This window comes from Primulina tabacum, chromosome 13 (genome assembly GCF_025594145.1).
Source record: "Primulina tabacum isolate GXHZ01 chromosome 13, ASM2559414v2, whole genome shotgun sequence".
In the NCBI taxonomy this organism is placed as follows: Eukaryota; Viridiplantae; Streptophyta; class Magnoliopsida; order Lamiales; family Gesneriaceae; genus Primulina; species Primulina tabacum.
In genome coordinates, this window is record NC_134562.1 from 34,020,943 (window position 1) to 34,081,890 (window position 60,948).

The 60,948-nt window shown below is 34.0% G+C and overlaps 8 protein-coding genes across 15 annotated transcripts; 2 read left to right on the forward strand and 6 right to left on the reverse strand.

Moving 5' to 3' along the window:
• The first annotated feature begins 1,799 nt into the window (after positions 1–1,799).
• On the forward strand, positions 1,800–4,870 carry LOC142523291 (equilibrative nucleotide transporter 3-like). The gene is made up of 12 exons (XM_075627032.1): positions 1,800–1,939; positions 2,209–2,258; positions 2,459–2,525; positions 2,612–2,716; positions 3,029–3,184; positions 3,294–3,437; positions 3,527–3,632; positions 3,763–3,938; positions 4,031–4,182; positions 4,278–4,536; positions 4,630–4,782; positions 4,820–4,870. Exons 1-11 carry the CDS (start codon positions 1,937–1,939, stop codon positions 4,738–4,740), a joined length of 1,329 nt encoding a protein of 442 aa, XP_075483147.1. The 5' UTR covers positions 1,800–1,936; the 3' UTR covers positions 4,741–4,782; positions 4,820–4,870.
• Positions 4,871–6,997: 2,127 nt separating this feature from the next.
• Positions 6,998–11,758, reverse strand: LOC142522615 (putative 3'(2'),5'-bisphosphate nucleotidase, mitochondrial). The gene is made up of 10 exons (XM_075626110.1): positions 11,532–11,758; positions 11,346–11,448; positions 11,164–11,266; positions 10,870–11,081; positions 10,459–10,522; positions 9,939–9,943; positions 9,485–9,873; positions 8,704–8,782; positions 8,579–8,629; positions 6,998–7,393 (listed from the first exon to the last, which is right to left on the reverse strand). Exons 1-10 carry the CDS (start codon positions 11,627–11,629, stop codon positions 7,256–7,258), a joined length of 1,242 nt encoding a protein of 413 aa, XP_075482225.1. The 5' UTR covers positions 11,630–11,758; the 3' UTR covers positions 6,998–7,255.
• Positions 11,759–12,673: 915 nt separating this feature from the next.
• On the reverse strand, positions 12,674–17,884 carry LOC142522231 (protein TRANSPORT INHIBITOR RESPONSE 1-like). 5 transcript variants are annotated; one of them, XM_075625444.1, is made up of 5 exons: positions 17,752–17,884; positions 16,664–17,242; positions 14,321–14,813; positions 13,359–14,136; positions 12,674–13,080 (listed from the first exon to the last, which is right to left on the reverse strand). In XM_075625444.1, the coding sequence occupies exons 1-4, from the start codon at positions 17,802–17,804 to the stop codon at positions 13,381–13,383; spliced, it is 1,881 nt and encodes a 626-aa protein (XP_075481559.1). In that variant the 5' UTR covers positions 17,805–17,884; the 3' UTR covers positions 12,674–13,080; positions 13,359–13,380. The 5 variants fall into 5 exon arrangements, with proteins under 5 accessions (XP_075481559.1, XP_075481560.1, XP_075481561.1 ...); XM_075625445.1 differs by having other exon boundaries at positions 16,664–17,224; positions 17,736–17,883; XM_075625446.1 differs by having other exon boundaries at positions 17,736–17,880.
• Positions 17,885–22,037: 4,153 nt separating this feature from the next.
• On the reverse strand, positions 22,038–23,214 carry LOC142522047 (heat shock factor protein HSF30-like). The gene is made up of 3 exons (XM_075625217.1): positions 22,945–23,214; positions 22,222–22,680; positions 22,038–22,103 (listed from the first exon to the last, which is right to left on the reverse strand). Exons 1-3 carry the CDS (start codon positions 23,212–23,214, stop codon positions 22,038–22,040), a joined length of 795 nt encoding a protein of 264 aa, XP_075481332.1.
• A 2,057-nt stretch (positions 23,215–25,271) lies between these two features.
• On the reverse strand, positions 25,272–34,205 carry LOC142522661 (S-linalool synthase). Its single transcript, XM_075626182.1, has 12 exons — positions 33,841–34,205; positions 33,512–33,713; positions 33,160–33,404; positions 32,947–33,070; positions 32,433–32,539; positions 29,841–30,073; positions 29,525–29,640; positions 26,996–27,094; positions 26,676–26,891; positions 26,247–26,376; positions 25,885–26,130; positions 25,272–25,763 (listed from the first exon to the last, which is right to left on the reverse strand). Exons 1-12 carry the CDS (start codon positions 34,181–34,183, stop codon positions 25,431–25,433), a joined length of 2,394 nt encoding a protein of 797 aa, XP_075482297.1. The 5' UTR covers positions 34,184–34,205; the 3' UTR covers positions 25,272–25,430.
• Positions 34,206–41,229: 7,024 nt separating this feature from the next.
• LOC142522647 (uncharacterized) lies at positions 41,230–42,205 on the reverse strand. Its single transcript, XM_075626167.1, has one exon. The coding sequence runs from the start codon at positions 42,123–42,125 to the stop codon at positions 41,358–41,360; it is 768 nt and encodes a 255-aa protein (XP_075482282.1). The 5' UTR covers positions 42,126–42,205; the 3' UTR covers positions 41,230–41,357.
• Positions 42,206–45,281: 3,076 nt separating this feature from the next.
• Positions 45,282–48,280, forward strand: LOC142523180 (uncharacterized). Of its 4 annotated transcripts, none has more exons than XM_075626837.1 (6): positions 45,282–45,414; positions 45,572–45,674; positions 45,891–45,995; positions 46,659–46,768; positions 47,824–47,960; positions 48,211–48,280. In XM_075626837.1, the coding sequence occupies exons 3-6, from the start codon at positions 45,983–45,985 to the stop codon at positions 48,263–48,265; spliced, it is 315 nt and encodes a 104-aa protein (XP_075482952.1). In that variant the 5' UTR covers positions 45,282–45,414; positions 45,572–45,674; positions 45,891–45,982; the 3' UTR covers positions 48,266–48,280. The 4 variants fall into 4 exon arrangements, with proteins under 4 accessions (XP_075482952.1, XP_075482951.1, XP_075482950.1 ...); XM_075626836.1 differs by having other exon boundaries at positions 45,930–45,995; XM_075626835.1 differs by having other exon boundaries at positions 45,284–45,414; positions 46,656–46,768.
• A 1,126-nt stretch (positions 48,281–49,406) lies between these two features.
• On the reverse strand, positions 49,407–54,013 carry LOC142523351 (calmodulin-binding protein 60 C-like). Its single transcript, XM_075627123.1, has 8 exons — positions 53,579–54,013; positions 53,393–53,468; positions 52,507–52,565; positions 51,829–52,322; positions 51,584–51,744; positions 51,288–51,491; positions 50,663–50,897; positions 49,407–50,410 (listed from the first exon to the last, which is right to left on the reverse strand). Exons 1-8 carry the CDS (start codon positions 53,701–53,703, stop codon positions 49,863–49,865), a joined length of 1,902 nt encoding a protein of 633 aa, XP_075483238.1. The 5' UTR covers positions 53,704–54,013; the 3' UTR covers positions 49,407–49,862.
• Between the last annotated feature and the right edge of the window lie 6,935 nt (positions 54,014–60,948).

Below are 60,948 nucleotides of genomic sequence, written 5' to 3' on the forward strand. Positions count from 1 at the left end.
TTCTTGGTCCAGAAGTACCATATCTAAGTGCCATCGGTGCCCTTATGTACCTTACAAATTGTACAAGGCCTGATATATCTTTTGCCGTGAATCTGTTGGCAAGATTTAGCACATATCCAACAAAGAGACACTGGAACGGAATTAAACATATATTCCGTTATCTACGAGGAATGACAGACTTGGGACTTTTGTATTCAAAAGATGCTAATCCAAGTATAATTGGTTATGCTGATGCTGGATACTTATCTGATCCACACAAGGCACGTTCCCAAACTGGATATGTATTTACTCGTGGAGGCACTGCAATATCTTGGCGTTCTCAGAAACAAACGCTCGTAACAATTTCATCAAATCATGCCGAGATTATTGCACTACATGAAGCAAGTCGTGAATGTGTGTGGTTAAAATCAATGACCCAACATATCCAAATTTCATGCGGATTATCATCTGATGAGAAGCCTGTGATACTATATGAAGATAATGCTGCATGTGTTGCTCAAATGAAAGAAGGATACATAAAAAGCGACAGAACTAAACATATTCCTCCTAAGTTCTTCGCATTCACTAAGGAGCTAGAGAAGAATAAATATATTGATGTTCGTCACATTCAATCAAGTGAAAACTCATCAGATCTCTTCACAAAGGCACTTCCTACGTCAATATTCAGAAAGCACATATATAATATTGGGATGCGCAATCTACGAAATTTGTGAAGAATTGTTCGTGTCAACATGAGGGGGAGTTTACGTGACTGCACTCTTTTTCCCTTACTATGGTTTTTATCCCAATGGGTTTTTCCTAGTAAGGTTTTTAACGAGGCAGTATAAAAACACGTAATGAAGACAATCATTATGATCATCATCACAAGGGGGAGTGTTGAAAAATATATTTAAAATGTGAGTATTGAATATTTGAATGTTGAATATTTGAATGTTGAAAATAAGAGTTGTAAATATTGAAAATTAGTGTGTGATGATGTAGGTAATGATGTATTTTATTTTTGGATTATTTGTAAAGATTTCCTATAAATAGATCTCTCATTTGTGAAGAAAATCACAATTGAGTAGAGAGAAAAATATTATAAAGTGTGTAGTTTGGTAAATTTTGAGAGTTTGAGATTTTTACTTTTTACCATAAATTTTTACTTTTTCACAACATATATAAAAATAAAATGTCAATTTTAGGTAGATATACATTGAGTTGTGTATCTTGTATTTTTTGTTGAATCAATATAATACATAATTATGTTCCGACAGTTAATTCTGGTAATTTTCATCAAAATCATATAACTAAATGAATAATATAATTGTTAAATTTTATGCAAATTACACGGTTAGAAAAAGAATCGCGAACAATACAATACATGAATGACTAAAATTGACGTTCCACCTATAAAAAAAAATTTACTATCGTCTCAAGTTGAAATATACAAAATCTGAGTAAGAAATTCCGGCTCAACTCCATTCGATTCTTGTTCCCCATTCAAATTTAACTTTTATTAAAAAAAATATTTTTAAAATTCTATGAACCAAAGAATTTTTCGAGGAGTTTTAACCTTTTTAAAATTATGTTCCTACACTTACGGTGTCATCGTAACAAATCCATATAATTTCAAGATCCTCAAATCCCGTTGCACACGGAGATGGGATGATATTCTTTGGGAACGTTTTTGCTTGCGAAAACAACAACGATCCCAATCGATCTTTTTGCGTGAATCTAATGAGAATCTGTTGAAAGAGGCGGGAAATTTGGCTGTCACTTTCTTTCAGGGAAAAGTCAGCCACTGAAAAACGTATTCATGCGGATTCTCTTTTATTTCTATCTTCTCGTATAGTTATTTGAAAGATTGAATCTTTTTGTACACAGTGTTATTATTCGTTCTTGATTCGAGGTTTTCATTGCCATTTCTCCTTTTATCTTTCGTAATCTGTGTAGTATGGTAAGATTATTCCATCTATGTATTCTTTCTTGTTCTGAGTTGTCATGAAAGCTGAACATACGGTGATGATTTTGGATATTATGTTCAAGAAATTTATACCCGACATAGCACTATCTCTTACTTGATTCGAAAAGTTTTCTTTTTGATTGCATTAATTCATTGGATAAACACAATTTTCTTGGTTTCATATTCGGTTTCTTGTCTCCACGCTGCTATAAGTTCTCTTATGAAAGTTTCAGAAAATTCATGTTAAAATTGTTTATTTATAGGCGACTGAGTATAAAAGTGGCGTTTTTGGAAGACAGCCATTTGTGAGAAGGTGAGTCTCCTCTACACGATTTACTGAAACGCGCGAATGTTCATTAATTGTCTGATTGAAAGAGAGGTGGTGTCTTTTGTAACCTATTCTTTGAACCACTCACTTGTTCTGGTGGTCATGTAATTGATATGCTAAGTTTTTAGATAATTATATTTTGATTACTCTTTTCTGCATATTGAACGTACGTCTCCATCTAATAGTTTAAGAGAAGGGGCCACAATGGGTGATGTTGTGCCGGCCGATGTTGCGAGTCCCACCAGGCTTGAGGTTTGTGATGCTTATTTTTTTTGGTAAGTCGGCGCTAGATCAATTGTGTTCTTGATGCAATTTTTATTGTCCGGATTAATTTACAGGGGAAAACTATGGCAATTGTGTACTGTTGGTTTCTTGGACTGGGATCTCTTGTCTCTTGGAATAGTATGCTAACAATCTCAGATTACTACTATGCGTTGTTCCCGGTAATATATCCATAACATAAAAACTTGATTTCCATCATATATTCTTGGCTACTTGAAAAAAGTTGTGGTAAGTGGTAACTGCTAAATTTGGTGTATTTTCGGGGTGGGTGGCTTTGGCGAGTTGGTCTCCTTTTGGAGGACTCTTGGAATGGTTTCAGGGCCCAACTAGATATGTGAAAGAATGTTCCTTTTTAATGTTCTATCTGATCTATCTATAACTGCAATAACTGTCATCATCTTCATTGGGACAAGTTCCAGATAGGAAGAACTCATCTATGCTTAAAACTTTTCCTTTCCCCACTTTGTTTGCAGGATTACCATCCTTCCAGAGTACTTACCCTCGTTTATCAACCGTTTGCCTTTGGTACAATGGCAATACTTGCTTTTTACGAGGCGAAAATAGATACAAGGAAGCGTAACATTTTCGGATACTTTCTTTTCTGCTTGAGTACCTTTGGGCTTCTAATTGTATGTTCTGCACTCGATGATTTTTTGTTTGATCATAAATATGATTATCCAAGAACACTTCAGTGTATGTGATCAACCATCATATACAGTTGAATTTCTGCTCTACCAGATAGATTTAGCGACATCTGGAAGAGGGGGAATTGGGAATTATCTAGGGATTTGTGTTCTTGTTGCTGCATTTGGAGTTGCAGATGCTCATGTTCAAGGTGGAATGGTTGGAGATTTATCTTTCATGTGCCCCGAATTCATCCAAGTAAAATCCATTTTAGGTTTTCAGGTTTTTTTTTTCAAAACGTAAGATGTTGATAATATATTTGTCAGTATTCTTGTTTGAAATTGCAGTCATTCTTTGCTGGTTTGGCTGCATCAGGGGCTTTAACTTCTGGTTTGAGGCTAATTACCAAAGCAGCTTTTGATAAAACAAATCACGGTCTCCGTAAGGGTGTGGGTAAGTTTCTTATCCTCTACATTGCACAACAAAATCATATCTGCCACCATATAGCAACATTTAGCATAAGATTTTTTTGTGTTAATTAGTTTTCAGATAATGACGCTTTTGTTCATTATGGTATTTGCAGTGTTGTTTCTTGCTATATCAACTTTCCTAGAGTTCCTATGCATTTTCCTATACGCCTTTGTCTTTGCCAAACTACCGATCGTCAAACACTTCCGGAGAAAGGCTGCTTTAGAAGGATCTACAACAGTTGCAGCTGATCTTGCTGCGGCTGGGATTCGAACCAGTCTCAGCGAAAATGTAAAGGAAGATAGCTTAAGATTCCTCAAAAGGTTCCTTAAATAATAACTGGATACCAAAATCTGAAAAAAAAATATCGTTTGTTGTTACAGGATGATGCTAAACAAGAGAGGCTAAGTAACAAGCAATTATTGATGCAGAACATTGATTATGCAATCGACCTCTATTTGATCTATGTCCTCACATTATCAATCTTTCCCGGATTCTTGTATGAAAACACCGGTACTCACAAACTGGGATCTTGGTAAGTGAATACGAACATGCATAGTCATTGGTTTTTTGGACGTCGCTCACCAAGAATGCCTCGGAAGATTTATTTTAATAACCTTTTTCGAATAGGTACGCAGTTGTTCTCATAGCAATGTACAACGTGTGGGATCTCATTGGAAGATACACCCCTCTTATTGAATGCATTAAACTGGAATCACGAAAAGGTCTGATGATTGCAATACTATCACGGTTCGCCCTTATTCCTGCTTTCTACTTCACAGCAAAGTATGGAGACCAGGGATGGATGATTTTCCTGGTATCATTTCTCGGATTAACAAACGGACATCTCACTGTTTGTGTCCTCACAGCTGCTCCAAAGGGCTACAAAGTAAGTTGAAACAACATCACACTAAATGCGGGACAACTTGATACTTAGTATTTACTTTGTGACCGTAACATTGGCGAACCTTTGAATTTGTAGGCACCAGAGCAGAATGCATTGGGTAATTTGCTGGTGTTATTTCTTCTTGGGGGCATATTTTCAGGGGTTGCTCTCGACTGGCTGTGGATTATAGGTAATGGGACTTTCTAAGAAGACATCAAACTTTCTATTTTTTAAGAAAATTTTCTACGAGCTGATGGGTTTGTTATGGAAAGTATTTGGTCGGACTTACAAACAGTTGACTCATTCGTTGTCTATTGAATCAGACGGGCTTTCGTAATTCTTGTTCATATTGTTTCTTTTATTAAATAATTAACTAGATACCTTTGGCATGATTTATATTATTTTACTTAAAGGAGAGATTTTATTAAGGATAAATCGATAAATTAATCAGCTAAAAAACTCGTCAGAATTTTTATAATTAAATATGAACTATTTCACTAAATATTATAAAATTGTAAACTAATTATAAACAAATCAAATAATATTAATCTTCTACGGATAAAATAGAAATTATAAAGAAGAATATATAGATATCAAACATAAAATGAATAAATTATTTATTGATTTAAGATGATAATGAAATATTTGAACTATCATCAATATAAAATGTACATAAATAGGGGCATCAATTCGGGTAGGGTTGAACAATGAATATTACAAAAGGTTTTCAACTCAAACATTGCCCGAACCCAAACCAACCCACAAATTATGAACCCGAATTCGAACCAACCCAACATTATAAAAAATAGATATGCTTTTTTTAAAAATATATATATGATTTTTTTAATATGCAAACATTATTATTTTATTATTTAACGAAAAAATTAAATAAAAAGTCAAAACACATAATAAATATTTATTTTAAACGCATAATAAAAAAAAGTACCTTGATAATTATGTTTCATGGATTTAAATATTTAAATTCAAGAGTAGAAATTGTGCAAACTATTAATTACTTTATATAAGAAATAACTGTTTAAGAAATGTAAATATTTCATAAAATAAATATTACATGAAAAAATTAAAGAGATAAATAACAATAAAATGTCTAAACACGTCAAAAATAACTTTCAGTAAATTTTTTCAAAAATAAATATTTTACAAAATAAATATTTGATACTCATTTATTAATAAATTCATAAATTGAAGTTAACTTGTAGAAAATTTAAAGAATATTTAATACAAAAATAAACAATTGTTTAAAATATCAATATTTTATAAAATAAATATTATATGATGAAATTAATGATATCAATATACAATAAATAAATTCGAACATACAATATAAAAAATGGAGCCAATATTTCTTAATTCTATAAAAATAATTAAATTTATTAAAAAAGATCGAGTCAACACAAATCAATCCGGATTGATCCGAACCCGACCCAACCTAAACCGAAAAAACTAATTTTTTCGGGTTTGATTTCCAGTGCAACTCGATTTGACTTGAACCTGAAAACTCTCAACCGTAACATGATTTTTTCAGGCCGGGTTCATTTTTTATGCCCCCTAGTGTATAGATTATTCTTTACATTATTTATGTGAAAAAATATTCAAGCTGAGAGACTTAAAATTTAAAAGGGAAATTTTTTTTGCCAGCGTTACTGATACTTCCGCTGATTATGAAATTAGGATCGGAGGATGATGTGAGCGAGCAAGGAAACAATCAAAATATCAATAATAATTATCTTTAAAATAATAATAATAATAACAATAATTCATTTTTTAATTAAAATTTGAGCAGTGACTCTTGGACTTCGGATTCGATAAGTTTTTTGAACCAAATTTAAGGGGGAAAACAATTCGTATTTTAAAACAATAAGACATATAATAATTGTAACAATTTTTGTAATTTTTAGTTTTTTTTATGAATGTCTATAGGATTTATTTAAAGATTTTGAGAGAAAGTATAAGCTTATCTGCATATCAAAATTCTTAATTTATCATCTTAGTTCAAGTTGAGGAAAAAAAATATTATCTAATAATAAATATATAAATTCATTTATGGAGATCATATCATATGACGTCCTATTGGTATTAAAAAAATAATTTTATCTCATTAGCATCACAGAAATTATGCGTGTGAGACGATCTTACATATTTTCATTCATGAGACATGTTAACTCTACTCATATTTATAAATAAAAATAATATTTTTCATTAATGACCAATGAAACAGTCTCACAAGAGTTTTTGTACATTAAATAATCACTATCCAATTTTTCGGGTACCCGGAACCTGAAAAACGGACATGTTCCTAACCCTAATTTCATTAATCAAAATTTATGAGTTGAATTAGATTTTATCCATATACAATAGAAAGGCACGGCACGCTTGATATTTAATTTTTTCTGGTCATGCATACAGTGCTTCGGTATAATTTCTAGAGAACAGTAACAATACCATAAAAAAAAATTCCCCAAACCTCAAATAATCTTCCTGTTATTTTCTCACATATGAACAAATCTTAATCAATCAACAGCTTCATTCTGAGAATTTTTTTTGGGAAAGTTTCTTACGAAGAGAACTTTGTTTTGACTAAATCGTTAATAATGTATGTATTCCACTGTGGAAAGGGTCTATATAGAAGAGGCCAAATGAACAGAGATCCATAAAAATGAACATCTAAAACGGTGAGGTGACACATACCACCGAGGAATATTCAGCTTGAGGAGATCATCTCAAGTATTGGGTTGTGTAAGCTGCTGTTAGTAGCCAGAACACCGCCAGAAGGGAATAAAACTCTTCTCTCGAGTTGATCTGCAGCAAAATCGAGTTGACACCCCTTCCAATCAGTCACCTGACCATGAATATTAATTCCTCATTATTGAAACTTTCCAGCCGAAATAATGGCCTCCATGACATAAAGATTCACAAATTCATGCTGGAAAATGTCCAGAATTTCTAAAAATTTATCATTAGTCAATTGTCGTTATCTCAGTCTGCCTGCCTTAACCATTATAAAAGAAAACTGTTAGCCAAAATCGCTGGCCTCTTCATTATGTCAACTCTCTGAGGATCAACTCTTTCCAAGTTATCTACATATTTGTAGACCGTACACCCGACTTTAGGAGATAAGGAGCTGAAAGATTAAGGTTTAGAAAACAGCCAGCTAGAGTGCTCAAAGGGGTTTTGAATTTGAGTGTTTTCGAGGTAGACGATTTATCAGATAGGTAGATGTGAGAATAGCCTCCCCCAATAGGAATTAAAAGAGATCGATTTCTTGCCATAACTCCATCAAAGTATGAAGTATTCGGTCACATTCAGGCTGCCTTGCCTCGTGTTTTAAATTTTCGACCAAATCTCAAATCATTGAGAGGTATTTTCCAGGTCTGAATAGATCTCTTGTACTGCTTAACAAATCTCCTTGGCTGTTTTGTAGCAGACATACCCCCGGCCAATGGAAGGCTCCATAGAATTGATAAGTCAAGCCATTACACTGGAGTTTTCAGCTTCCCAAAATTTTGAGTCAGTTTCTGATGGGGCTTTGAGAACACATGTCAAATACCCAATCTTCCCCCTTCCCTTGATTACAAGAATGACAGATTGAAATCATTCTCGAAAATTCAATCCATTCAGCTTGTGTTGGGTAATTTGCAGTAATTGACTGTCAAATGAGGGATTAGATGATAATGGGTTGACATGAAGTGACTGGAGTTTTTCCATCCAGAGATGTTTCTGAGGCCATGGCAATTTAGGGGAGAAGAAATAACATGCAGGGGGGCAGAAAACCTTGAATCGGTGTCACTATACCATGAAACAAGAATAATTATTCTGCAAATTCTAGCTTACTTTTCTACAGAAAATGTACGACCTTTATACAAGTTACATACTCAGAATAAAAGTTAATTAAATCACTAATTGATCATATGATCATTTCCTATTCTAGATAACACACAGAAAGGAAAGTCTATACAGAAAGGAAAGTCTATACAAAATAATATCTACAATATCTCCTACATCTTATGATGGATTGATGACATACCTTCCCTCCAGCTTCGTGAATACATATGACCCCAACAGCATGATCCCAGACCTATAATTTAAATGAGATGAAATCAACTCAATATGCTTTAAATTCTAGCAATTACCAAAAGCTAAATAAAGAACCATGATCTCCCGTCTAGTCCTTGCACGAAGAATGAAAACAGATGCCCTTCCAGATGCCACCATCAGATATTTACAGAGACTACCAGAAGGCAAACATTGAAGAATAAGATAGAATTTAAATTAAAATTGAACATGCATCTGTTGTAAACATATTTCCAAAATTACTGCATGCTTGAATTATCAAGGTTTGCATAGCCATGAACTGATTTGATTATTATGTCAAATTAATAGACCATATTGAGCTGAATAGCATGCTATTTTAGCAGAATTGTGTCCATATAAAATGATTGAAATTCCAAAACATGGTGCATGTTCATAACGAGGAAACCACTTACCTATGATAAGTTGTCGATACATCTAAGCCATAACAACAGTAAAGTTATCTAGGCAACTGAGAGACCACATATGCATAGCAAGAGACAAGCACCATACACAGTTATTTACAAGTCAGTAGAGTGACGTGGAAGCACTTCCAAGAATATCATTAGATCGTGAATGAGAATTATGATTTGATTGCTATTTCAATCATGGGTTTTTACATAAATCAATCTCTCATAATCAAATCCATACCCGCACTTTTTATTGCCTCAATAACTCCATTCGTCTGCTTCCAAAAAAACTACCTTCGTCCGTATAATCCAATTAGCAAAGGAAATTTATAAGCGGTTTCCACCACAACAAAGAAAAACTCTCACGAGCATACAGTGCAACGATAATGAGAAAATGACAAAGTATAAGCATAAGATAAATACACAACTATCTTCTTTGAATTAATATTAACCTTCCACAGCATGTCGACAGAAGAAAAATCTGGTTCTCCCCAACACAATCAGCATTATTAGTTGCAGTAAATTTAGCTGACAACGGATATGACTCCCATTGTTGACTATCTGAAATGCAAAAGCGTGCTTCATGAACTTGGTGAAATCTATCAACAAAACACCTGGTCCAATTATCATCCATGTTGGTGTAGCAACTTTGAGAATCCCTGAATCTTTTCCTCCACGTTCCACAACCAACATGAGATATCATGATGATTCCTGATCTAGACATTGGATTCTTGTCTCCCAAAACTTCAGAGGAGAACCTATCTAATTGTGCATCCTCCCAGTTCGGGCAGCCCATAACACCCAAAACAATCTCCCCATTAACAACAAGAGCCAAACCCACCTAAAAGTCATTATTACATAAATAAGAAAAATTAATATCAATACTTCAACTCAGAATCCAGACACCACAACTAAAAAACACCAAGACAGGAAAACCCTGATAGGCGCTCTTGATGAAGATGCTGCCACCAACAATATGTATGGGCCATAAGAAAAAATAGAATGGTCTTCCCTAATAATTCCCGACAAAGAAAAAATGAGTTTCAGGATGAGAAATTCAGAAATGTAATTAAGACTCACATAAGATTAAATCTAATCCTTGGTCATGTGAATTCTATCCACTGACACATAACTGTACCAACAATAAACAATGGTTCGCACCAAGTGACCAATATTGTTGTCCTACTTTTGACTAGGTTGACCATGTGATATTAGTATGTCAAAATAACTAAAATAAAGTAATAAAACATATTCAAAATTGGCATGAGATTACACACTTACATGAGGAGAAACAGCGCAAGCTGATGCAAAACTAATGGCCTCAAAGAAACCTTGATTGACTCATCGAAATTCTCAAAGAAAAAGTATTAATCACATCAAGCCCCACCGCAGGACAAAAGAGAAACTCATGGAGAGGGCATACCACATAGAGAGCTTCGAGCTTCGCCACCTTTGACAAACCCTCGTGTTCCATCAATAGGATCCAATATCTGTATTGCCAATGATGTTAGTAACCAAAATTCAGTTTATAGGAGAAAAATAAGAAACAAAACAGTAACTTTTCCCAAACGAATTCAGCATGTTCCAAACAGGGGCATTTGATGCATAAATTTCATATTAGAAAATACAAAATCCACTCTGTCAACCTGATATTTTTTCACCAAAATTTTCGAGTACCAAAATTTTCGAGTACCTGTATTCCTTAAATTTATTTCCAGCAAACCATTGGTTCTACCAATTCTTCCAGTTATTTCACATTCAAATCTTATTGAAAAACATCAAAATTCAAACTAAAATAAAAATGTTATGCCATCCTAAAATTCATAATCAAGCTCACCCAATATGTAGCCTGCTCAGGTCCGAAAGAATAGGAACCTTTTCCCCCTCTGTCAATTGACTTTAAGATATCACCTGGAATTAATTCTTTTTCGTCCAAAGTTGATTTACCACTAACAACTTCAACAATAGGACCAAGAAGATTGTTTTCACGCAAGAATGCAGAGTCCTCCTCCGCTACCAATGGAATAGAAGGAAACAATCTGCCCATTTCTGCAACATTTAAACAGGTCAAGCATAAAAGCATTTACAGTAAATCACGAAGTCACTAGTTATCTAAGGAGCGAAAAATTACCCAAGCTAACAAGAGCTTGAACACCAAAGTCCGCGATGGTTACCGGGGTCTGGTCCATTTTTTCAAGGATTCTTTTATCACTTGAAAACAACGATTTTTGAACCTGAAAATTTAAACTAAATAACTATCGTCTTCATCGAAAAGAAATTGCATTCATGTAAAAGAAGAGAAATAGATCCTACATCAACACAGAGACGACATGCACGCTCGACAACATCAGCAGCCGCTCGAAGATGATCATAGTACTCCGCTTTCTCTTCTGTAAAAGGAAGTCTAATACTTGACCTGAAAAGGAATGAAACCCTAGGATTAGCGTGGAGAAAGTTTTCAAAGCCGAAGCTTGGGGGAATGTGGTGTATGATGGAGACCTCGCGGTGAAAGCGCCTTGTCGGAGACGCCTTCGGAAAATGCGGCGGGGATGAGTGGCAGAAAACCGGGAGGCTGCGGAGTATTGGAGGACATTCATGGCGGGAATGAAACGGTCGGCTACGGTGGGATTGGATTTTGGAGATTGAATCGAGGGAGGAAGTAGGACAACGACATTCGGGGAAAGGAAAGCGTATTTAACTGTATTTCCTTTTCTTTTTTAGTTATTAAGATACGGTAGTTGTAGGTCATATATAAATTTCAGATATACGTTTTATTAAATGATTTTTTTTAAAAAATAAAATAAAATTATGTGAAATTTTTTCATTTTTTGGAATTAAATATGAAGTAAGTCTCTTGTAATACGGTCTCACGGATCTTTATTTGTGAGACGAGTCAACTCTACCGATATTCACAGTAGAAATAAATACTCTTAGCATAAAAAATAATAATTTTTCATAGATGATTCAAATAAGAGATCCGTCTCACAAATACGACCCGTGAGACCATCTCACACAAATTTTTACTTATCCTATAAGGTCAAATCTTATTCCACGTGAAGTTCTTCTATAAAAAAAGCCCTCGAGATATCCATGTTTTCATCTTTCGTTTTTTTCATCTTTCTTTTTCTTTTCGTTTGTTTCGAAAATTCTATCGACCAAATTTGATTTTTTTTTTTCTCTTGATTTGTTCCGATCAAGATGTATATATAATGTTTATGTATTAATAAAAAATGTGCAATTGAAAAGAAGGTATCATGACCCCAATATAGTTATATTAAATTCCTTTTTATAATCCTAATGTCATGAAAATTTGAAAATTTAATTTGCAACATTGATGACGTAATATTTAAAAAGTTTATAAGGAAATAATTTGTTTTTTAGTTTTCTTTTAAAAAAATATTTTTTATATTTAAAATTTTATTTTTTGGTTATATGCGATTAATTTTATTTTGAATTTTATTTATAATATTATTTTATTAATATTAAACTTTATTTTGATTTATTGTTTTTTTAAAAAATATAGATAATTATATTTGATTAAATGTATATTATTTAGAGCTTAAACTTGAGATAAAATCTTGATAACAGTAGGAATGGAGTATAAACTCAAACTCGCTTCTGTCTACATGCTGTGATAATGCTTGAAATTGAACCACCAATATTCAGGGTTTCTAAGTCAAATCATTCTTACATACACTTGTCGAGATTTATACCATCAAGAATACAAGTCTGCTTCTCTAGAGAGAAATGATAATTCCCCGGTCAAGGCTTTTGAACTTGACTGATATAACAAACAAAATTCACCAAGATTTAAAAGATTGGAGCTTCCGGGATAGTTTCGTACCCCAGTTAAATGTCAGATTGTGGATTCGCGTCACAAGATTTCATCAACATATAACACTCACCTTGGTGGTTGCAATTTTGCTTCTTTTTTTTTTTCCATTCAAAGTTCAAACTGAGCAGTAGCCTTTTTCACAACTACTGAACCCGGTTATATTATTGATCCGACTCCTAACCGAGCACAAAGGAGAGCTGTTGACCGTGTTTTCTGCAAGCAAACACATACAGCGTTTATGATTAGAAATGAAAGTTGGATCCAGGAATTCAAGAGAGAGGGCGGGGTGAAATTTACAAGTTTAGAAAAAATATTTTATATTTCAAAGATATTTAGTATTAGGGAGGAGATATCCCCACTCAACTCATGTTGGATCCACCCCTAGCACAAATATACTTGATATGGTTTGTTGTGGTTAAAAACCGAGAACTGAAATTATCAACTATATTTTAAAGAAAATTCTTTTAACCAAAAAGGCAGATTCTACTGACCAATGATTCTTGTTTAGTGCCATCAAAGAGTGAGAACAAAAGGAGGAGCATCTTGTCTTGGCCCTGCTATGGACCGATACACGTAAACTTTGTCAGCTTGACTGTCATCACTTTCCTCGTCTTTGATTACTTCAACATTCAATCTTGGCATCTTCCTTGCTAGCAGCATGCACCCTTTCATGGTTAAATTACAGGCAGACATCCACAAAGACCGCATCCTCTCGTATTTCTCGAGCCCAGATAGAAGTGCAGCATTACCAAATGGGGAATCTCTTATCTCGAGCTTTCTTAACTTTGGACAACCTTCTAAAACACACTGCATTCCCCAATCGCTGCTGCCAGCAAAAGCCACAGAAAGAGTCTCGAGATTTTTGGCATACTTCCCAATATATTCGAATGTAAGATCAGTCAGAAGGCCCGAAACCGAAAGCCTCTGAAGTTTAGTGCAAGTTTTAGCCACAGCTGCAAATGCTTCATCCATAGGTTCATTTGTAAGGTAGTCTGGCTGGCCTGGATTCATTATGCAAAGACGGAAATGGGTAAAGTCGGGGCAGTTCTGGACTATGGTCACAACAGCGGCATTAGTCATCCGACGGCAAAAGTAAAGGACATAGTGGAGTTTGCGACATCCACGAGAGACGGCCAAGAATCCCCAATCTGTCACCCCGTGGCGATGATGCCTGTCATAAGGATCAGCAGGGAAGACTCGGAGTTCTTCAAGTAAGGGGCAGCTGGATCCAACGGCCTCAAGCCCTTTGTCTTCAACCGTATCGACTACCTATATAAAAATAAAATTATAGTTATAGATGGGAATAAGTTAAATGAGAGTACAGCCACGAAACTAGAGGCAAATGCAAAACCAGATTCAGATGTTTAACCATGTCAAGATTTGAGAATCAAATTGAGAGAGCTCATTCAAATGACAATTACTTACTAAACCCGTCATGATCAAAATTTCTTACCCAAAGGCGTCGTAAATTGGGGCAGTGAGCAAGAAGTTTTGAAAATTCGACACTTTGAAGAGCAGCATCGCTTAAGTTCAAGAAAGTCAGACCGGCACACGCTCCATAAAGAGTAGGAAGATAGGGAGAGGTGACTTCCCATAAACCCGAAAGAGCATGGAGATCTTTACAATTTCTAAACGAAATCTCAAGTTCTTCGCATTGCGGAGGCGCAAGTTCTTGCATGAAAGAGCCAGTACCAAGTTCCGTTAATTGGGGAGCAAGTGCAAGGAGCCGTTGTAATTGTTCCAAGTTAACACTCTCATTGACCTTCAGAACTCTTAATGATTTGCATCGACTAACAAGCCTCTCAAGGGTGTCAAAACTTACCTCACTACTAAGGCTAGCAAAATTTAGTATTTCTAATGAGACAAAGTCATCTGGAAAGCAGCTTAGCCAACCTCCACCAATGTCCTCAGTTACATTGTCCTGTATGTTGAGCTCCGTCAAGTTCCTAGAAGAGAAAGGCATGTGTTTAACCTTTTTCTCGATTAAAAACCGAACACCAGAACATGTAAAATGCCATTAGGCCACAAAAAGAAAAACTAAGTTGGAAATATTGAAAATCTGTCAGCAATTGGTTATTTTCAAGCGTCCCCTAGTTTATATTAGCTCATTATCCATATATTCTTTTTTCAAATCGCTTGTCACCCAAGCATATGTAAAGTCAAAGGGGGCACTCACATCAGTGAGTTCTATTTGCACGTCATTCCAATTTCTCCCGAGAAACCACTTTCATCTTCCTGGCATTATTTTCAATGAGGAATAACATTGCAGCAGCAATGCAAATGGAAAAAATAATCTTAATTAAAAGTAAGTATTCAAATTATTTTTGTTTTCAATTGGGAGAAAAAGAAAAGGAGATTTGTCTGCTTTTGGATTGTCATCTTGCACATAGATATCAAAGTCTTTAAGAGCAAGAGTAGATAATTTGGGACAAGTTACTAGGTGACGAAAAGGAAAGAGTAATTAATTCAATCAATTTGAAACTATTCAATTGAACAATTAAGACGGAGTTTGGCTAAAAACTTAATTAAATTTATATTTAGAAAAATTTATGTTCTTTGAAGGAAAAAATATTTATTATTATTTTTAATGTGTGTAAATAAAATATTGATTAAAAAATTGTAGTTAATAATTTACTCATTGATATATTAACTTTATATCTTAAAAAAAAAGATAGAACAAAAACATAATTTAAATTTGCTAAAAAAATAAAGTGATAAAGTGTTGATTTAAAAAATGAGGAATAAATTTTGGAGAAGTGAAATATTTAAATATGATCTTTTTAAAAATGTACGGTATTAAAAATAAATATGCTTTCACCCCCCAACTTAGTATCAAAGAATGTAGATCTCAGTAAATGCCAGCAATTGTCACCAGAAACAGACACTCAGGAAAAAGTTGTGTCATGTAAGTTTGAGCAAGCAGGATTTATAATTGCGAGTTCCGCAAATAGTAGTCACATATGGTCAGATCACAGAGATATAGTAGCATACACATTCATTAAAAAAGCCTATTGACCAATTAAAACTCCTAAATTTAACCGAAATTTTCAATCCAAGAATGAATTTGATAGTGAGATTATGAGAAGCACAATGAATCTTCCAATCATGTAAAAGTTCTAAGCATTCAGCCAAAAAAAAAAACAAATAATCAGTTCATAAGTCATCACTACACAGTCAAACTAAACATGGCCTCTCTGGGCCAATGAACGTTGGGATAAGTTGCATCAAGGTCATTCTATCCATTAAAGTCAAAGTAGCAGGTCAGATGTCACATCAAGAAAGCAAAACCAAAAGCTTCGAAACAAAACTATAAAGCAGGAACACTTCAATTTTCCACTAGAATCCATCTGTTTTCCACAGCACACAAACGGACAAACAAAAAAATGAGACCTCAAAACAACCTCATTTGTTTCTCAGCCACATCAGTAAACATACCTTTCTAATATCATTTAATAAGCCAAATGTCATGAACTACAAGTACCATTTAAGGTCATTGCTTCAAGCATAAACATATAATTGACAGCTTCAATGACGCAAAAAATTTCATATAATCCCACTAAAAAGGAATTGACAAAAGGCGCCAATGTTCTACAAACAACTAAAAGCACAACAAAGACCCTTGATTTCTTGCCAAGAAGAGAAAATCTTGAATGAATCTGATCAGTAAGCATCTAAACATCTAAAGCTACATATCAAATGCATATAAACACACATACCATTTATAGGAAACCAAAGAAAATTAGCAACCAATGTCACAGATTCATACAAGAAGAAAAATTTCTAAAACTGGTCTTACGTGCAATGAGTGGCAATGGCATTGAGTCCATCATCGCTGAATCCATCGCAACTTGACAAAGATAAAACCTTGAAGCCCTGAAATGAATTAGCCAAGAGCTCCAAGCTCTCATCACTAACAGTCATTCTCTTTAACCTTAGCTCCTCCAAAAAAGGGTAAACTTTTGCAAACATGACCAGCCAAGGATTCACATCAGCGCCCCAATCTCTGGGTAACATATTGAAATCAGAAAATCTAGGTCTTCCTTTTAGTCTAACACTTTTAATTCTTGGAAACCTTTTAGCCACAATCTCAGGAGATACAGAATAGCAGTTGCCTATAAATAGATTTGTTCTTGTCCATCTCTCTGCATTATACCAATTCTTGCAGACGAGGGAGACTGAGTTTCTGTCCTTGTGTGAATCTATGAGTGAGAGAACTTTTTCCAAGACTTCATCAGGGAATGACGAGTAAGTGTGAGTTGATCCATTCAAGATAGCTGAATCTGGTGTTGAAATATTGGGTTTCTTGGGGTTTGGATCCATGCGCCTCAAATGGGCTCCTTGAATAGGGACTCGGGTGCTGAGAAGATTGTAATATCTCACAATCATATACAAAATTCAGAACCCATTTCATATAAATGTATGTTTATCGCATAATGCAACGAACCATAAGAATATGAAATCCTAAACTTGACCAAAAAATAATACAGATCATAAATCTTGAAAATAAGAGGGATTAATTGACAACATCTGTGGAAAATTAAAGAACAACTCGTTCAATAATAATGACGAAAGATTAAAATTTACATTGACAAACCAGTATTTCTTCTTGATTGGAAATGTCAAATCTTTTAACTCACCTTGCTCGGGAATATATTGGTCAAGAGAAGTGTAAAAGCAGAAGCTTCAAATTCATCAGAACACTAACACACACAGAAGCAAAAACATATTAAACACAAACCCAACAGATGCTCCTAGAATGCGGAAATCATAAGAAAAATTAAACCACGTAATCCATTTGCTTACAGAATAAAGTAAACAAAAGCCAGGAAAAAACAGAATCCATAAATTAAAAAACTTAGGGGGCTTACCTTCTTGTTGGGATACTTGGAAGAGCTGAAGAGCCAAAGAAAAAGCTCAGACAACCCACTGGCTAACATAGCAAGAAAATAATAAAATACCCCAATTATTCGAACAGGGAACCAAAAATAATAATAATAAATTTGCAATCTACATACGATAGATATACGGACCTGAATACTCAAGAGTGACGTCCTGTACATAAAGGGCTTAATTATTAAAACGTCCACGTTAGCTGACGTCGACAAACAGCTGGAGCGAGAGCCACCACACCTCCGCCGTCGTGTGATGTCCACGTTGCTGCCAAGTTGGCATCCGTCGCAATTTATGAATTTTTTCAATCCGTATGGTCGCTTGATTTCAAGCTCTTATATAAGTCCTCAATTTTTAAATGAGTAGGTATCTTGTGAGAATGTCTCACGAATTTTTATCTGTGAAACGGGTCAAGAGTAGCATAAAAAGTAATACTTTTTCATGGATGACTCAAATAAGAGATTCGTCTTACAAAATACGACCCGTGAGACCGTCTTACACAAATTTTTGTCTTTTTAAATATATATCTAGGATGACCGAATTGTCTCTAAAGTCAAATAATTACCATAAGTCGTTGTGTAATTAAAAAAAAAAACACTTTCAAATAATTTATATATATATATATATATATATATATATATTATTACATTATTATGTTTTATTTTCAAGTTCATTATCCATTCACGTGTATATTTTTTCACATCATGATCAAATATCACTTAAAAAATGAACTCATGCATCGTAAAATGTCAGTTAATTTCATCTTCTATTTTGGAATCATGACACACATAGTAAACAAATTAAAATTAATGTTTATGGAATTTAACTTTTTTCCCTCAAAAGAAAGGAATGAGAAAATTATTTTATTCAAACTGAAAAAAAAATCTTTTAGTCAAAATCTCGATATATCGATAAAATAAATAAAACGGTTGTAAATGTCGATAGAGGAATATATAACATATCTTTAGCATGATTCTAATAAAAAAATCCAAGAAATATATATAAGATCTATAAAAATATATGACCTCACATAGCAAAATTTAAATTAAACCGTTAAATATAATGTGAGAATAATATTTTTATACTAGTTTCTTATTGACAGACCTGATAGTCAAATTGTAAATTATAAAACAAATGTCATCACTGCTAATTGCACCAGCTACCCTATGCAAGTCTGAATCAATCAAGCACGTTGAATCTCTTTATTTAAAGAGTAGGTCTCTTGATTGACCGTTTCACGAATCTTTATCTGTAAGACGGGTCAACTCTACCGATATTCACAATAAAAAATAATACTTTAGCATAAAAAGTAATACTCTTTCACAGATGAACCAAATAAGAGATCCGTCTCACAAAATACGACCGTGAGATCGTCGCACACAAATTTTTGTCTTATCTAAATAAGGTATTTTCTCGAAAATACAAGGCTTTAAAATTTGATTAGTTTTACATGAGTTTTCCGTTTTGTTTGAATTTTCACGTTGAGTGCTGATACAGTTTCTCAATATGATATTATATACATGTTATATCATTTGGAATAACTAAAATCGTTTTTTTTATACACTTTATAATTTTGTTAATCTAATTTATATTGTGATATCATATTTTGAGATTGATGTGATCCTGGTGAAATAGATGAGCAGGGTTGGATGCTCCACCGGATCGAATCAATAATGTTGTCAGTATGTTTCTGTACGCCATGCGTTCAAGTGAGTCCAGGAAAACTTCTGATTCCCATGTCCACCACCACTGTTACGGCCTCCTAATTAGCTTCATCAATGCGAGTCAGGGATATTACCATTTTTTTTTTGTTTCGGACTTCGCAAGAAAAACCCGCAACGAAATAGGTTTAAAGATTAATTTAAACTTCAAGTTCGAATATTTTTTTAAATCCTCGAAATAATTCCCCCAATCACATGGTTATATTTGTACTATTGGTTGGGGTGTTTAGTGATTACTGCTAAAAATAAATAACCCATCACGTATGAAATAATTGACAAAAACAAGAAATATACAAGAGCATCAAGCTATAGTTTAAAGTCGATAATAATTTTAATATTTTTTTAAAAAAATTATTTTAATATTTTTTTAAAAAAAATTATTTTAATAGATCAGGTACGACTTACGAGTAAAGAATAATTATAAGTCAAAAAATACTCTGAATATATGAATAAGTTCTTTGAATCACCATACTTCATATTCTCTCAAATAAAAGGCAACATTCATTTAGATTAGATTAGAAAGATTTCTATCATGATAATATCTTTAAAAGTTTTTACCATGTTATTGTACCATATTGATAAAAATATCCAATATTGAATAAAATAGTTCTTAATAACACAAAAATTCTTGTGAGACGGTCTCACAAATCAATTTCGTGGGTTGAATCTCTTATTTGTGTCATCCATGAAAAAATATAATTTTTTTATGCTGAGAGTATTACTTTTTATTGTGCATATCGATAGGGTTGACCCGTCTCACAGATAAAAATTCGTGAGACCGTCTCACAACAGACTCACTCTCTTAATAATTCTCTTAACTCGTTTTTTTCTCTTTCTTATTAAATTTATTTATAACAGACTCGACATTTTACAACCACCGGTATAAATCAAACAACATCAAAAGGATATTGCAACAAAATATGGAGCGCACACACATACAAACCACTAAAGCATGAGACACAACACACACACGTTATAAAGATCAGATGAAAAAATAAAAAAAAAAATTCAGAAAACACGGGGGGTGGGGGACTTGACACCACCACGAAACCATTGTCTCCTTCGATTTTCACATATTGATTCATTATTTATTACAACAAATATGAAATTACCAAAGTCCAATCTCGGCTTTTGAATAAGAATCGACACACGAATTGCTGTCTCCCAAATCTTAAGAACCCCATGTTACCCAGCAATCATACCTTTTTCCTCTATCTCTATCATTATCCAATTCCCTGTGCACTCTTCTGTCCAACTCTGGCCTATTTGTCTAATCTCAGCCTATGGAGTGCTGACTCGTGTCCACCACTCTCTTGGTCCCATTTCATTTATTGGGCATTTGATGTTGGGCTGCCGCGAGTCTATGTTGAGTGATGGCTTTTTAATAGCAAGGCCCATCCTTTCGTTGTGCACGTGATAAATCATCGAATAATTCATTGTTCGATGTCTCATGTAGACTTAAGCTTTTGGATAGAGTTGATTCAAGTCCATGATGTTAGCATTAAATTAAAGTTCAGACTCACTGTTATATGGTGAACTGTTTTTGTGGGTCACTCTTTAATGTCTTGTAAACTTCACGATCTAATTATTCATTCATGAGCGTGACAAGGTGTGTCAGATGTCTCACATCGATTGGATTAAGTATTTGAGCATTATATATATGGACTTGGACAATCCACTCTCATTGAGCTAACTTTTGAGGTGGAGTTAAACACAAGTCCATGATTTTATCATGCAGTAGCTTGCAAACCACACTACTTAGATAAATTGTATTGGGCAAACCTTGTGAGATAAGCTCGGTGTAGAAAGTGTTGGTAAGGTATCAAACTCATGATCATTGGTCGAACGCTCACCACTCTACCAATCCGGACACCCTCAGAGAGGTCTTCATTCTTTTTTTGAATCAGGAGGACGTGGAAATGGGGTTGAAATTATGTAATGCAATCATCTCTTGTTTAAATAAGTAGATCATTGTTATATATGAGTATATCTATTATAAGACGGTTTCACAAATTTTATCTTAAAAACGGGTTAACACAATCTATAATTATCATGAAAATAATACTTATAACATAAAATGTTATATTTTTTCATGAATTAGATTGGATCGGATATTCGTTTCACAAAATTGAACAGTGAGACGGTTTCGTGCTATATTTATTATAAACAAAGATGCAAAATTCATGATTTTCGCATGAAATAGGAGAACAAGAATTGCAATGTACATGGCATGCAAGCTCATTATTATACATATTATATTGACCATTAAGATACACAAGAGAGAGATCCAAGAGTCCAATTTTCCGGAATCTTTGGGTCATCCCAAGACCATATCTCAAAATGATAGTATACTAATAAATTCAGCACTAAAACATGTTTGATTAATCATCTTCCAAAATATTTAGCTAATTCATAAGGCACCGCCTGATAAAGTAATAAGCAGCAAACTAAAGAGCCACGCTAGAAAAATTATCTTAATTACTTTTGAGCTATTTGTTACCTTAACCACACCCTCCGATCACTCCACAGCAATTTCATTTCCTGCCTCATTTTAGTAATTTATTCATCGTCTTTCCCACTAGCATTAATTTCTTCCAAAACTTGAAACCAGCCTGCATTGAGTTCCTACAAGTTCAGAATAAATAAAAACTAGATAAACAAAGAAAGGAGAATTTGTATGACATAGAAGTTTCGACCAGTTCATAAATCAGTTAGTTGCAGTGATCTTATGTTTCTTGTTAACAGAGGGTTCATGTGTATGATCATATTTTCTCATTTCTCCAATTTCATCATCGCTATTATTTTTCTCGAGTTCTGCCCTCATTTTCTGGGCAAAAATCTCTTCCCCCTTTTCAGACAAAATCATCAGCAAACTATTAGACTCGTTCCTCGCGTTATTCATCATGTCGGCTTGTAAGGTTGAAATAAGGAGTTCCATGTCTTCTTGTTGTTTTTTAAGCTTTTGGATTTCAATCTTTGATATTTCTATTTCATCCCTCAAAGTTTCCAATTTTCTTTCCATGTCATAATTAGCATTGGTAACTGTACAACCACCACCTCCCTTTTTCTTCGGGTTCCGTCTCTTCACTTTCTGGGGAATTTGGTTACGCCTTTTAATGTTTGAGAGCATATATTCACTCCCAGCTTGAAAATACGGGTTCTCATACTCCCATTGATGATCCACTCCGATTTTCCTGAAACCCTATATAATAAAAAGTGATTAACTAATTATAACAGCAACTTCAGGCAAAAATGAAAGTCAATTTTCAAGGTACTTAATTAACACACAAAAAATTGTGATTCGATCTCACGATTCATTTTTTAGACGGATATCCAACCCGACTCATTTCATGAAAAAGTACGCTAAAATATTACTTCACTTTAAGTATGGATTGAATTGAGCATAGATCCGCCAGACCGTATCTGCTAATTAACTAATACGCACATAATTGTTGAGTTGAGATACAAAGCTTGACAAAATGTTGTGCTTAAAGTATAAAGGAAGTATCTCTGCGGAGAACTTGAGATGATCCCAAATGATGAAGCTTGTGCCCGATAAACTCCATGATATAATGGAGTTGGTTTTTGGATCATCCACTATATTGTAAGTCTTGATCAAAAAGGGAGGTGGCATACACCCCATCAACCCTTTTAAGCATTCAGATATATCTAAATCCCCACTCATAGTTGGTGAAGCTGGCCGCATTCCACCGGCGTCAATGTCTCCAGTTATCATATTGTTAGTTTGATGCTTTCAAATGTGCCAGTTGTTGTTTAAAATGGTTTATATATACTCACATAGGTAGTGCACACGGTGGATGTATAACATATCGAAATTATATACGTGTGTTGATCATACTATATATGTGGTGTTGGGACAATTTTTTCATGACTGGAATATATTCTCTAAACGCCTATTATATGGTCTAAGGCTAAGTGATGGATGGTTCATGTGATTGTAATAGATGTACTCTACTCAACGGTTACCTTTGATTTTTGTCTATTTTTTTCTCTTTGTCTGATTAATATCGATGAAATTATGTTTCAAGAAAAAAAAGTTTGTTCAGTTTAGAAAATTATAATATATAATATATATATACACACACACATATATATGGAAATAGATCTAAACTATTCCACGTTAATCAAATACTTAATTTCACGTTGTTTGTGCCTACTTGGAGTGATATTTTAGATAATCCAGAACAAATCTTCAAATTTAATTATTAACACATAAATCATATCAAAAACTATATATTTATGGCAAAAACTTGTGTGAGACGATATCAAATGGTCGTATTTTGTGAGACAGATCTCTTATTTGGGTCATCCATGAAAAAATATTATTTTTTATGCTAAGAATATTACTTTTTATTGTGATTATCGGTAAAGTCGACAAGTTTCACAAATAAAGATTCATGAGACAGTCTCGCAAGAGACATACTCTATATTTTATCACATCGTATTTATTGTCAGTATCTTTCATTATCTTATTACTCTGATCTAACGCATCAAAATTATATCCAATTTTTTTTTTTTTGGTTAGTAATGAAAATTGGATCTACATTGGCATACGAAAAGTCACAAGTTTTGTTTCTTGACTTCTTTGGTGCAGCAAGAGGGTAAATCGGTTGATTAATTATTTACACAAGTTACATGCACAAAATCGTTTATATTTATAAACATAAAAACTTTCGTGAGACGGTAAATTTTTGAGATAAATCTCCAATTTGGATTATCCATAAAAAATATTACTTTCAAAAGTAAATATGAGTAGGGTCAAATAAAAATCCGTGAGATCGTCTCGCAAAAACCTACTATGTTATAAATAAATTAATTTCTACAAGAGATATCACTTTGTGGTTTAATTATTTTTTCTCAAAATATATATACCTTAATCATTCCTTCACTCAAATTTAATATTGACCATTTTCTTAACAAATAAATTTTAAATATTTTTGTCAAAGTCGAAAAACTTGACCGGTCAACTATTGACATTTGACCGAACGGTCAAATGTTGATCGAGTAAACTGGGTTGGGCCATAACCCTCTAAATTCAGTTTAATCTTAATGGCTTAAAAAGAATTTATGTAATCTCAATTTAACATTAACTCGTTCCACTGTAGGCCCAAACCCAATAACCAAATGTAAAACAGGCCCAAAATTACCCTGAATTGTCGAGAAACAGGATGGCAAATTTTCACCCAATCCACATCTTTACGGTTATCTATTCTCTTTTCCAGATTTTTGGGTAAAATCATGGTATCCAAACATTGGCAAAAACTCCCGTGAAACAGTCTCACGGGTCGTATTTTGTGAGACTGATATCTTATTTGAATCATCCATGAAAAAATATTACTTTTTATGCTAATAGTATTACTTTTTATTGCAAATATCGGTAGGATTGACCCGTCTCACAGAAGAACTACTCTCGCAACTGATTTTCTTGAAACCCTTTTGCATTTACGCCAGATTTTTAATTCATTAGTCATTGTCTTAAATAATTAATTTGATGAACTTTAACTTTGAATTTAAATATCTAACACCAAATTTAAAAATAGAAAAAAAAATTATTCAAGCCCAAATTTAAATTAGGAAAATAGGGAGTGAGTCATGTTCTAATTGGATACAAATGATATTGATATTGAAAATACGATTTTGTCTATATTAAAATTCAGTGGTCCCAATTCTTTCTTTTTCTTTTATTTTAAAAAGTATGAGTCATCAAAAAAAAAAACAGAATTACCCTAAAATACTCTCTCTTTTAACCAAAATAAAAAAGCATTAATTCATTTGACCAAATTACAAACTAAATTATTCCTAAATGCAGTTCATATGTATGAAACACAAAGTAAAAAACTCATATATTACATGAATAATCTGCAGTACCTTTTTTTTATCAGATGATGATCACGGGCTTCAAGAAAAGGTCGTCGGCTTTTGGTTAGGCAGTTAGCCTCCAGCTTGGTTACATGTATGGATTTTCCGAATAGGAAGGTAAATGGCTTTCTTGATGTCGTCAACAAGCGCTGTGTCGCTATCAAAATTGTTGGCAGAGTTGTAAAACATATGAAACAGTTTCATGCAAGATAAGTGAAGTTGTCTGCACGATTTTGGCATACTATTATCACCTTCCATGAAAATGTGTTCCATGAATTCTTTCATTTTCTCTTCAAGAATCTGATTCACATGCCCAATTGAATCTTCTACACAGGCTTTCGGATTCGGGTTTTGTTTCATGTGGAGATGTACAAAGTTCATTTTCCCTTCTTCTTCTTCTTCTTTCTGTGCACATTTTCAATCAAAACCGGACGATTAGCCAACTGTAGTGAATGAATTGATACAACATTTGAAAAAGCACATTCATCAAATCCCATAGCAAAATTTCAATGAAAATTTTCATTACTTGATAGCTTTGAGAGTCATTCAGCAAACGGGCAATGGTCATGAGCAATTTGGTGATCTCGTGATATTCAAGATTTTGAGTTCCATTTGAGGAGCTTAGTTTCAAGAAACTGGATGTTGTTGGAAGAGCAATGGTGTGAATTGCAATCGATATCGCTGCATTTTCGAGATATTCATCCATGGATGCAACATATCCCATCAGGCTCCATGTCTTTTCCACCATCCACGATGTGAAGGTTTCACTCCACTTTACGCGCAAGAAGGGAAGAACAAAGAGTTAATTATTAAAGTATAAATTAACTATATTATATTATAACAATAACTAGTAAAACTGACTCAAATTTCCATATATACATCACTTACAATATTTCTTAAATTTGCCACTGTTTTGCTTCCTTCATGTGATGGGAAATTTGCTACAAATTTATTGATAAAATCATCAAGGGCATCAAAGATGGTCTTACTATGGCCAGTTAAACCCTCCCCTTCCCACCTGCAAATTTTTTTAAAAATTTGCACAAAATCGTATATATCATACTTTGTCCATCAATATTTGCATGGTGAACGGGAACACCTATATATTATGTAATACTTTCACTTTATAGTTTACATATCCAGCCTTCTACTTATATTTCTAGCTAGCTAGGTGCTTTATAAAATATAAACTAATAATTGATAGCAAACTAAATTCCCGATGAACATGAGCTTTGGTACCAATTTCTAAAAAATGAAGCAATGAAATTTTGGTGGAGTTGATATATGACTCAACCGTGGAAGGGTAACAATGAATACCTTTGAATAGCTGTTGTCAAGAGGTGTAACTCGCTTACAGATCCTTCCATGTCATAGAAGTCGTCTGCAAAGACGACAATAGTGGCAGCCTTCGCCATAGCCAATCTCATAATAGAATTGAAAGGATGGCAAGAGGATGCTGCAATAGCATAATAGCTATAATCTGTCTTATCTCTTCCAAATCCCATCTTACTCAATCCCCCTTCCTCCGACCATCTGTTCCATCGTCATACAACCAATCGTTCTTGGTGTTATATTCAAGAAAGTTTCTACAACTTTCAAAAAATTACAAATGTGTAACTATTTTTTCAATCTTGTACCTTCTCATTTCTTCCAACTCTTGCCTGTACATCGACTGCCGATATTCGTAATTTTCCACCGCAAGTTGAGCTAACTTCTTGTTGTCAAGGCACGATAACCTGATAGATTTATTCAAGTATGCTTATGTTAGAGTAGATGCCCTGCAAGCCAACGGTTGGCTAGGGAATTTATTGACTCAAGTGTAATAAACAATCTTTATTTTAATATAATTTACTTTTTAATGGTTTCGTTATACTTTATCTGTATACCCATGCAATCAGCATAGATAAAGTCCTTGATTATGCTTTAATACAAATGAATCGTAATTCGATGTTGAAACTCATTTGTAAACACTGCATATTCTAAATTCGTTCCTAGTCGATTCAGCCGCCTAAAACATGGATAAAGGTCGCTTGAGCTCGAGACTAGCATCTGTGATGTTGTGTACTGCGTTTCTTGGTAAGGGCATAGAGATGTCCAAACATGCAGATGGTAGTCATATGATGATTATACCGAACAACCCTCCCTCGGACTTTCCAAGTGGTTATCATTCATCGAGAGGATAAGTCCGTGGTTATGATTGTACACCATTAGTCCTTACGACCCGGGACAACACTGAGGCTCTATACGCTAGGGCTGTGCTTTGACTCGTTTACCGGCTCCAGGAGAGTCATCAGGTGGCGAGGTTGGGTACAGTTGCGACACATATAGGAGCCAGTGCATTGTAGTCGGGGATTCACCGCTCACCTACGGGTGTGGATATCCTATGTGATCTAATGTAATAATAGTGCATGGAATCTCTGGCCAGAGTATGAGATGTACGTTGGAGAAGGAGTTCTCCAATAGTACACGCGATGCCACTATCATAGTTATCACATAGTTATCGAATTAATATGCAACCCTCGATGAACCAATGGTTGCAGATTCGATCGGGATATATGAGATGAAGGGACCGTACTGTATGTTAATCATAATCGACTGGTTCTTGCAGGCCACTATCAGTGATACCTAGGGGATCATGGGGCGATGCTACTAGACGCTCTTACCATGATCCGATGGGTGCAATCAGAAATGAGTTCTGACATTCTTGATCAAGGTGTTGATGAAAAGAATGAGGCTAACTAGGGTAAGCCCGAATAAAGGATTATGTCCTGAATCACAAAGAGTTGTGAACCCACGGCTAGCTGTATCCCTGAACCATTGAGGGTCACACAAGTACTAGATTGTTTGTTCCCGTTGAGAGAATAAATTCAAGGAGTTGAATTTATATTATGATATAGTAAATTCAAGTAGTTGAATTTATGATAATTAAATTTTGAGAAAATAAATTCAAGGAGTTGAATTTATGATATAGTAAATTCAAGAAGTTGAATTTATGAAATTTGGATAGAATAAATTCAAGGAGTTGAATTTATAAAAATTTGAGAATTTAATTTATTAAACTCAAATGTTGGGTTTATTAAATATTAAATTTTGGAGGTGATAAAAATTCAAGGAGTTGAATTTATCATTTAAATAATAAATTCAAATGTTGAATTTATAATGTATTTAATTTATTAAGCTCAAGAGTTGAGTTGATTAATTAATAAATTAAATATGGTTGGTAATATGTTTAATAGGCTTGTAGGAGTACAAGTCCAACATATTAAATAATTAAAGTTTTAATGGGCCTTGATTAATGGATTAAACTAGTGTGACTAGCTCAATTAATTAATCAGGCCAATTAATGTTAATTAAAGGGCCCAATTATTATACTATGATAATTAGGTCATGGGTTAAATATAATAATAAGAGTTTGACCTAAAATAACCTAGCCTCCATCCTCATGATCTTCGAAAATCACCTATTATTCATCCAAATATTTAGTTTACTTAATTAATGAGATTAATTAAGTAAATCATGATTAAAGAAAAAAAAAGATTTCTTTATTCCAAATGGTACAGATTTTCGAGAGATTCTCTCCAAGATTTAAAATGAAAAGTTCGGCTCTTCCAAAGCGAATTGAAGTGCTGCTCTCGAAATTTTCTTTCTTGTTGCAAGAAATTGATTTTTCCTTCCGTGTTCTATCTCTACGCAAAAATATCTTCTAAATTTCTAGTGCAATTTAGAAGAGGAACAAATATTCCAGTCGTGGACCGGATTAGGAGATCGAAGAATGTTCGTAGGGATTTACAACAAGAGCTACATCCGCTAATACCGGATTAGTTGGAGTCCAGTGATATAATTCACAAAGGTATAAAATTCTTTACACCCTATGAATGCTTTTGTTAAAATCATACGAGCGCCCAAAGCAAAACATATTTTGATTGTCAAAATAAAATTAAAAATTTTTAAAACTTTCCGCTGCGTTTGGACTCGTAGAAAACCGAGATCCAACCGCTTATAATCAAATAACTCCTGTGTTTGTGTATAGAGATACGTAACATATGCTTATAATTGATTATTCTTTTAATTTGAAAAGATTGAAAAAAAAATCAAAAATTATAAAAGTATGATTAATTAATAAATCCGACTCGCTATTGTATCACTTCGTGTATAATATATAATACCTGTAAAATGAGGCCTTGCCAACCCACAAAGGACTCTTGTTGCTTTCTTCTATCCACTTCCTATGGTTAAGATGATCGAGACGAGCCGTCCATGGGACATCCATTTCATATTTCATCTGTAGATTAATTCATATAGTTATATTTGAGAGAACGATTAAAATAATATATAGATCTTAATAGTCGAATTTTTTTATCAATGAACTTTTTAACATAAAATTTAGCTCCCTAGACTAAAAATCTTTGCTACTCCCCTGGTTGAATGTATATGAGAGTTGTCTCAAATAATTTGAATGAATTAAACAAAGGATTATATTACCACATTTCGAAGTCCATTGGAAATAACAAAATTGTGATCTTCAAAATCATCGAACATGGTAGCAGTCTGCAGTATAATCCTAGCAAAGATCCGTGCCTTGTCCGATTTGCTTTCTCCAGGAAATGATATGTCTGTGGCTGTGAATACACTGTACATTGCACTAATAAATTGCTCCGGATTCTCTTGCATGTGAACCATCACTTTTGCATCATTTAGAAACCAACAAAAGCTCTCTACAAACACACATCAAAAAATATATATGTCACCAGACATCATATTGGTGGAGATTATGCCGAGCCGATAGTGATCATGATGCTAATAAAGTACCAAAACTTGTGGAATTAAACAAACAATAGTAACACAAAGATTTATGCGGTTCATCAAATATAGGCTATGTCCACATGGTTATTTCAAATGTTTAGTATTTACTATAAAACTCTCAATATCTCATAATCTTCAGCTCGAGTATAACTTTGAAAATACTAACTAACACAATAGAACCTCAAATCATTCAAGAAACCTAGAAACTATTTTTTTCTAGACTGTGATCTCTTAATTTGAAGGCTCAAATAAAGCTTCAAGGGATTACCCGACTTTGCCTTCGGGATCCTCCCACCAAATCCACTTAAAAATGCTGAAGGAGTGGATTATATATAGACACAGACTCATTTATTGTCAATCTTTTGACAATGCCATAAGCTTGAATTAGCTATAATCTTGAATTAGCTCCAGCATCCACAACCGCTAATGTATCTCTTTAAATGGAAGACATATCAGTTTTCTTTCCTCGCGCAACAATCATGGCTCTTTTTTAGTTTTCCATGAACCATCACCTAGGTTCACGTTATGACCTTCATCATTGAGTTATCCCACTGAAATCAGATTGCATGTCATTTTGGTACATACCTGACTTTGTTCATTTTCCAGACATATCTATTTGACATCTTCATCGGGATATCACCTATACCAACTATTCCCAAAGGTTTTTCATCAGCCAGAAAAATTTTTCTGTAATCTTCAGCATTGTAATTATCGAATACATCATGAGTAACAGTGGTATGAAACGAAGCTCTTGAGTTCATAACTCCATAATCAGCTGGACTTTCCATGGATAACAATAAAGCGTTATGTACCTCCTCAGTAACATTATTAGCATTGTTCCTAGTTGATTTGCATTTCTTTTTCAAATGACAAGTCTTACCATAGCTCCGGCTCTTCACATTCTTTTCAAAGTTATTTTTGTCTTTCCATTTCTAGACTTGGATCTACCGTGTCATTGGTTATGACCCTTTCGCCCTCCAGCTTCTTCCTCTGTTTTCGAGATTTGGAGAAGAATCTGATTATTTTCCTTCACCCAAATCCATCATGCAAATTTTTTCAGCAATGATTTGATTTCTGACATTATTGAATTGTATCTTTCTTTATCCAACAGATTTGCTAACTGTTGTTGCATAGGTTCCCAAACATCTGGTAAAGACATCAAAAAATAATTGCACAAATCTCATCGTCAAAATTAATTTCAACCGATGTTAGCTAGAACAAATCATGTTAAACTCATTGATGTGAGCAGCCACCAAAACACATTCTCCCATCTTTAAGTTAAATAACTTTTTCATGAGATGTACTTTGTTGTTTGTAGATAGCTTCTCGTACATATCCGACAAAATAAACATAATCTCTTCTGTAGTTTTTGCCTCCACCACGTTATGTGTCATATTCTTCGTTAAGATCAATTGTATTACACCTAACACATGTCAGTCAAGGAGTTCCCAGGCTTCATCCTCCATCTTTTTCGGCTTCATTCATGATGGAGGTTGATGCAACTTCTTGCTATATAGGTAAGCTCTAATATGTAATCGCCATAATGTGAAATCTGTATTGTCGAACTTGTTGATTCCAGGTCCCGATCTATCATCTTCAGTCATCGCCTTTCTAACCTTAACATAAAATTTCAATAATCTTTTATGATGTGGAAGCTTAGACAAAGCTAGAACCACATTAGCATACTCAAATTCTAAGAAATTTTACAACAAGGCTCTGTTATCAGTTACTGGGATTACGCCCAAGAGATAACGATTATAATTATTATAATAATATAATACCAAAACTTGTGAAATAAAACAATTAACAAAATAAACCAATAAACTACGTCCATTGAACTATTACAAATATTTAATAATAGAGAGAAATTTACAAGTATTCATAATAAAATACTCAATATTTTACCATCTTAATTTAAGTATAACCGAAAAAATAGTTTTTGGAGCACAACATTCAAGAAACTCGGAAACTTTTTCCTTTACTTGATTGTGATCTCTTAATTTGAAAGTTCAAACAATTAAGGGGTTGGCGGACTCTGCCTTCCCACCGGGTCCACTACATAAAAATGCCGAATGAGTGCATCTATATATAGATACAAATTCATTTGTTGTCAAATGTGCACCCTAAATTTGGAGGAAAATTAGCCGACATATCTGACAATTGTGACACAACTGTCAGAGCTACTTGGTCCACGACCTCCACACTAGACACATATTATGTCACGAAATATAACAAATGATTGATTAATTAATTTCCAAATGTCTTAATTACCTGGATTTTGGTAATATCCTTTCATCCTCAGCAGCCTAAAAGTCAATGCGTCTTTGAATAATTTCATTGGCAATGCGTCTCCGAAAGAGTAGTTCTGCCTTTCATCACTGGAAAAGCATTAAACAATTAACCAATTAATTTTACCACTGGGCACTGGTGAGTGCTATGTGTGGGCCTTTTTTTATTTATCTTATATAATACTAATTATATATGTGTGTGTGTGTGAGTGCTACGTAGTGCGGGCCTTTTTTTATTTATCTTGTATAATACTAACAATAATATATATATAGGGCCTTTTTTATTTATCTTATATATATATATATATATATATATATGTTGATATCAGGTCAACTATTTGTGAGACTTGGGGGAAACCTTTAATTTTTTTAATAATCTTGGTTAGATTTTCATGATCTTCTTTGTTATGCATGGCACAAAAACTACATGTTTAATCTCAACTTTACCGTAAGAATCCCAATCAAAAGATCATGTTTAATTTAAATTTAAAATTTACCTGTGAATTCGATGGAGTATCTGGTCCATCTCTTTGTGGAACAGTTCACCTAACCCTAGTCTTTGTAAGTGATCAACCATGCAAAGATTAATCAATTCTTCATCCACGGGATATTTGGCCGGCACTGCATGGAATATATGCATGCCAAATAAATTATAGCCGCTACTTTAAGAACTTTGATTTGGTAATTTAAGTGCATTTATATTATTAAACCTCCTCCATCAGGAAAATTTTGAACGAGGGACTCTAGGTATGAGAGGCAGTTGACGTTGTATGTCGCCATATATGCGCGAGCAGTGGCCGAGGGCGATTGGAAAAACGATCCATCGTAGTTGAGCCGTTTTGTGATTTCTTGTTCACCAAAGTCATGAATACTAGACATTGGCAACGCCTCCAAATATGAAAGCAATGGAAGATGACATGATCCAGTTTCTAATTTTTCCAAAGCTTTATTTTCCCTGAATTTTTACGATAAACTGAATATTTTGCTTTTAAAAAAATAAAAAAAGTATCCATTTCTATTCCTTTTTCTAATAATTAGGAGGATATATTTTCAATGTCTTACATTGAAAGTATTTGGCGGCGCTTGAAGAAAATATCAGCAATTGGACCTCTCAAGTTTTCTTGGAAAACAACCTCCAAGGCCGCTGCCTCCGCCAATTCAATGGCCGCAGTAAAAACCAGGACGAACCAACGTGGTAGATTTTGATACTCATATAGTTTGAGAAGAATCTCCTCCGCCGTCTTAGACTCGATAAATGCCAACCCTAGAAGAATAATATAAGCAATGACATTTAAACACATTGACAAAACAGTGTATATCCATTGGTAGACAGTAACGTCTGATTAGCATAAATCTCAATCTCTTTATTAATCCCACCAAATATTAATTACCTTTATTTATATTTGTACGACCTCGATTCCATTTCTTAAGAGCAACCATGCAAACAAGAGTTGCGGGCAGAACATCAATGGTGGGAAGATGGCCGCCTACGTCACTTTCGCCCCAAAACCCTCCTTCCTTTTGGTTATTGATGACCCAATTCAGGGAACTCTCGAACATAGGACCACCGCGGCATTGATTTTGGCTGTTCAAATTTTCAGCAGGAATCATGGCTAACCAAGCCGTGTCATAGGCAGATGGAGAAACAAATGATTGGATATTGATATTGTCTGAAAATAATTCTTTCTGAACCTCAAAAACTAGAGACTGAACTAAACACAGCGAGGATCCCATATTTAGATTAATATTGTTGTTGTTCAACGACGCTTATGCTGATGATATATATCTATAGAATACCGATATTTATATTGTCTTTAGGAGCGACAGTACTCGACCGATGTATTATAAGTGGTAATTTAGTGTACTAAAATTAAATTTTGAAAATAAAAAATTAATACATAAAAAAAATCATTTTTCCATGAAAAAACAGTAACACATAAATAAACTATATCATTTACCATTTTACTAAAAATATTACTCGGTTCATTCCAAAAGAAAGTTTAAAAAAAAAAATTCAAGTATGGTATATATAGTGGCAAAACTTTTGGAGTTTAAAAGAAAGTACGAGTTATTATACTTTTTGTAACGTAATCGATATTCTGGTATAGATATATAAAAGGTGGGTGATCTAATTTTTTTTAAACAAAAATGTTTTCTACTTCGTATATACTCATATCCAACCTGTCATTTCGAATGCTTGGGTGTGAGACGTCTCGTCATCAAGATAGATGAGAGAATCGACTCGTAAATGATATAATATTATTCTATGCTACATCTGGAGTATTTTTCCTCCTTATGACGTAGTCAAATGTTAACCTTTGGATAAATATCGATCAAAGAAGTGTTGTGGCTGATAATATCCATCAGTATTATTGATGACATTTGCAACGTTTTTCTTGATAAAATCACTATTTGTCATGCTTAAAAAAGGAAAAAAAAAATCACTATTTGATGATTTTTTATAACAAAAAATTTATTTAGGATAAGAATGATGAAATATTTGATAAACTAACAACAATTTAAAATTTGAATTTACGTATGCTTTGTTTTATGCCCAATGTTAGAACTAATGAATTAATTACGTTAAATGATAACAAATTTAATCACATTGATTGGATAAACCTTGCTCATTGGATTAAGAATATTTAAGTTAAACCCCAATTATATGCAAGTAATAATAACCTAGGCAATTGTTTTGACAATTTAATTTATGAGGAATAATGACTGTTAGGTAAACCATTATTGTATATGAAAAGATCCTATATTTCATATATTATTTTATTATTTATGTTGATTGTTAGAATTAGCCTAGAAATTGATAAATTGAAAATAAAATGTTTAAATATTTTGCGATGGAGGATTTGAGTACTACAAAATAAATTACTAGAATATGAATTATTAGAGACAAAGATGTCATAAAGTTCTCTTATGAAGAATATGTGTAGAAAGTGGTTATTTACATTCATTAGTCACTCAAATAGCAAATTCAAACACTATCATACTAAATCAAACTATACATCTCAGTTTCATAAAGAACAAACTTAAATAAATAAATAAACTCAAATCTGTGTTAGTTTTTGTTTAATTTAATTAATTGATATCCAAACAAAAATTGGTTTCATGGTGATTCTGATTTTAAAAAAAATGATTATAATATGTTAATATTATAATCAATTATTTATCATACACAATCAACTTCTCGTTTTCGGCTTTTAACTTTTGTTTTCAAACCCTACTCACTTTTAATTTTTTCTACGCTTCATAAAATATAAATTTAATCACTTTTTTAAAATCATAATATATTGCAAATACTCTCTACATATTGCAGAAATTGTGAAATATCAGTGCACCACATCTAAAAATCACATATATATATATACAACAATCACTTCTATATAGCATAAAGAACCATGGTGTGCGAACACTATTCTGCATGAAAAACGAAGAATTCATGATTCAACAACCTTTGAGCTCTATTTGAATATATTTTTTCTTTCGATATATAGGTTCGGTTTGGACAAGTACTTTAAAATTGTTTTTATAATTGAAAATTTTATGTGCATTTATAAAATTTTTGTAAAAAGTTTTGAAAAATATTTTTTTAAAAATTTTCACCAAGTATAGTTTTTAATGAACAATTGAGATATGTTTTTTGATGTTACTAGAAATTAAGGAATCGATAAAAATCAAAACATATTATTTTTTAACTGTAAAAACATTTTTATAGAATAATTTCCAGACGCGCGCGTATTTGTTCTTTAAACAAATATAAATGCTTTTATAAATAGAAAACAACTTTATAAAAACGTTTTACAAGTATCAGCTTTTCAAGTAAGCACACACTATTACTTGAACTGGGATAAAACATAAACCTTTACTCACGTATACATTAAGTTGACGGATAAAGCTTTGAAAATCACAGTGATTGAAGCTATAGTTCCGTATAACAGAGCTTGATCCCGTTGAAATTAGATCCATCGATTTTCCCCGCCACTCCGTCATCGCTGCCACCACGTCACAGTCAAGCACCGCCTTTTCTATCGGTACGGCAGGATTCTCGTGTCCGGCTGGCTCTTTGAGCTTGCTGTAAGTCAGATCGTCTTTACAAATTTACTGATCATGATAATTAAAAAATTAAAACACAGTTTGTGATGAAGATATGTCTGTACTTCTCTTTAATTTTACTTTTCTTGTGCATGAAAATTATGAGTTAATAGATTTTCATAATAAACGTTTGGCCCTGTCACGAGAAAATCCGGTCATGGGGAACAGTACACCAAACTTAAAAAAAAAAAAAAGGTTTTCCAAATAGAAATATGGTCATGTAAATAAGCTTAATTTCTCTTTTAATCTTATAATTAATCAAATTTCAATCTTAATGCAATATCTTTTTTCTTTTGCAATTATATTATTTTTCGTGTCGTACACGTCAGTAATATCCCGTGTAATTTCAGCATTCTAGAAAATTTTGATTAAAATATAAACGAAGCAAAGTTAATGCACTAGGACTCTAATTTAACCAATTAGACTACCAAAACCAAAATTTGGCCAACTTACATGATAATTTTTTTTAATTTCCCCAAGTTTTTATATCAAAAAATAAAATTTCCGAACTTTGATATCTGTCGTCGCGCAAGTATACATACTTTTTTCTTGTGTCTCATAATCTTGTTATCCCTTTAAAAAAATTTAAAAGAATTAATAAGCTAATATTAAGCTACATTGATTAAGCATATAACTTTTCAAAGAGGCATTTAAATCGTCATGGAAGAAGCAGACCGTCACTGTTTTTTGAAGCTGTAGGCCTAAAAATGAAAAAAAAAATCGGATTTATGGGCTCATGCATATCTCATCAAATTTATGCATAGGATTTTTCCAAAAAAAAAAAAAACTAAATGATTTAATTGTATCACAATCAATTTAGATAGTATTTGCTAGCACTTATTTAAACGAGCTTCTATATACAATTTTCAAACATTTTATTGACTTAAAATAACCTGATTAAAACAAATTTTGGTATCTCAATTATAGAATGGTTCCTATGAAATAAAGTTTGTTTGATTTGCTCGACTTTTATGTTAATTTGTTTTCATTCAAAATCAAGAAATCCACAATTGTTTTGCAACTTTAGCTTTAGCCAAAGTCTAATCAGCCTTTTTCGGGAAAAAAAATAAACATTCAAGTGGTATATGGACAAAATTCAAAAATTATTGTACCAAGACCAACAATTGAAAATTTAATAGACCTAAACCAAAAGGATTACAAATTACTCGATCAAAAAAGTTATTTTCTCATTTCATAATGATTAGTAATTAGCTTAAAATTGATAATTATTTTATAACCATTTTAAGTCCTTCAGATAAAGTCTTCGAGGTTGCATTTAGATATGAAGATTTGAATTTGATGAAACATTTGAAATAAATATTTGAAATGATTTCATGTTAATATAAATTTGAAATTTACTAAGGTTGTGTTTGGTTGGATGTAGTTAAAATCAATGGATTCCAATTATAGTTTTATTATTAACAATAAACAATACATAAAATCTTAAATCGATATATTAGTTATTTACACATTAATTATATAAAGTATAATGAATTTCATATGTCTCTATTATTTGGTGACTTGAAATCAATCCTAATCAACATGAAACAATATATAAACATGGTGGGTTGAATTTGAAGCTCATGATCTATTTCTCTGAAGCTAAAAAATGTATTTGAAATCTATATATTTGAAATTCATTAATCTAAATATAAAAAAACTCTTTGAGAAGTTAAAACCTAATGTCAAATAAATTTATCCTAACAAATATTGTTAGTATGAATTTAAAATATTTAACTCCAAATTCATCGATCAAAATATAACCGAAACACGTCAATCTTTTCAAGGGCGATTCGAGATATATGTAATGGTTAAAGATGATGAAATTAACGATTTCGGTTTTAAGTGGCAAACACGTACGATTGAAATTAAAGTTTGATTGATTGGAAATATATATAAAGCCCACACTTGTGCGATTCTCACTTCCACAAATGACAAACCCCAATCTCTTTGTCGATTTTGGTTTGAAATAACATGAAATCCTCCGAAGATAACACCAATCACACCATGCATTCACCAGCTTTTATTTTTTTTAAAAAAAGTACGTAAATTAACTAGCAATAAATCACACATGTTATGTGTGAAAACTACATAAAATATAATAATGGAAGACAAAAATTTGAAGAAAAAAAAAGGATTATACAAAAAGCTACTTAAATTACCTCAACTTTTACTATTGTTGTTTTATGTTTTTTTTAGATGTAATGAATTAAGTATTTTTATGAGAGAAAGTGAAATAAAATATCAAAATTGCAGGGATAAAATAATAAAAAAACGTGGAAGGAAAGTCCAAAGAGAAAGTAGGGTAGTGGAAATGAAATATTAATTTTTTACCCTTCTTGTACCCATTTTTTTAAAAAAATATTTAGTAAAATTAGGTACATTTTAGAATGTTCATTTAAAATACCAGAAGTACAAGAAAATTAGGATTTGATCACGCCATTTGACATATTTTGGATATTAGTCTTGTAACTTATCAAAGTTCGATTTTCATTTACAAGCTTAGATTATTTTTTGTTTTGGTCTTTTTTTGGTATGAAATCTCTAAATCTACTGAATATTATTTATTTGACATCGATGTTATCCTACATGAATCATGTGATGATAATAAACATATATTACATATATAAACATCTAACTAAGCAAAATTAAAAAAAAAAAATCCTGCACTTTTGAAATATTTGATGTCTTTCTTGTTTATTTTTCTTTTTGTTTTTCTTAGATAGATTTTAATAAATGTAGCATGAGTTTTCTTTACATCATATAAGCTACATAAGATATAATCGATGTCAAATATGCAAAATTTGTTAGATTTAGTGATTTCGGACAAAAAAAAAAATCAGAAAAAAATCAAATTATTTGATGAAAACCAAACTTTAACAAGTAATATGACTAAAATCCAAAATATATCAATTCGCAGGACCAAAATCTTAATTTATTATATAAATTAGTTTGTGATACCCCATGGATGGGCCCATTACCCCTGGCCCATCTCTAGTCCAAATGGAAGACAGGCTCATTAAGGGCCCAGGTATTCTCCTATAAATACCAGGTTTGAGATCCCATGGATGAGCCCATTACCCCTGGCCCATCTCTAGCCCAAATAGAAGACAGACCCATTAAGGGCCCAAGTATTCTCCTATAAATACCAGGTTTGAGCATATGATAGTTAATTCAATATATTGTTTTCAGCAGCACCCTTAGTTGCTCCCTCATATATCATCAGTCATTGACTTAAGCGTCGGAGGGGCTACGCCAGGACACCCTCCTGGCCCCCTTCTAACGGTCTTCTTCGTGATTTCAGGCTCAGAACAATTTCAAAACCCTGCGTCTGTACTAGTGACGCTTGCCGGAATCGGACCCTAAATTTCTCGTGAGTACCAGTTTGTATGAGGTTCTCTTCCATTATAATATAGTAATATATTATATAAATTAGTTTGTATGAGGTTCAAATCATCCACAATGGATGAACACGACAAAAGTCAAGTTCTAGATGAAAGAGTGACATATTTCCCCAAAGTACCTTTGCTGATTGCGGAAGAATTCCAGCAGATCAAGTCGGGCTTTGGGTATTTTCATCACACCAACTTTTTTTTGTGATAAATCGCTATCAATGTGTACAAAATCACATGATGAAATGCGCTTTACCAGTTCCACGTTACACGACTTTTGGAGTGTTTGTATAAGATGATCAGTCGATCGTCTGATTTTAAAATTAAAAAATATTGATGAACACAACATTTTTTGTTTTCAAATAAGATGATTTGTCAATCATTTTATATAAAACAAAAACAAAAAATAAATATCTCAATATAGCATAGGCTGACTCGTTCGTAACAAAGTTCAAAGGATCTAGCCAGTTTCCTTCCCTAAAAAGTTGTACATAAAGAAGTGGTGCTTTGGGCTTTTGGACCTGGGAAAAAAAAAAGAGATTTAATCCATAATTTTTTTTAATTATTATATTATTACACATGGGACCGATTTTGTTTTGTTTTGTTTTTTTTCCTAACCAACTGTTCTTTTGGACCAAAATAAGAGGTTTATATATGCTACTACACCTAAATGGAATTTTTATAACAAATAGATGTATTTAGAAAATTAAACATTTGCATATTTTTTTGGTTCATGTTTTTTTTCCAATTAAATGAACAGCTTACTTTTAGTTATCCTAATTTGACATCGGAAGGACACCAACTTTCTCCTAATGCTACTACACAAACAAGTGCTTTACATGATATGAAAAAGATTGGAAAAAAAGGTTTCTTCCCATAAATTAGAAGGACAAAAAAGGTTCTTTCCGTAAAATTCAGTCTTAACTAACATTTCAGACATACCCATTTACGGATGAGTATAAAAACAATAACTTTGTAATTTAATGTCGATTTTTTTTAATAATTGAAATGAACGAATTACGGTCTGAAAAATATATTAACTCGTCATTACATCATAAAACCACCCCCATTAGATATAGCTCTCGCACGAAATAACAAAAAGAAACAAGAGAAAACAATTTTAAAATCATCCTTCAAATTGTGTCACATGTATTTTGGTCATGTGCCGGACCGATTTCGAGTTCGAAATCCACGTAAAACAATCTGTCATTAAAAAAAGTGTTGGATTTAGTGATAATTAATTAATCGCTCACTTTGATCCATGGTTCGATAGGAACGGCAGAATTCTTAATTAGATAAAAAAACTCAAAACCCAACGTACCTTATTTCTTTAACAATTAATCAGTTGTAAATATGAATTAATTACACCTAATTAAACCTGAATCGTAACTGGCCGGAAAATCCGTGCTGCCTCATCGGAAATGCACCGTGGAGAGATCAATCTCGATCAAGTTTTCTTCATCAAACTCGCTAATCCTCTTCTCGTCGAGTGCGATCTCGATCAAACCATCTCTATCGTCCACATCTTCCCACTGGAAGCACAAAATCTGCGGCGAGTCGCAGCCTGAGATGGCCGTCGAATCACCTTCCGACGAATTGTCGGAGTCGGAGTCGGAGTCGGAGTCCGGATAGAACAACGACAGAGACGCGTATCTCTGTATGACATTCATCTGGGATTCTCTCTTCTTCATAGAGACACCGCCTTCGTCTTCCTCCGCTTCCTGTCCTTCGTGTTCTTCGTATATAACCTCCAGCGGCGCCCTCACGTCCCACTCAACGAAAGAATCGGAAAAATAAGTGCTCGAGAGAAATCCATGCTTCCCGTTCGCGACCGATACGCTTGGTATCCTCGTACGACCCTGATCATCAAAATCCTGCGATCCTGTCTCAGTGGAATCGAATTCCAAGCAATCGGGTCCATCGTGGGTGCCTTCTGTCTCCAATGGAACAGGATTTGGGTCGGTGGCTCCGAATCTGAGGAGTGAAAGCAAGAGAACCGCGGTGGAAATAAGCACCGGAGAAAGTGCGAAGCTGAGGAAAAGGGAAGGGAAGTAAAGGAGGACGACAGCATAAAAAGTGAGGAAGGTTAAGAAGAGAGGATCCGAGAACAGAAAAGAAAGCGTCACCCTGATCAAATTGTCCTCTGTAAAGGGACTAAGAACTTCTAAACTTTCCGCCATGAAAATGGAACGGAAAAGCTCTAGTAAAGCGAAGACGAAGGGATTCAAATGTAACAGAATATACAAAATAATATGTAATTTTTAAGTCTATATTTATCAGATTATAATAAACATCTGCATCGCATGCACACAACTCGACAAAAAACCCGGTCCAGTGAGTTTATCATGATTCCATTTTATAGCTGTTATAAACATTTGCATCACATGAATTATGGAAAATTAATATAAAGATCAGGTTTCCTTATGCCTAAAGAGGCTTGTCCCAACTCCCAAGGAACGAACTATTATCATTCAGAGAAGTTAATTTCGTTCATATTTATAATAAAAAATAATATTTTTTTATAAGTGACTTAAATAAAATATTTTTTTTACAAAATCGACAAATTAAACCGTCTCATTAGAGTTTTTGTGACGAATTAGACGAAGAATAAAAATAAATAAATAATGTGAATATTTTTAAAAAGTTTTCATTTTCACACAATCCAGCAATCACCTAATTTAATTCTTGAATTTCCATTTCAGACTAATTAATTTTTTCCTTGTTAGATAGAAACTACATAGGAAAAATTCCTCCATCTAAATATATATATTTTCACCCCTGCCCTTAGTCAACTACCCAAAGTATTCGTTCAATGGTTGTAAAGAGAACGCGTGCGTTTTTTCTCGTTATTCAATATATTACATCACATGAAAAAATTGATATGATCTTCTTGCGATCATCGACTCATCCACTGTGTAGAGTCGAGCTAACCCTAAATATAGTCTAATTCTAATAATTGTGCAGTAAGTTGGCCAATCTTATTACAGTGCCCACCCCGACATTATATTTTATTGTTCGAATAATGTACAATATTTATCACCGGATCGCATTTTCTCCAAACAGACATATCTTCCAAAATATTAAAGCTGACGCTTCTTTTTGTCAAATCTAATAAAAACTACAAGTTATTTTCACGAAGAGTGTCACTTGTGAGACGATTTTACGAATCACAATAAAAAGTAATAATCTTAGCATAAAAAGTAAATTTTTTTCATGGATCACCCAAATAAGAAACACAGCTCATAAAATACGACCTGTGAGACCGGTCTCACACAAGTTTTTGACTTTCATGAATATATGGTTCTTCTACGTTTGATGTTAAAATCCACAACTTTGAAGCATCAAACTAGTTTTATTTTATAGATAACTGATTAACGTTATTGGTCTCAATTGTTCAGATCCTACGCTGGTGACCATGCATGCCCAAGCAAAACGAATTCCGTTGAACAGATAGATAGTTCAAGTGTTCGAAAACCAAACCAAACTTTAAAGTCAAAACAATCTTCATGGTTTGGATGGATCGATTTCAGTAGTCGATCGTGATTTTGATCGGTTTTAAAATCAATCATGGTTCAAATTTTGGATAAAAATAAATCGAACCAAATTCACATTCATATAAAAAAAAATATGTGACAAACGGTTGATTTAGTGTGATTTGTAATTTTTTTATTTTTAGTTTGTATTATATTATTAATAAGCTTTGTATACCGTTCAATTACATTGAAAAATCATTTATTACAAATTTTAGTCTAAATAAATACGACAACCCTAAAAGTTTAGAATGTTTTACAAGTTTGCAAAATTTTTATAACCATTATAAGTAATTTAATTTATAATATTTTATTGATAATGATTCTAATCTATGATCAGACAAAATATTCATTTAACTTCTATAAAGTCTTACTTGCAATTCTCTAAACTACGATTTTATCATGCACTAATTCATTATGGGCAAAAACTTGTGTGATACGGTCTCACGTGTCGTATTTTGTGAGCCGGATCTCTTATAATTTGGGTCATTCATAAAAAAATATTACTTTTTATGCTAAGAGTAGTATTTTTTATTGTGATCGGTATGATTGATCCGTCTCACAGATAAAGATTCGTGAGACTATCTCACAAGAGACCTACTCTTCATTATGACACTTAAAATTTAAAAATCAAACTGAAATTCATGGTTTAGATTGCTTTGGTTATAAACAATTCGTGGTATGCTTTAGTTTGAAATTTTGTAAAACCGATAAAATATGATTTTTTTCGAATTTTTATCTAATCGAATCAAGCCACAGCTAAACACTCCTAATAGATACATGAAATAATAATAATAATAATAATAATAATAATATATCCGAAAGTCTTTTATTTGAGGAGAAAAACCTTGCTCGACATGGTTGGTCTGTCTCTAACCACTAAACCAGAAACGCCTAGACAGTGCCAACCCTATTATGGCTGGATATTTGATAGCTTCGCTTCAAGAAAATGCACAATAAAAATTACCTAAAATACATTGTGAGTGGGAAGAAAAAAGTCATGGTGACACCCAAAAACAGAAGTCTGATGTGCATCCATAACCAAATGAATCTTCAAAAGCAAATTTTGGAGGCTAAGTAAAAACTTTTGAGACCAACCACACACATGGCTTCGGGCCCCTTCAAAATCTTGGGTTGTATAGTCACGAATTGGCTAAAAGAAGTTTTCATTCTGGTCGAAACTTTTTTTTTTTTTGAATGAGATGTCTTTGTATCTCCAACCACTTGTAAATAAAGATTTGCAAATTGATTAATGATAATGTTCTGTAAATATGAGAAGTCAGCTTAGAAATATTCGACATACATGGATGTGACCACCAAGCCAGAAATACTTGATAGTATGCATTTATTTCATATTCATTTCCTTCTCATGCAAAACCCAAGAAATATTGAACAGAGTCTCGGGAATTGATGAATGTTTTGTTGAGGAATGAAGGCATCCATTTTTGGTTGAGGGTTTTTTGATGTTCTGTAATTTTTTTAATTTAAAAAAAACGAATTCTTGAATTCGATCCGATTGGATATCCGACTAGTTAGATGATCACCCTTACCCCATGATAGAATCAAAAGTCCAAATTTAGTCACACATATATGGGGTCCATTAATTTTTTTTAAATCACATATGTGTATGAATCGTCCATCCAAACCATGTGAGGGGCAGCATCCAAGCTACCTAAACGGCACCAACAAAATGGGGTACTTTGACTTAAACTACCCAAAAAACCTAGCCGTGAGTGCCCACCCTTCTAGATGGGTAAATCTTTTGAAATTTATAATATTTAATTTAAATAAAAAAAAAAACCATAAAACGACATTGCCTTTTGTTATCTGAATTCAATTGTGCCGACTGGGAATCCATCCCTTCAACCAGATTCCCGGTGCTGTTCTCCGCTTTCCCTCATCGTTTCCCTAGATTTTTTGCCTATCAAGTTCTAATAAGGTCTTTCATCTTTCGATCGAGTGTTTTCTTACGAGATTCCGCGTCATATGATAAGTGATACGATTGTTACGCCGTTATGGGGTGCTTTCTGAATTTGCATTAATCTTGTTTGGACATGTTGGATTGATGGGTCCCGACTACTTTTCGTTTTGATTAGGTTTTTCATCTCTGGATTCCAGTATTTTCTCTCGATAATTCCAATTAGGAAGTCCACTTTGCTCTCAAAAATTCCAATTAGGGATTCGGCTTTTCCCTGGGAGGTTAGGCAGCTTTCGTTTCAAGAATCATTCTTGCCTGCAAAATGATATGATTGTTGCTCAGTTTCTACTTTTTATGTTGAATTTTTATGTTTTTAATTGTTGAGTTTTTAATTAGTTATTTTCCTTGTTTTTGTTGGATTAATGAGTTTCACCTGATGACTATGTCATCCATCTGCAAATTATTGACACAACGTAGGGTTTTCTTCTTTTATTCAGATTCCTAAATTCAGGATTTTTCTTTTTCCCCCCTTAAAGGGATTTTTCAGAATTTGAAGTCGTTGAGTGAATTTAGAAGAAATCAAAACGTAATGGAGGACTGGGGTAATTATTTTTACCTATTATTAGTTTATCACTATAAACTTTTATTATTATAATGATTTTATTGACTTTGCTTTATTTCATCAGTTTGCTTCTGTGTACATACACAGTCTGCCCTGTTGTGCCTGTCAACTTGTTTTAATTTACAAGTAACCAGGGTTTATAATATGATTTGGGGAATAAGTTGAATATTTGATTGATTTTAATATTGGATGGATCCCTACTTTTAAATATTTGCTCCAAGAAGCCCCCATGGCATGTACTAGGTTTGACATTTAAATTTCATGTTCAGTTCTCGTTAATTGTGAACGCTTTTGGACCTAAACCTACTAGGGGGAGAAGATGTCGACATAGTCGGCTGGTTGCTTGTAGCATAACTAGTGTATTGGTTGAGTGACTGCATTTTTTACCTACAATCCGTAGTAGATAGCTTACTTGTTGTCTCCTTTGATTGAGAAATCCAAATTTAGCAAGAGAATAATATCTTGGCCCTTGGGGTCCTTTAGTCATTTGCATGTAATTTCCCTCTATTAATTATTTTCCGGCCACCTATAATTTTCTTCCCCACTTTAATTTCTAGAGTCTAAATGATAAGTTTTGTTTCTCTATATCCTGTTTGCAGCAGGTCTGCATTGCTAGAATGACAGTTTTATGTGTTTTCAGAAGATCATTTTCCCGATCTTAAGAAGGAGCAATCGAAGCATAATTGGGACGATGAAGATTTGGAAGATGATGGTGTGAAGGACTCTTGGGAAGATGAAGATGAGCCTGCTCCGGTATATTAGATTTATTTTGTTACGCGATGCTTCCCTAGTAATTCTTTTTGTTCTATTTATATGCATTCTTCAATGGCAAAGAAGTCACTTGGAATTTCACTCATGCAGTCTCCTTATTTACAAAATAATTTTTGCAATGTGTGTGATTGTTGTTATATACTGTGGGACGGAAGGTATGGAATGCAACCTATCAATATAAAATCTTCTATTGTTTGACCATTTCCCTTCTCCTACATTTGATCGTGTAAATCAAATACCATCCAGTTAGACAATAATGGCGGTGTGGCTAGATTGCCTCTTTTCGGTGAGAGTTTTATGTGAATGTGATGCAGTGGGCTTCATTTTTTTTTTATTGGTAGTGGACTTCATTCTTACCTATAAATAAGTACTTGATTATACATTACAGTGAACAGGGGATTGAAAATCAGAACATTTGCTGAATGTATTGGTTGGAGGTCTACTTTTTCTTGCTATATCTATGAATTCTCACTGCCATCAATCATTTTATGTAGATGTGCATCCTTTCATTTTGGTCATTATTTAAAATATTTCTTGTTTGGCCCCTGTTTATATATTATAATACAAACTCTAACTATTTTGTTTTACCATTGACATGTCTAAATGAAAAAAATTTGTAGGACTTTCCTGTCTTGCGTTTTTTTTATTGATTTTTCTTTTTTATGTGAAAGTTTCATGGTTTGTCTTAATTCTTGGAAATTTTAGTACTTGCTAATGATGTTTATTGGAATTATCGGAGTTTCACCGTGGATATCGAGGTTAAAATATTTAAATCTTTGTTTACCTTTTGCTTGATTGGAAGCTTTATTTTTGTTGAATGTTATTGTGGCTATATATTTTCACGATGGCAGTTATGTACTTTTACTTTATTATTCTTTGAGAGGGTGCATGTGAAGCTTACGTGGTGTTCACAGATGGTGGGTCATTCGGGTGAAACTCTTGTGGGTCATTCGGGTGATGTTGGGAATAATCTTTTACTTGTGTTTGATGTTCCTTCTCAATTAGTTGGATTCATTATCTCGAAATAATCTTGTCAGGCACCTAAGGCTGAGCCTTCTCCCGAAAAGGTTCCTAAGAAGCCTACGTCAAAACTGGGTGAAAAGAAAGGTACAACTGTTGAAACTGCTATGGAGGAACCATTAGATCCCGTAGAGAAAAAACTTCGCCAACAGAGGTAGGTTTCAGTGCCTCTGCTATTGCTAGTTTATTTGTTCTAATCTGTGGGATTACATGAAGTTTAAACAAACCGAATAATTTTCTTTGTTTAGCACTTTGCAAGATATGACTAGACTATTCGTTTAGGTTGGGTTGAACATTTGTCAATTGTATCATTTTTTCCTGAAGATTTTATCGTTTAATGAAATTTTACTGTTACATTTTTCTTGTCATTTCATGAATGTGGCTCGCTTTATCTTTCTCCATAGTCCATCCTTCAAGTCATGGCATTTGTATAGTTGGTTGTTCTTGAGATGGAGCTGACATTAGACCTTTTTAGAATATATGTAATTCTATATGATGTTCGACAAACCTGCAGAAAATCATTCTGACCGCCCTCCTTCGGGGATGGTCCGAGTTTGTACACTAGTTTATTATATTTCACTTACTTTTTTATTTCAATTTTGTTTTTGAGCCTGTCATAGATGGGAGATTCTTGATTATTGTTTTTTCTTTTGGTCCTTGTAGTTTTTGTTTGTATTAAAACGAAATTAATTAGTTTTTTGATCAATTTGAATTGATCTATTTATTCTTGAAAAATGGAGTAGATGAATGGATTTAAAATCTTTGTTTCTATCAACTTATCCAATAATCAAGAAAAATATATGTTCTTTTTTGGAAAAAAAGTAAGCATTCTGTATAAACAGATCTATTAAATTAATCAAAAATCGAAATGGAGGATTAATAGTCTTAAAATTTTGGAGCAGATTTTGGGTTCCAAGTCCAATTATAATAAAAATTCATCCCCAACCAAAAAAAAAAAAGTTTGTCAGTACTGATCAATTTTATTGGTCCCATTTATGTTGAATCGGACTAAATCTGTACTTTGTAAAATTAAATTATAAATAAGTAACAAATCAAACTAAGCTACATTGATTATCCTCAGACCTTCTTGCCAATGATAATCATGTAATCTAAGATAATGTTTGTAAATGTTTAAAAAATTATTATGGAATTTTTTTCAAATAAATTTACGAAACTTTGTAAAAGCAAATTTCATAATATTTTTAAAATATTTGCAAACATTACTTAAAAGCAGGGAAATCAATTGATTTGAGGTTTTGCTGGAGGTGGTATTTCATAATTGTCACCTTGCATTTGATCCTCTATTTTGTTGATGACGAGAAAGAAGAGAACTATACGAAGGTACTAGATTTTGTAATGGGTGTTTCCTGGCGACAAATTCGATCATTGATCTTACAAATATCTAAAATGTATGAGGATATAATCAAGGACAAAAATATTATAATGCAATTTGTCGAATTTTTCCCAACACTTTCTCATATACAACCAAACAAAATAAAAACATTTAGTACACTCCAATACAATTACAGGTATACACTAATTAAAACATAGTTGACAAAGTGACCCAAACAACCAAGCCAGTGCCGTTCAATGTGCTAAATTTCTGCTTCACAAATAGAAATCAATTTTATTTAAAGTCACGTCTTTTATTAGAGCTGATTCAAATTCAACACACCACGCTGACGCAAATACAAAAGAATTCACAAGTTACAGTAAAACAGAAACTATGGCTACTGCAAAGTAATGTTACATTTCCAGGAACAGAGGCATTTGCAATCTTATGGCTTTCAAAGTGGTTATACCACGAAAGTAAGGCACGCAGGCACGCACATCTGTCTATGGTCATGCTGCCTAGTTTAGAGATCTCTATGCTGATCCAAGTTAGTATTTCAGATATCCCTCTGACTCGTGATCCTATGTGGTACCATCTCAACCAAGAGCACAATCAGCTGGCTATAGATGCTTCGATAAACCCGTATAACTTCCATAAGTGCCAACTCCAGATACTATAAGATATGAAGTTTAGTGTACACAGAATGAAAAGAGAATGAATACATTAATCCAGTTCCACGAGTTGTGCTCTTCTTCTCTCAGCAACTTTCTTTCTTATGAAAATGCCCCATCTTAGAGCTGCTTTAAGTTTGAGCCACCCAACAACAGCTTTACCAGACGAACGTGTTCGATCCTCACCAAAACCTAAGTTTGTAGGCATAATCGGGGTGTAACCTGAATAGTCATAGCTATTATCATGTGCAGTAAATGAATCGTGACCATGTCCACCCATGCTAAACATTCGAAGTAGATGCTGCATATCTTCACCTTCAAGAATTTCATTACTTCTCATGCGAATTTCATCCACTGGAATATCATCATATCCCTTAAATGAAGTGAAATTTGATGTGCCGCCAGTATGGAAGCTGGACATGTTTGAGATTGGGGGACCAAGAGTTAGTGTATCCTGATCTTGAAAGGGTTGAGCTTGTTGTGTTGAATGGATAAGCTGATTATGAGGAGGAAATGAAGTATCATCTAATGGAATCGAAACTTTGGGATTCATATTATGCAGTTGTGTGGAATATCTGCCCTCATTGTTGTCACTGTAACCTGGTGAAAAAAGGTAACATTTCTTTGGCTAGTAAATTGAGTGTAATGGAAAAAAATTCAGTTGGATAAGCTAAACTAAAAATATGCTCTTTGGATAAGCTAAAAACTATAATAGAGTGACACGAGTAAAGGCAGTAAGTAACCCACCTTCTCCAAAATACACAAAGTCTTTTATAAAACATAATAACAATAATTGGTCTCGCCAAACTGCCAATTAGCTTGCATTTTAGATTAAGCTGAGTGATCGGTTACCTCCAATTGTCAACCCGGGATTAATTGACGGGTGCTCGGAAGGAATCAAGGCTGGATGACTAGGGAGACGAAGTTGATCGAAATAATTTGATTGGTTTTGTGAGCTTCCCATAAAATCATTTTGGGGAGCATTTGATCTTTTAGTTTGATCAAGGCCGAGAAGAGATTTGCCATCATACTCTATTACACGAGCCCAGTTGTCATATGCCTTCGTCACCCATGAGTCCACAGAGACCTGTGATATTACACCAATATAAAGTCGATGTTGAATTACTCACACTTCACTACAACATGAGTAATATTACTTTGCACCACGTTCCTGATTACTTGATTATCAGATAATAGCTAATCAAACATGGGAGAGAGCTAAAATATGCATATTCACAAGCTAAAATTTAGTGTGCGAAAGAATGACTTGTATGATTTAGAATTCGCTGAGCTTATAACTTTCAAATAGGGTAAAATGGAAAAAACCATATGGTTGACACTCAATGTGGCAGTTCTGAGGTAAAAGCTTGAATCTTTATGATTTAGTTTCGTTTAAAATGATCTGCTGCAGGTAAAGATAATTTGACCACACCATTTGACATTTTGAGATAAAAACATGTATTACGAGATCATTAACCTTCTGATTATCAGAAAGAGAATTGACTGAATGATACTGTCCACCAGAAATCAAACCACTCAATTCATAAATATCGTTAAACACAACCCCCACATTCCTTAGCTCCTCGGGATAGTAGACATAGAGTTTCCCACTCAAGACACACGTCTTTGAGTGCTCAACGAGGACATCCCACATCTTATTTGACATGCCACTTCCTAGGATCTGAAACAAATAGAGGAACATCCATCATGAGCATCGAATATATGCAGATAAGGGATATTGACTGAACAAGATGATTAAGTTACGATCCTCACGTTTCGGAGTTTTTGTGAGTCCTTCACTACAAGCTGCAGGAAGTGTTCAACCTTATATATCCCCGCTTCATTAAGCCTCTTGTGGAATGATCCATCTTTCCCAATCTTTTCCAGTCTCCACACTTCATCATGAAGTGCAGGTGGGTAATGTTTCTTGTACACTACAAGATCAGAAATGTTTATAATCAACACCTAACTTAAAGAAAGTCATTCACTGTTTACTACTCAGTGTAACACAGGCTTACATTCTCCTCTGTGATCCTTGACCGTGAAGGCCTCTGTCTTGGCTTCACGGATGCGAATGCCCTCACAACTGCCACTGGCAACCTTCAAACCAAGTCTAAATTTTCTGCTCCTAATCCAACTAGAGTTATCGGTGAATGTGATCTCCCCAAGGGTTCCAACACCTTCCTTTAAAACCACTTGCAAGTCCCCAGTCAGAAGTGGCCTCTTTCCTTCGCGTTCTTTTACCATGTGAGACTCAAACTCTTCCAGACTCCAGTCATCTTCATCTTCACTGTTAAAATCACCTTCAAGGACAACAATATCTAATTTAACGGAGGACCCTGGACCTGATGTTACAACGCGGCCAGCGTTTGAATCGAGTAAGACGATATGGATTGCAGCACCGTGCTCCCCCTCCACTTTTCCACCCGTAAAAAGAGGTAGCAACAGCTTAGACTTGAAGTGCAGCTGCAAATTTCTTCCATCAGGACCTTCAATTCTTTTTGGGGAAACCCTGTATGTGTTTTGTAGGGGATCAACATTAACACGCTGAGGCAACTTAAAACAAAGGGAGGCAAGGTCACTTCACAGATTGAGCGATATAGATACATATTAGGTTCACTTATTAGAGAGTGAAAGAGACACAGACGGAGATTCAACTTCTGAAACTTATAGTTTAACAATGAGTCAAATTATACCTTCCATTAATTTTGGCAGGGGTCAACCTTGTCAAGGCACGCTCCACTTCTTCACTGACCTGGTAATTAGGTAGTCAGAAAACATGCAGACAATGACTTAAGATCCATTTACGTATCCAATACGATTTGTATAAACAGAGGAATTATCAACAAAGAAGGTTGTAACCAAAACAATCCAAAGACCTCTTTACGTAAATTTAACTAATTTCAGAATTCCAATCCTCGCGAGGTATTACTTGCGTAATGGGACAAATGAGAAGAGCAATAGTTGCTGTGCTCCTCACATGTAAAACCTCAATTTCTCTACCTAATTCTAAAAATGTTTCAAATTCCCAAAATATCATGACTATCAACCGAATTCTTAGGTTGGCCAGGCACATAAGGAGATTGATTAAATGAAAATATAATGACAAATGAATCGGTACATAAAGCAAAAAAGGTTCATAATTCTAATACCGAAAATTGGTTATTAAACACAACTGTAATATTCCATAAAGAGCCTATCCTACTAGTCGTATTTTATGTAATAGTATAGGTTTATGTCCATTAGAACTCTAGTAAGCTGAAATACTATTCGTTCTTGACTATTTACAACACTGCTATGGGCATACAACGCTTGTGCTCGGTCGCAAATGTGTATCACAGAAAATCTCACAGTAACTCGTTTTATCTGTCAAAAATCAGACTGCAGCTTCATAAATAAAGAGAGATAAAAAGGAGAATTCGTAAAACAATTCTAAATTGCAAGTCATTCAAAGACAAGGCGTGTGTGCGGCAATAATCGTGTTGGGTGCGTGCATTCCACCTGGCGGAAAAAAAAAATTGTTACTGATCTTTCACAACTAGAGATCAGATAAAATTTATCAAAAAGACTATAAAGTCTTACAACTCTCCGAAGAATTGGTTCCAAGGACGAGCAAAGCTTCTGCAGACTGTCCACCTTCAGAGCCTCGACAATAACACTGCATCAACCATAAACACACCCCACCCCTCAATAGACAGTAAAGACTAAACTCACAACCAAAACTTGGAGAAATTCAATCATTGCAACAACTCTAATAATGTAAATTACCTAGCAAGGGCGGGGCGTTGCCGTTTCCTATCCGGCTGACCTTCCTGGCTACCACCCCCGGAATCCAACGGACGTTTTTCTCTCGCAGCCATACTGTTTGATCTTTCCATATACCGAGCCTGCATCTAGATTCGAACGATCTGTTAAAAAAAATCGTATTTTTGAGATCTAATCTGAATCTTAAACCCGCGGAAGTCAACAGTTCCACTTATTCCAGTGACATTAGCGCGAACTTGAAAAGCTTCCGTCTCTGGAGAAGGGATTAAAAGGGGTTGCAACGGTATTTGTAAAGCGGGAAAAAATTGAAAGATCCGGGAAAGGGGGAGAGGGTTTCCAAGAAAATTCTGGTGGGTTTCGTGGAAACTTCATTGCTGCGTTGAAAGCCGAGTTTTCAACTCTGTCTGTTCTGCTGGCTGCTGAAAGAGAGGTGTGTGCTACTGCCACTCCTCCGCATTTACTACTTGAGTAGACTGTCAATAGCAAAATAAGAAGACCAAAATAATATTTTTCTTACCATGTCATCATGATAAGGCCGGCTTCATATTATCTTTCTTACGTGTCAAGATGACGTAAATCCCACTAAAATTCACGTCATGTTATAACAATTATTTTTGTCAAATTATGTCAAATATTATTACAGGTAGATGTGTCGTAATCGGGTTTTGTAAAAAAAAAATTAGAATGAAATATTCAAAATATCTTATATTAGCTTAATTCATTTTCTGTGTTTCAATTTCAAATTTGTCCATCAACTTAATTATTTCAAACTAATGGATTTCAAATATTTTAATTTGAAATTTTCTCCACAAATCCAAGTTCATCAAAACAAATGCAACCTCAGGTTGATCATCGATGACATTCTGTTTTAACCTGATATGGATCCAAAGATATTTGCCTTAATCAATAATAACAACTAATTTGCTTCTTCCAGTAGAGGTCCATCAGACATCCCTGATGCTATCTTCCAATATAGAAAAAAAGAAGCCCAAACTCAAGAAACAATCACAGATGTGTAGGCGCAGTGAAAGTTGATTTACTCGACAAAAAGAATATATATTAAATTGGAACAAAAAAAAGTTGATGTCCAGTTTCTATTATTCGTCTTTCCCTGCGTTTGCTCTCTTTTGGATCGATGCTTTCGGGGTTGATTACATCATGCTTGTAAGGACACTAACCCCATGATAGAATTAAGGACCCAAATTTAACCACACATACATGGGTCCACTAATTTTTTTAAAACCATGTATGTGTGCGAATCTTGTTCATCCAAATCATGTGGGGCAGTACCCCACATGTAGCATCGAAGCTACCGGCTTTGGGTAGGACCTCTTTTTTGGAGCCTAGCTTCTTGAGTTCACAGGGATCCTCGTCCTTCTCTTGTTGATTGATTCCAAATGTTCTGGTCCTCTTTCCATCTTCGACGACTCTCCTGCTATTTCACTCGTCGTGAACAAGATATACAGGAGACCTTTTAGTGTTATTCATTAATAAATATAAAGACGCATGTCTCCGATTTCATACATCAATCTGAAATCTGTAAACTTCCCATATTTGTCACATGTTGATGTATTATTTAATTTTTATAATATTTAATTAAAACAAAACCCAAATTTGCCACACACATATTATATTCTAGCTAGATAGTCTTTGATGATGCAACACCAGCTTGATTGACACTTTCACTGATTCCCTAGCATCACCTGAAACTGATGCAACTTGTTGTATTGCCTCCTCATCTCCGTGTTCCTCGTCATATTCGATGGCATCTGGACCGGGTGATGGGGGGCTAGACCACCAAATGTAACAAAATGTCTTTCCAATTTTCTCTGTAGATACAAGAATAAACATTAAAGCTCAATCTAGAAATGAATATCCTCATAAGCGGTATGGTACAATATTCAAGTAAAGCATTTCCCGAGCTAATCTACAAGGGGGTGAAGTGAAATCCAGCCATCGTGTATACCCTTGTTTCTGGGACAATAAATCTAGGTTTATATTCTCCTGTCTCCGATGTTTATGTAATGGGATGTGTTAATTATAATATTATGTAGGTTTATATCCCATAAGCTTGGAACACACATTCATGAACTCTTCAGAGAGAAAGCAAGCCTTTAATTAATTGCTAAAGAGAAGACATTTAAAACATAAAATTGTGAGGTAAGAGCATCATTACTGACAAATCTTGGAGTGCATGCTGTGTGCTTTTGGAATTCATTCTCCAAAAAATTTGCGTTCACTGTGGAACACTAAAGATTGAAACAGGAGCTTTGGAGAATATATCATGTGAACTAGTTGACCCTGATATGATTTTCTTTTTAAAAATGATCCCTCTGCAAATCTCCACCGAGCAAATGCAAAGGAAAGGAAAGGAGATGGTTCAAGGTTTTTTTATGGGATTGATTTAAGCACCTTCAGGTTTCATAAAATTGGCAGATAAAGCAAATACTGTAAAAAAGTTCTTTCCTGTGAACAATGAAGCGATATTTATGGAAAATAACTTAAATTGCACAACTGCAATGAAAAATTAACAAAGTCCCCAATATACAGACTTCAAAACTTCAGGTTTTCTAACCCTTTTACGCTGCTCAATGCGCTTACGACGTCCTGCCTCAACCTTCTTATATGCATAGCTTCTGTTCTTATCTTCTTCTTCCTCTTATAAAAAAGAATAAAATCAATTTCAAATTGGTAAAAACCGGAACTGTAACAGTCGGTTTGACCATGGTCGACAATAATTATCCTCAGCAACCATCCATTTAATATTGAATTTTTTTATATAAAAAAGTTATATATTATTTCCATGAATCAGTAATAATTTCTATGATTCACTTTAAATCATTAGGATTATTATTATTATTTTACTTCCCTGTTATACTATTTGTTCGGACCAAATTCAAAGTCCTGACTTTTGAAGTCCATCACTTCTAGCTGGTAATAATTGACTTGAATTTTGAGGTTGTTATCAAGTCAAATAATTCAACCAAATCCATGCGTGCTATCATAAATTGTTCCAATATCGTATTCATTTATTTTATTTTAAAAATATATTTCTGTTATAACAATTGTGATATTATTATTATTATTATCATCATATATTTTTATAAATATAATTTAAAAGAAGTCAGCATCGAGCCGATTATAGATATTGTATTTGAAAACCATTTTAGGTGGGACCCACATTTACAAAAATTGAACATGAGACGTAGATTGAAATAATTAGATGAAAGCGCAGATTGCATACGATGATAACGGATTCGAACCAATCTCACTCCTATTCAACTAGATTTAGAAAATATGTTATATTCGGCTAAAGATATCATGTTTATTATGAAATATTAGATTATAACATGAGAATGAGCGTGTTTGGGACGAATTTGGTCAATCCTACACTGTCTCAACTTAATAAGAAAAACCGATCTTTTTATACCTACAATGTCTGAGCTTAAAACCCGACGGGACCAAGTTTAAATCCATCTCATTGTTATCACTAAAATTTTATTAAAAAAACAATGTCAGGATATTGATGATAAAATAATACAAACACGATACAAATTTAAAGCAATTTGTCCCAATTTCCTTATGTAAGGCCCGAGAATTTGGATTACCATAATCTGAAATGATTTGGGATAATAAATATGATTATAGACGGAAAGGATCAGACCGAAAAAACGGAAGAAAAACACGGAATATGTGCGAGGACAGAACACCTCGCGCATATGCGCGACAAGGAGCCGCGCATATGCGCGTGGGTGGCAGAAGACCTCGCGCATATGCGCGAGAAGTTGTCGCGCATATGCGCGAGCTGTGCACAAGGTGAAATTCGGGTTCCTAAGGCTGGGCGCACATGCGCGAAATGTCCAGAGAAGTTAGCGCATATGCGCCGGATAGAGGCGCGCATATGCGCGAGTTGCATTGCACGAGACGTGCAGTACGCACAATGCTCCACTTGCCTTACATGCAACGTATATATGTATATGTATATATATATATAGCAAGCACGAATTGTTCCTCAGATTTCAGAGAAAGTGAGCGAAGCTTTGAGAAGAAATATCCTTACGCCTTTCTATTTCGATCCGTCCGTCATATTTTGAATCCGACTTCAGTACTGAATTCCTATCGACGCAGGCTACAACTGGACGTAAGTTTTGTTACGTTTAGATATGATTTGAAATTATGATATTGTCAGAATTGAATAGGAATCATAATGGTGTTTCTGATACAGTGGAAATCGTATATTTGAAGTCAGATGGAAGAACAGACTGTGTATGTATTTGTTATGATTTTCGGAGTCGATTTGGTTGAGATTTGATATCATATTTGTATTGTTATCGAGTATGAGTTACAGGAATTGATATCTGTTGATTTATATTGCGTGGTATATTTATATGGTACCGTTATGCCATCGAAACATCAGTGAATTGATATTGATCAGATTCAGTATTGATTGAGATTGTATTATGGTGTCGTGATATCGATCGGATTATGTCTTGAATTGAGTTATACATTAATACAGTATATTCGATATTGTTATTGCCAGATTGATATAGATAGGCAGTGAGTCCAAGACTTCGACAGAGTCAGACTGAAGATGGACAGAGTTGAGTTTGAGGTTTCGTCTTCGTCAGACCGAGAAGAGAAAGGTATAAGTCAATGTGGTACCGGGAGATCGACTCGAGTATAGTATGATATACTTGAGTTTCCCTAAATCACATACTTCTTATTATTATGTTCATTGATTTGACTGGATATGCTTGTTCTATGAATATATAGAAAGCAGGTATTAGTCGATTGATCTTGTGACAGAAGTACCTGATAGTGGCGGGATCGCCACGGGCACATTGCACGATGTCACAAGATAGTAAATTGGCGAAAGTGCCAATGTCTATCACGTATAGGTCACCGGACGATTGACAATCGAAGTGGATAGAATTGGAGTTTCTTCTATTATTCGTGATCGATACCATATCAATGTGGATAGAATTGGAGTTTCTTCTATTACTAGTGATCGATATGGAATGTCAACGTCTGGAAATCGGGATCCCTAGACTAGGATTGAGTCTAGTCTGAGTTTAAGAGTTACGGATATTGATTCATTGATTGATGTTGATTTCTGTTCCTGATTATGGTTCATGTTCAAAATATGATTTATACTGATTTATATTCCTGATTATGGTACATGTTTAGAGTAAGTGTTATTGTTTATATTAATTCATGTTTCGAATTATGATACATGCTACGAATATTTGATTCATGTTCTGATTTTGATACATGTTATGAATATCAGTTATATGCTTTTATATTGTTTATATGATTGCATGTATACATGATTTATACTAGGAATATAATTCTCATCGGAGTTATATAGCGAGCACATCACACTTTAGCTTGCATACTATGGTCCTACCATCTTACATGCTTTGTCAGTTCAGCAGCACTGACATTGGTGTGTATATCATTTTCTCCGAATTTAGAACAATTTTTCCCAACCAGTCTTGAAAATTAGATTCGGTTAGCTTGTTAATAACAAAAATGTATTACGTAACGAAATCGAAAATATACTGATACGGAAACAGAATAATGGTTGCTGATTATTTTAAAATAATTTTAAGATATAAAATATGGATTTTTATTTTATAAATTACTCTCCTACTATTTTGACATTTCCACCACTCTCTGATGAAAAAGGAAAATCGTATTTTCTTAGTAGGCACGTAGAGTCCAATTAGCCAATTATAATCCCGAATAATATCAGCCAATTATAATTTCTAAAAGGTAGAGTCCAATTGCATCCCTATGCAACCTCCGCGTGTTTTGCCTCACGTTTAATAAGGACCCAATAATATGACGTCGTTTATTTTCGCGTGTCAAACCAACCCATCAATATTGAATTGTAGTAGACGGTCGCCATGAGTTCCCCCAATAATATGAGCCGAAGTCATGGGTGTTCCACTCAATTCACATCATATGTCCGGTGGAAGTCACAGCTTTCCGGCGTACAGGCCTCCCCAATAATATGAGCCAGACTCTGTCCGCGGGTAGCGATCAACATGCAACCACAGTTGATGGAAGGCAAGAAAAAATTAAACTCCTTTAATTTTTACTTTTTCGGTTTGATATAAATTTTGAATCATATTCAAAATGAGGGATTTTAATTTTAAAATTGTCTCATCACTTTATTTTAAAAATCGTGTGCCAGGAGTTTGTATGTTTGTCGGATTCATGCAACTATATTATCTAATAATATACATACATGCATACTACTATATATCGCATATATATCATAATATAACATTCAACAATAAATAAGGATGATCGATCGCCAAAACTATTAGATCCATGTGAGCCATACATGGATCCAGGTCCAACCTAGGTGAATGCAGGGATGCAAATGCAACTTATTACAAAAGCTTCCAATATTTTACATGTCTTCATCTTGATCATCGGGCCCACCATCTTCCAGTCTTGATCTCCCACTATTTCTAATAATTACATTTGAATAGCCATGGCACATAAGGGATACATCTCATGGGGTGGGAACGGGCCATAAACCAAGGCCCACTTTAATAATATCAAATATTAACAAAATGAACAAAACAGTAAAATATCCTAACATACACCTAACACATTGGTCAAGGCTCTCGATCATCCTTCATGCATTTAATATCAAATATTAACATCAATTAATTAAACAAATTTAATTAACTGCTCAATCATATATCTAATAATTTTATCACTAATCACCACAATCATTAAAAGATTTAATAAATTAAATAAACTCTTTTATTTAATTTCCAATTAAATCAATAATAATTGATTTCTTGTAAAAACTCATTTTTATCATAAATAATTAAAATCATATTCTAATTATTTATTTCACAAGAAAATTATTAATTTTCCAAAAATTAATTTCCAAAATAAAAATTGAACCAATTTTCAAAAATATCAATTTTACCCAAAAATTTGAAAAATCAGAAAATCGCACCCCAGACCCAAACAATTCAAGCCCATTATTCAGCGCGCTTCCCGAGACGCTCCCGGGCAGCCGCACGCTGCCCGCCCGCTGCCCGAACGCTTAGGGCAGTGGCGGGTGCTCCTGTGCGCGCTGGAAGCGCACAGGTGCGTGCAGCGCGGCGTGCGGACGCTCCGCGCTGCGCGGGCTTTCCGCGCGGCGCGCGCGCAGTGCTGCCGAGCGCTGCGCGCTGTGCGTAGGGCGCTGCGCCCGCAGCCCTGCGCACGGGATCTGCCCGGAACTGTTCCGGGCAGACCGATTTTTTTTTTTTTTCTGAAAAAATAATTTTTTCACGGTGCTATAATTTTCTGAAAAATTTTCTTGTGTGGTTAGAAATAAATTATTCAATATAAAAACCATA

Coding starts and splice junctions, on each gene's coding strand:
- LOC142523291 (XM_075627032.1), top strand. Junction 3,185..3,293: donor GTACCTTTGGGCTTCTAATT/GTATGTTCTGCA, acceptor CTGCTCTACCAG/ATAGATTTAGCGACATCTGG. Junction 4,183..4,277: donor ACTCACAAACTGGGATCTTG/GTAAGTGAATAC, acceptor TTTTTCGAATAG/GTACGCAGTTGTTCTCATAG.
- LOC142522661 (XM_075626182.1), bottom strand. CDS start 34,183: ATGGGATCCTCGCTGTGTTTAGTTCAGTCTCTAGTTTTTGAGGTTCAG. Junction 33,714..33,840: donor TCGTACAAATATAAATAAAG/GTAATTAATATT, acceptor TTATTCTTCTAG/GGTTGGCATTTATCGAGTCT. Junction 30,074..32,432: donor AGGATATTACCAAAATCCAG/GTAATTAAGACA, acceptor GTGTGTTTGTAG/AGAGCTTTTGTTGGTTTCTA.
- LOC142522647 (XM_075626167.1), bottom strand. CDS start 42,125: ATGGCGGAAAGTTTAGAAGTTCTTAGTCCCTTTACAGAGGACAATTTG.
- LOC142522615 (XM_075626110.1), bottom strand. CDS start 11,629: ATGAATGTCCTCCAATACTCCGCAGCCTCCCGGTTTTCTGCCACTCAT. Junction 11,082..11,163: donor TCAAGCTCTTGTTAGCTTGG/GTAATTTTTCGC, acceptor TAAATGTTGCAG/AAATGGGCAGATTGTTTCCT. Junction 7,394..8,578: donor TTCACGAAGCTGGAGGGAAG/GTATGTCATCAA, acceptor ATTCATGGTCAG/GTGACTGATTGGAAGGGGTG.
- LOC142522231 (XM_075625444.1), bottom strand. CDS start 17,804: ATGTTAGCCAGTGGGTTGTCTGAGCTTTTTCTTTGGCTCTTCAGCTCT. Junction 14,814..16,663: donor GCCATTGCCACTCATTGCAC/GTAAGACCAGTT, acceptor TTTCTCTTCTAG/GAACTTGACGGAGCTCAACA. Junction 14,137..14,320: donor CCAATTTACGACGCCTTTGG/GTAAGAAATTTT, acceptor ATTTTTATATAG/GTAGTCGATACGGTTGAAGA.
- LOC142523180 (XM_075626835.1), top strand. Junction 46,769..47,823: donor ATGAAGATGAGCCTGCTCCG/GTATATTAGATT, acceptor TAATCTTGTCAG/GCACCTAAGGCTGAGCCTTC. Junction 47,961..48,210: donor AAAAAACTTCGCCAACAGAG/GTAGGTTTCAGT, acceptor CTTTCTCCATAG/TCCATCCTTCAAGTCATGGC.
- LOC142523351 (XM_075627123.1), bottom strand. CDS start 53,703: ATGCAGGCTCGGTATATGGAAAGATCAAACAGTATGGCTGCGAGAGAA. Junction 53,469..53,578: donor CAACGCCCCGCCCTTGCTAG/GTAATTTACATT, acceptor TGGTTGATGCAG/TGTTATTGTCGAGGCTCTGA. Junction 52,323..52,506: donor CCTGCCAAAATTAATGGAAG/GTATAATTTGAC, acceptor AAACACATACAG/GGTTTCCCCAAAAAGAATTG.
- LOC142522047 (XM_075625217.1), bottom strand. CDS start 23,214: ATGATAACTGGAGACATTGACGCCGGTGGAATGCGGCCAGCTTCACCA. Junction 22,681..22,944: donor ACAACATTTTGTCAAGCTTT/GTATCTCAACTC, acceptor TTTATTATATAG/GGTTTCAGGAAAATCGGAGT. Junction 22,104..22,221: donor ATCATACACATGAACCCTCT/GTTAACAAGAAA, acceptor CTGAACTTGTAG/GAACTCAATGCAGGCTGGTT.